At 40.4% G+C, this 72,089-nt stretch overlaps 1 pseudogene; it reads right to left on the reverse strand.

The window, feature by feature from the left end:
• Positions 1-38,840: 38,840 nt before the first annotated feature.
• LOC114174448 (uncharacterized) lies at positions 38,841-43,555 on the reverse strand (annotated as a pseudogene).
• Between the last annotated feature and the right edge of the window lie 28,534 nt (positions 43,556-72,089).

Genomic DNA, 72,089 nt, shown 5'->3' on the forward strand with positions numbered 1-72,089 from the left:
TTTAGAGGAATTGAACATCAAATAGATTTAGTGCCTGGGGCTAGTCTACCAAATAGACCAGCCTATAGGACAAATCCTCAAGAAACAAAGGAGATAGAGTCTCAAGTCCAAGAGTTGTTGGAGAAGGGTTGGGTTCAAAAGAGCCTTAGCCCTTGTGCTGTGCCTGTTTTGTTAGTACCTAAAAAGGATGGGAAATGGAGAATGTGCTGTGATTGTAGAGCCATAAATAACATCACCATTAAATATAGGCATCCAATCCCTAGGCTTGATGACATGCTTGATGAGTTGCATGGGTCCCTCATGTTTTCTAAAATTGATCTAAAGAGTGGTTATCACCAAATAAGAATCAAAGAAGGTGATGAGTGGAAAACCGCTTTTAAGACCAAATTTGGACTATATGAGTGGTTAGTGATGCCCTTTGGGCTTACTAATGCACCTAGCACATTCATGAGACTAATGAATCACGTTCTTAGAGAGTGCATAGGAAAGTTTGTGGTTGTCTATTTTGATGATATCTTGATTTATAGCAAGAGCTTGCATGAGCACATAGACCATCTAAGGTCTGTCCTTACCATCCTTAGGGTAAATAGTTTGTTTGCTAATAAAGAGAAATGTACTTTCTGTGTAGATAGTGTAGTTTTCTTAGGTTTTGTTGTGAACAAAAATGGGGTCCATGTTGACCCTACAAAAATAAAGGCCATCCAAGAATGGCCTACTCCTAAAAATGTTGGAGAGGTTAGGAGCTTCCATGGTTTGGCAAGCTTTTATAGGAGGTTTGTTCCTAACTTCTCTACTTTGGCTTCACCCCTCAATGAACTTGTCAAGAAAGATGTATCTTTTAATTGGGGTGAAAAACAAGAGTCTGCTTTTCAACAACTCAAGGAAAATCTCACCAATGCACCCATTCTAGCTTTACCAAACTTTTCAAAAACCTTTGAGCTAGAGTGTGATGCATCCGGTGTAGGAATAGGTGCTGTGTTGTTGCAAGGAGGGCACCCAATTGCTTATTTCAGTGAAAAACTTCATGGTGCCTCCCTCAACTATCCCACCTATGATAAGGAATTGTATGCCTTAGTTAGGGCCCTTCAAACTTGGGAACACTACCTTGTGTCCAAAGAGTTTGTCATTCATAGTGACCATGAGTCGCTAAAATATTTGAAGGGCCAACATAAGCTGAATAAAAGACATGCTAAGTGGATGGAATTCTTGGAACAATTTCCTTATGTGATAAAGTACAAGAAGGGCAAAAGTAATGTGGTGGCTGATGCCTTGTCTAGAAGGCACACATTGTTTTCAAAATTGGGAGCCCAAATTCTTGGATTTGATCACATTCCAGAAATGTATAATCAAGATTCTGAGTTTTCCTCTACTTATGCTGAATGTATGGAAAGACCTCAAGGAGGTTTCTATGTGAATGAGGGGTATTTGTTTAAAGAAGGAAAAATTTGTATTCCCCAATGTTCACAAAGAAAACTCCTTGTTCAAGAAACACATGAAGGGGGATTAATGGGTCATTTTGGGGTAGAAAAAACCCTAGGTCTTTTAAAAGAGAAATTCTTTTGGCCCCATATGAGGAAGGATGTCCAAAGGCATTGTAATAGATGTATTTCATGCTTACAATCTAAGTCTAAAATAATGCCTCATGGATTATACACCCCCTTGCCTGTTGCTTCAGCCCCTTGGGAAGATATAAGTATGGATTTTGTCTTAGGACTCCCAAGAACACAAAGGGGTTTTGATTCCATTTTTGTGGTGGTAGATCGTTTTAGCAAAATGACACACTTTATACCCTGCCACAAAGTGGATGATGCTAGCAACATTGCTAGGCTTTTCTTTAGAGATGTGGTCAAGCTTCATGGTATACCCCGCACCATAGTTTCTGATAGAGACACCAAGTTCCTTAGCCACTTTTGGAAAACACTTTGGTCAAGGTTAGGAACTAAGCTTAATTTCTCTACTTCATGTCACCCACAAACTGATGGGCAAACTGAAGTTGTTAATAGGTCTCTGTCTACTATGTTAAGGGCAATTTTGAAAGGGAACCACAAATCTTGGGATGAATGCCTTCCCCATATTGAGTTTGCCTACAATAGAGTAGTTCATAGGACTACTAAAATCTCTCCATTTGAAGCTGTTTATGGCTTTAATCCTCTCACTCCCATGGACTTGCTACCACTTCCTACATCTTTTGATTTTATTCATAAAGAAGGGGTGGCAAAATCTGATTTTGTTAAGAAAATGCATGAAAAGATTAAAAGCCAAATCCAGCAACAAACAGAGAGGTATGCTAAGTACAACAATAAGGGGAAGAGGGAAATGATTTTTGAAGAAGGGGATTGGGTGTGGCTACACCTTAGAAAAGATAGATTTCCTAAGCAAAGGAAGTCTAAACTTAGTCCTCGAGGTGATGGTCCCTTTAAAGTGCTGAAAAGAGTAAATGATAATGCGTATAGGCTAGAGTTGCCTGAAGGCTATGATGTGCATGCCACCTTTAATGTTGCTGACTTAATACCTTTTGCAGGTGGTACAGATGATGAGGCAGAGAATACAGATTTGAGGACAAATCCTTCTCAAGAGGGAGGGGATGATGAGAAGCCTCGGGCCAAGGGACCTACAACAAGAGCCATGGCTAGGAGAATACAAGAGGAATGGGCCTTAAATGCGCATGCAAGGCCCAAGATGAACTTCACATGGGCCAAGGAAGATGTCAAGACCTAGCCTAGGACATTTTTTTTGTAAATACTAGATTAGGATTTTATTTTGGGCTTTGTATTTTGGGCCCAGTAGAATAGGATTTTTCTTTGGGCCATGTATTGGGCCTTAGAGGAAATTGGGCTTTAGAAGTAATTTTGGACCAAAAAGGGGAATTGGGCCAAATGGGCCAAGAGTAGTGTGTCTACTCTAGAAAAGCCTAGAAGCTTCTCAAACTTGCTCTCCAAGGATGAGAGTTAGCTTCCCTTGGCAAGACAAGTGTGACTTGCTTAGGTGGCAAGTCACACCTCCCACATGCTCCTTTTTGGCTCCAAAATTCAACTTTCTAGACTCCTTTTTCCCTCCACTTTTTGGAGACCCCTTGGTCTCATTTTAGACTATAAATAGAAGGCTTAGGAGATGTATTTTTCAGCTTGAAATTGAGTAATGAATTGCTGCCCAAATTTGTGCACAAATCTCTTTTGAGCTCACCTTAGAGTAAACTCTTCTCTAGTTTACTCTAGTCTTCTTCCTTAGGAGTTGGCCTCACCTCTCTTAAGAATCCTTTCACCTACACCAAACCAAACACCTTAAGCTCCTTTCCTTCATGCTTCCGCATCCAACACCATCCATGGAGCCTCCATTCTTCATGCAAGCTTCAATGGAGACAAGAAGAAGCCATCATAAGGCGTGCCCTCGCGACGCCTACCCCTTACCCAACATTGATCGACTCGTAGACGGCGCGGCCGGAAACAAGGTGCTTAGCTTTTTAGATGCATATTCAGGTTATAACCAAATCCCCATGGCCACAGCAGATATGCACAAGACCGCCTTCATCACAGACGATGCCAACTACTTCTATAGGGTCATGCGCTTTGGCCTCAAAAATGCCGGGGCAACTTACCAGCGACTAATGGACAAAGTCTTTAGCCATCTAACAGGACACTGTGTCGAAGTCTACGTCGATGACATGGTTGTCAAGTCCCCAAGCCATCATCAACACGCTAAAGACTTGGAGGCAGTGTTCTCCGCCCTGCGCCAATATAACCTCCGCCTAAATCCCGATAAATGCGTATTCGGCGACGACCGGGGTAAATTCCTTGGTTTCATGCTAACCCAACGTGGCATAGAGGCTAACCCTGAAAAATGCAAGGTTATCATCGAAATGCGCAGCCCCACTACTATCAAAGAAGTCCAACGCCTAATCGGCCGCCTCACGGCCATTTCTCGCTTCCTACCCAAACTAGCGGAACAAAATCAACCCATAATCCAGCTCCTAAAGAAATCCGCCCAGTTCACGTGGACTGATGATTGTGAACAGATCTTCCAAAAACTCAAAACAACCCCAACCTCACCCCCCATCCTCCATAAACCAGACACCAGCCAACCCCTGCTGGTATATATCACGGCCACTGACTATACCGTTAGCACAGCCCTTGTTCAAGAAGTAGAAGGCACACAACATCCTGTGTATTTTGTGAGCAGAACATTACAAGATCCTGAAACCAGGTATCAGATGGTAGAAAACCTAGCCCTATCCTTGGTCCACGCAGCATGTCGCCTACGCCCATATTTCCAAAACCACACCATAACCGTCAAGACCGATTACCCAATCCAAAAAATATTACAAAAGCCGGATCTAGCTTGATGCATGTCGTCATGGGCCGTGGAACTGTCAGAATTCAACATCCGCTATGAACCCCACGGCCCCATCAAAGCCCAGTGTCTCTTAAACTTCGTCAATGATCTACAACAAACACCCGTTGAGGACCAGTGGACACTTCATATAGATGGCTCCTCAAACCCAAGGGGAGTCGGCGCTGGCATCGTCTTAGAAGGCCCCAATGACATCCTCATCGAGAAATCCCTTCACTTTGCTTTCAAAACATCAAATAACCAAGCCGAGTACGAAGTTATCCTCGCCGGCCTTTCCCTAGCCCGTGAAGTCAGCGTCAAGAAGTTAACATGCAAAACCGACTCGAAACTCACTGTAGGTCATCTAAATGATGAATTCCAAATCAAAGACCCCATCCTCCAACAATATTACCATCTGGTCCGTGCGATTATTCAATCCGCCTTCGAACAAGTCTGCGTCGAACACATCCCGAGAACCGACAACGTCAGGGCCGACATCCTTTCCAAATTAGCCAGCACCAAACTCAGAAACCGTAATCGATCCCTACTACAACAAACACTCTCCACACCTTCCATCACACACACTTGCCAAACATTAACCCACACCCCAGCAAACAACGTCACCCCCTTCCAAACCCAAGACTGGACCACCCCCTATATTCAATACCTTAAAATCGGCAACCCCCCTATCGACACAGACAAAACTTGGCTGGCTAAAGCCGCCAGGTACACCATGGTAGGCGATGACCTCTACAAACGCAGATACGGCCAACCCTACTTGAATGTGTCACGGCAGAGCAAGCCCAATATATCATCAAAGAACTACACGAAGGAATTTGTGGTTATCATTCAGGCGCACGCACCATGGCTACAAGAGTTCTCAAAGCCGGATACTTCTGGCCCACTATAGAAGCAGACTGCCAGGATCATGTCAAGAAGTGCAAGCCATGCCAGAAGCACGACAACCTTATTCATCAGAAACAGGAACAACTACACCACATACTATCCCCATGGCCATTCACTAAGTGGGGAATGGACATCCTCGGCCCCTTCTCACCTGGCAAGGGGCAAGTAAAATTCCTCATAGTAGCCGTTGATTATTTTACCAAATGGATCGAGGCCAAGCCGCTAACCACCATCACGGCCCAGCAAGTCCAGCAGTTCGTGTGGAAGGACATTATATGCAGATATGGTGTACCACACACCATTATAACAGACAATGGCCGACAATTTATCGACAAAGAGTTAGCCAAATTCTACACCGGCCTAGGCATCAAGCACATAACAAGCTCTGTAGAGCATCCACAAACCAATGGGCAAGCAGAGGTAGCAAATAAAGCTATCCTCGTGGAACTGCGTAAGAGGTTGGATACTGCAAAAGGCCGATGGCCTGAAGAGTTAATAGAAGTACTATGGGCTTACAGATACACCCCCCAATCATCAACAAACGAATCCCCATTTAGCCTAGTCTACGGCGCAGACGCCATGATACCGGTAGAAATTGGCGAACCATCCCTGCGCCGAGAACTATACGACCCAACCCACAACAACCAAAACATGGCCTTACATCTCGACCTCCTACTCGAACTCAGAGAAAAAGCCTAAATACGCAATCTAGCTGCCAAACAACGAGCTGCAAGGAAATATAACGCAAATCTACACCCACGATTATTTGTTGTCGGGGACCTAGTATGGAGAATGGCCAGCAGTGCTAGAAAGAAAGATGGCAAGTTCTCCGCCAATTGGGACGGCCCGTACCGCATACGAGAGGATGCAGGAGGAGGGGCTTATCGCCTAGAACAATTATCTGGGGAAGAGATTCCCAACACATGGAATGTATCCCACCTCAAATTCTACTACAGCTAAATGTGTAATGTAATTGAACCAATACTTGTAACCCCGGGTGTACTCTTTTTCCTCACTTGGTTTTTTTTCCCTAAGGAGGGTTTTGGCCAAGGAGGTTATAACGAGGCACCCCTATTCAATAAATAAAAAGAAGGGTTCCCTACCTTATGACTCTATGTCTTTACTCTTGGTTAATTCGTTTAAGTTCCCCACCCTTACCCCAAGTAAGCGGCCTGGGTCGAACACCCTTTACTCTTGGTTAATTCATTTAAGTTCCCTACCCTTATCACAAGTAAGCGGCCTGGGTCTAACACCCTTTACTCTTGGTTAATTCGTTTAAGTTCCCCACCCTTAGCCCAAGTAAGCGGCCTGGGTCGAACACCCTTTACTCTTGGTTAATTCGTTTAAGTTCCCCACCCTTACCCCAAGTAAGCGGCCTGGGTCGAACACCCTTTACTCTTGGTTAATTCATTTCCCACACTTACCACAAATAAAACGATCAGGGTCGAATACCCTCAATAAAAAATCTAATTCGCCAAACATCACATACATCAAAACACCCACTCATAATTATACCATCCGCTAACGCACCACTATCACGCAAGTTATCGGCATCCAATAAAAAACATAACATACACAAAGCATTCATCATATTAAAGGCAAAGTAAAATAGTGTACGGATTATTACAGACATAGAATTCAAGTTTCAAATTATAAAAAATAAAGGTCCTACGTCGCCTTGTTATCATCACTCTCCACGGCAGCTTCCGCATCCTTCTCCTCCTCTGCCGCCTTCTCCTCCACCTCCTCAGCATCCCCCTCATCCTCCCTCCCCAACTTCCCATCAACTATGTCCTTATCTACGTCAAATCTTGAATCCGAGACATCCACATCTGGGTCGAAGAAGGCCGCCTGCCGCAACCCCTTCTCGAAACCATTAATATGCTCTTGGATGACGCTGTTCTTCAGATCATCAAGTTCCCCAACAGCCCCATCATACTTATCCTTCAAATCCTCATAGTCTTCCTCCAACTCCCCTATACGCTTATTTAGTTTTTCCTCAGAGTCCAAGCAACGCACCTTCCATGTTGCCAGCCTTTTCCTTTTCGCTTCCCAGCCTTCTTTCTCCTTTTCTAAAGTCGCCTTCTCCTCCTCAAGCTTATCCACCTTACCCTGCAACTCCCCCACCTCCTTTACTTCCCTTCTGTAAAGAGACCCTACACGCCGGCTCAAGACTAAGGCCTTGCTTCCAAACTCTACCATTGTTCTCACAATATGATCCACCTCTATATTATCAATAGAGTTAACAACGGTATCCGGAAGGTCGATCGAGATGTCCTTCCTAACGGATATCTCTGGCAACTCGATCAACCCGGCTTCAGGCAACTTCTCCCCACTAGCCGACCCCGCCCGCTAGCCGTTCCAAGAAGAGCTGCCCTTATCTTCTTCACATCTTAGCCCTTCCCGGGTCGAGGCGGAAGCTCAGCTTTCCTTTTCGTCCCGCCATGTACATGCACCTCCACAACCGATTCCTGTAGGTTGGGAACATCAGCTTTCCCAGCCGCCTTGGCCTTAGCGGCCATTTCCTTCCTCAATGATTGAAAGAGCGCCAGATTCTTCTTGCCAGATTGCGCCATATGCCCTGCAATAACATATCACAACTCGGATCAAAACAACTTAGCATTATTAACACAACTTAAGTAATAAACAGATACCTTCAATATCTATTATTGGATGCACCGAATTATAAACCCTAACTAGGCCCTTAGTGGGCAACTTATCCACAAACTTCAACAACATCCCCACCACCTCCTTGTCACCAGCCGACAACTCCTCCACTCCCATGTCTTTATATCGAGAAGGATTGTTGGTCCAGCTAAAGGGAAACTTGGTACTCCGATCCGCATTCAAAAAATGAGATTTACCCCCTTCCTTAACGATGACTTTGAAGTACCCGTCTTTGAAATGCTTGAAAGACTAGGAGAAAGCATCCAGTCTGCTGATGTTGGGACGACTGATTAAAGAGAGCCAAGTAGCCGGCCTCCGGGGTCTGGTGTCATAAAAATATAAGAAAGCATAGGGAGTAGGCTCCAAATATAAGGACTTGCACAGAATGCGGAAGGCCTGCAAGTAAGCCCAACTATTAGGATGTAGCTGGCTAGGTGCCACATTCAATGCCCGCAGCACACCCATAGTGAAATCGTCTAAGGGCAGTCGCACATGAAGCTGAGAAAAGTGGCACATATACATGTAGAAGAATTTTTTTGTAGCCCCCTCCTGCCCGTGGCATACCCGGTCGACGACACTCACCCTCTCCAGCGAAACAATGTCTCCACTGACACCCTTGGACATGACGGGTGTGCAGTTCAGCCAAGAGTTCAACAGATGAGACCACCTGAATAAAGATGATTGATCACGAACATCAGTGCCAACCCACCCATAGCCGCCTTTCGCCGGCCAGTTGCTCTCCTCCAACTCTTCAGGGGGATCCTCTCGAACCTCTCTCACAACCTCCATTGGCATCCCGCTCGTAACAACTTCAGAACTCGTACCCTCTCCCTCGAGTCGCCTATCCTTACTTCTATCTGACTCAGTACTTTCACTACTACTAGACGAAGACACGCTACCACTACTAGACATACCTGATTTCATTTTTTACGAGAAGATGTCGGTCGAAATTGAGGACTAGTTGGACACTTTTACGCGCACAAGGTCTCTAAATTCAGAATTCACAAATGAAACAAGTAACCCCTCATCTGTTTGCAACCCATATTTATAGTCCATAATCCCAAACGACGAACCTCTTCCCGACAAAACCATGCCACAGACCAATCGACACCATCATTGCAAAAGATATGACACTTCAAAACGGCGGCGCCAAAACTTTTCGATTTGACCACTAACGCCCCTTCACCTACCCTCTGACGGTTATCACTTTTTTAGCCTTAACAGTGTTCACCACACTTAAAGGCTAGGGGACTGGTGTATCACACCTAGTCGGTTCCGCTAGCTTATCAACACATATCATCCTTTACCGACAACCCATATCGGACAAGGCTGGGGGACTGGTGTACCGTACCTAGCCAAACTCAACCAAATAAGTAAACAATGTGCATATCGAGACCGCCAAGTATCCAGCCTAGGCCGAGTTAGCCTAACTGGTACCGGTTTTAACCTAAACTAAATGTCTAAGAGGACAACCTGCACCTCATATCACCAACATAAGCCATCAAGGCAAGTAGTCGGTCTAGACTGACTACTCGAGCATATCTGGTAAGGATACAGCCTAAGCCGACCAATTCAATACACTCAGTATGATGAAACCTCCGCATTCAATAAATCTTAAGGGCCTGGGTTTGGCCCTAGGTTCAAGCTGACATGTATCGACTGGGAAGAGGCCAACTAAGGAGATAGCGGACTACGTGGTAAGGTGACGCTTGTGCCTAACCTATCTTATTTGTTCTCTGCAGGAACAGTAATTTGGACGGTTAAAGCTCTTGTATAAACTGAACCATTTTAATCAATGAAAGCAAGCTAAGTTTTATTCAGAAAATATAAGAGTTTTCTCTCTTCTATCTTACTGAGAGTGACACTCCTAAGTTCGTGAGTGATTCAAGAATCCCTGAGTTTTATCAAAGGTCGTTTGTCCCTTTGTGTGTTTAAGCTTTTAAGCTTATCTTCCATTTTTGGAAGTGTGATGTGTATCAATTTCCGCTCCATCTTCTTGTATGTTTCCATTCTCTCGTTTTGAATCATTTCTCAAATTTCTTGCTTATTAGCATTCCAACCTTGATAGATTAGAAAAATGAATCCAACCGCCTGGATTCACATCATTTGGTATTCAGAGCCTTGCTATCTAGATTTGGAATAGGACTAAAAGTTTATTATACAAGGTGTTTAATCGAAGGTCACGCATGTTTAGTTGCATTCGATTAAGGAAGCGACAACAATGTTGTGAGCCAAAGATAGGTGGAGAAACTCTAGTTACCAACAACCTTTCACACGAATCAAGCATGGATCAAATTCAGTACAGGGAAACATGTGCAAGAAGTGTTATGTGATATTGCTCCCATGGACTCTTGTCTTTGGTAGCCTTAATTTGAGTTACAATCAACCATTAAGTAGTGGATCATTGTTAGCGTGAGTGGATTATCAATAGCTTTAAGTGGGTTGTAATTGAAATTTATGTGTCTTTTGTAATTCTGACTGTTAAAGCTCCTATATAAGCTGAACCATTTTCATCAATGAAAGCAAGCTGAGTTTTATTCAGAAAATATAAGAGTTTTCTCTCATCTATCTTAGTGAGAGTGATTCTCCTGAGTTCTTGAGTGATTCAAGAATCCCTGAGTTTTATCAAAGGTCGTTTATCCCTTGGTGTTTTTAAGCTCTTAGGCTTATCTTCCATTTTTGGAAGTGTGATGTGTATCAATTTCCGCTCCATCTTCTTGTATGTTTCCATTCTCTCATTTTAAATCATTTCAAAAATTTCTTGCTTATTAGCATTCCAACCTTGATAGATCAGTAAAATGAATCCAACCGTCTGGATTCACATCATTTGGTATTCAGAGCCTTGCTATCTAGATCTGGAATAGGAATGAAAGTTTATTATACAAGGTGTTTAATCGAAGGTCACGCATGTTTAGTTGTATTCGATTAAGGAAGCAACAACAATGTTGTGAGCCAAAGATAGGTGGAGAAACTCCAGTTACCAACAACCTTTCACACGAATCAGGCATGGATCAAATTCAGTATAGAGCAACATGTGAAAGAAGTGTTATGTGATATTGCTCCCATGGACTCTTGTCTTTGGTAGCCTTAATTTGAGTTACAATCAACCATTAAGTAGTGGATCATTGTTAGTGTGAGTGGATTATCAATAGCTTTAAGTGGGTTGTAATTGAAATTTATGTGTCTTTTGTAATTCTGACGGTTAAAGCTCCTATATAAGCTGAACCATTTTCATCAATGAAAGCAAGCTGAGTGTTATTCAGAAAATATAAGAGTTTTATCTCATCTATCTTAGTGAGAGTGATTCTCCTAAGTTCTTAAGTGATTCAAGAATCCCTGAGTTTTATCAAAGGTCGTTTGTCCCTTTGTATGTTTAAACTCTTAGGCTTATCTTCCATTCTTGGAAGTGTGATGTGTATCAATTTCCGCTCCATCTTCATGTATGTTTCCATTCTCTCGTTTTAAATCTTTTCTCAAATTTCTTGCTGATTAGTATTCCAACCTTGATAGATCAGTAAAATGATTCCAACCGTCTGGATTCACATCATTTGGTATTCAGAGCCTGGCTATCTAGATTCGGAATAGGAATGAAAGTTTATTATACAAGGTGTTTAATCGAAGGTCACGCATGTTTAGTTCCATTCGATTACGGAAGCGACAACAATGTTGTGAGCCATAGATTGGTCGAGAAACTCCAGTTACCAACAACCTTTCACACGAATCAAGCACGGATCAAATTCGGTACAGTGCAACGTGTGAAAGAAGTGTTATGTGATATTGCTCCCATGGACTCTTGTCTTTGGTAGCCTTAATTTCAGTTACAATCAACCATTAAGTAGTGGATCATTGTTAGCTTGAGTGGATTATCAATAGCTTTAAGTGGGTTGTAACTGAAATTTATGTGTCTTTACTAATTCTGCGGTTAAAGCTCTTGTATAAGTTGACCATTTTCATCAGTGAAAGCAAGCTGAGTTTTATTCAGAAAATATAAGAGTTTTCTCTCATCTATCTTAGTGAGAGTGATTCTCCTAAGTTCTTAAGTGATTCAAGAATCCCTGAGTTTAATCAAAGTTCGTTTGTCCCTTTGTGTGTTTAAGCTCTTAGGCTTATCTTCCATTTTTGGAAGTGTGATGTGTATCAATTTCTGCTCCATCTTCTTGTATGTTTCCATTCTCTTGTTTTAAATCATTTCTCAAATTTGTTGTTTATTAGTATTCCAACCTTGATAGATCAGTAGAATGATTCCAACCGTTTGGATTCACATCATTTGGTATTCAGAGCCTTGCTATCTAGATTCGGAATAGGAATGAAAGTTTATTATACAAGGTGTTTAATCGAAGGTCACGCATGTTTAGTTGCATTCGATTACAGAAGCGACAACAATGTTGTGAGCCAAAGATTGGTGGAGAAACTCCAGTTACCAACAACCTTTCACCCGAATCAAGCATGGATCAAATTCAGTATAGTGCAACGTGTGAAAGAAGTGTTATGTGATATTGCTCCCACGGACTCTTGTCTTTGGTAGCCTTAATTTCAGTTACAATCAACCATTAAGTAGTGGATCATTGTTAGCTTGAGTGGATTATCAATAGCTTTATGTGGGTTGTAACTGAAATTTATGTGTCTTTACTAATTCTGACGGTTAAAGCTCCTGTATAAGTTGACCATTTTCAGCAATGAAAGCAAGCTGTGTTTTATTCAGAAAATATAAGAGTTTTCTCTCATCTATCTTAGTGAGAGTGATTCTCCTAAGTTCTTAAGTGATTCAAGAATCCCTGAGTTTAATCAAAGTTCGTTTGTCCCTTTGTGTGTTTAAGCTCTTAGGCTTATCTTCCATTTTTGGAAGTGTGATGTGTATCAATTTCCGCTCCATCTTCTTATATGTTTCCATTCTCTCGTTTTAAATCATTTTTCAAATTTGTTTCTTATTAGTATTCCAACCTTGGTAGATCAATAGAATGATTCCAACCGTCTGGATTCACATCATCTGGTATTCAGAGCCTTGCTATCTAGATTCGAAATAGGAATGAAAGTTTATGATACAAGGTGTTTAATCGAAGGTCACGCATGTTTAGTTCCATTCGATTACGGAAGCGACAACAATGTTGTGAGCCATAGATTGGTCGAGAAACTCCAGTTACCAACAACCTTTCACACGAATCAAGCACGGATCAAATTCAGTACAGTGCAACGTGTGAAAGAAGTGTTATGTGATATTGCTCCCATGGACTCTTGTCTTTGGTAGCCTTAATTTGAGTTACAATCAACCATTAAGTAGTGGATCATTGTTAGCGTGAGTCGATTATCAATAGCTTTAAGTGGGTTGTAATTGAAATTTATGTGACTTTTGTAATTCTGACGGTTAAAGCTCCTATATAAGCTGAACCATTTTCATCAATGAAAGCAAGCTGAGTGTTATTCAGAAAATATATGAGTTATATCTAATCTATCTTAGTGAGAGTGATTCTCCTAAGTTCTTAAGTGATTCAAGAATCCCTGAGTTTTATCAAAGGTCGTTTGTCCCTTTGTATGTTTACACTCTTAGGCTTATCTTCCATTCTTGGAAGTGTGATGTGTATCAATTTCCGCTCCATCTTCTTGTATGTTTCCATTCTCTCGTTTTAAATCTTTTCTCAAATTTCTTGCTTATTAGCATTCCAACCTTGATAGATCAGTAAAATGAATCCAACCGTCTGGATTCACATCATTTGGTATTCAGAGCCTTGCTATCTAGATTTTGGATAGGAATGAAAGTTTATTATACAAGGTGTTTAATCGAAGGTCAAGCATGTTTAGTTGCATTCGATTAAGGAAGCGACAACAATGTTGTGAACCAAAGATAGGTGGAGAAACTCCAGTTACCAACAACCTTTCACACGAATTAAGCATGGATCAAATTCAGTAGAGTGCAACGTGTGAAAGAAGTGTTATGTGATATTGCGCCCATGGACTCTTGTCTTTGGTAGCCTTAATTTCAGTTACAATCAACCATTAAGTAGTGGATTATTCTTAGCTTGAGTGGATTATCAATAGCTTTAAGTGGGATGTAACTGAAATTTATGTGTCTTTGCTAATTCTGACGGTTAAAGCTTCTGTATAAGTTGACCATTTTCATCAATGAAAGCAAGCTGAGATTTATTCAGAAAATATAAGAGTTTTCTCTCATCTATCTTAGTGAGAGTGAATCTCCTAAGTTCTGAAGTGATTCAAGAATCCCTGAGTTTTATCAAAGTTTGTTTGTCCCTTTGTGTGTTTAAGCTCTTAGGCTTATCTTCCATTTTTGGAAGTGTGATGTGTATCAATTTCCGCTCCATCTTCTTGTATGTTTCCATTCTCTCGTTTTAAATCATTTCTCAAATTTGTTGCTTATTAGCATTCCAACCTTGATAGATCAGTAAAATGAATCCAACCGTCTGGATTCACATCATTTGGTATTCAGAGCATTGCTATCTAGATTTGGAATAGGAATGAAAGTTTATTATACAAGGTGTTTAATCGAAGGTCACGCATGTTTAGTTGCATTCGATTAAGGAAGCGACAACAATGTTGTGAGCCAAAGATAGGTGGAGAAACTCCAGTTACCAACAACCTTTCACACGAATCAAGCATGGATCAAATTCAATACAGGGCAACATGTGAAAGAAGTCTTATGTGATATTGCTCCCATGGACTCTTGTCTTTGGTAGCCTTAATTTCAGTTACAATCAACCATTAAGTAGTGGATCATTGTTAGCTTGAGTGGATTATCAATAGATTTAAGTGGGTTGCAATTGAAATTTATGAGTCTTTTGAAATGCTGACGGTTAAAGGTCTTATATAAGCTGAACCATTTTCATCAATGAAAGTAAGCTGAGTTTTATTCAGAAAATATAAGAGTTTTCTCTCATCTATCTTAGTGAGAGTGATTCTCCTAAGTTCTTAAGTGATTCAAGAATCCCTGAGTTTTATCAAAGGTCGTTTGTCCCTTTGTGTGTTTAAACTCTTAGGCTTATCTTCCATTCTTGGAAGTGTGATGTGTACCAATTTTCGCTCCATCTTCTTTTATGTTTCCATTCTCCCGTTTTAAATCATTTCTCAAATTTGTTGCTTATTAGCATTCCAACCTTCATAGATCAGTAAAATGATTCCAACCGTCTCAATTCACATCATTTGGTATTCAGAGCATTGCTATCTAGATTTTGAATAGGAATGAAAGTTTATTATACAAGGTGTTTAATCGAAGGTCACGCATGTTTAGTTGCATTCGATTAAGGAAGCGACAACAATGTTGTGATCCAAAGATAGGTGGAGAAACTCCAGTTACTAACAACCTTTCACACGAATCAAGCATGGATCAAATTCAGTAAAGTGCAACGTGTGAAAGAAGTGTTATGTGATATTGCTCCCATGGACTCTTGTCTTTGGTAGCCTTAATTTCAGTTACAATCAACCATTAAGTAGTGGATCAATGTTAGCTTGAGTGGATTATCAATAGCTTTAAGTGGGTTGTAACTGAAGTTCATGTGTCTTTGCTAATTCTGACGGTTAAATCTCCTGTATAAGTTGACCATTTTCATCAATGAAAGCAAGCTGAGTTTTATTCAGAAAATATAAGACTTTTCTCTCATCTATCTTAGTGAGAGTGATTCTCCTAAGTTCTTGAGTGATTCAAGAATCCCTGAGTTTTATCAAAGTTTGTTTGTCCCTTTGTGTGTTTAAGCTCTTAGGCTTATCTTCCATTTTTGGAAGTGTGATGTGTATCAATTTTCGCTCCATCTTCTTCTATGTTTCCATTCTCTCGTTTTAAATCATTTCTCAAATTTCTTGCTTATTAGTATTCCAACCTTGATAGATCAGTAAAATGAATCCAACCGTCTGGATTCACATCATTTGGTATTCAGAGCATTGCTATCTAGATTTGGAATAGGAATGAAAGTTTATTATACAAGGTGTTTAATCGAAGGTCACGCATGTTTAGTTGCATTCGATTAAGGAAGCGACAACAATGTTGTGATCCAAAGATAGGTGGAGAAACTCCAGTTACCAACAACCTTTCACACGAAAAAAGCATGGATCAAATTCAGTAAAGTGCAACGTGTGAAAGAAGTGTTATGTGATATTGCTCCCATGGACTCTTGTCTTTGGAAGCCTTAATTTCAGTTACAATCAACCATTAAGTAGTGGATCAATGTTAGCTTGAGTGGATTATCAATAGCTTTAAGTGGGTTGTAACTGAAGTTCATGTGTCTTTGCTAATTCTGACGGTTAAAGCTCCTGTATAAGTTGACCATTTTCATCAATGAAAGCAAGCTGAGTTTTATTCAGAAAATATAAGACTTTTCTCTCATCTATCTTAGTGAGAGTGATTCTCCTAAGTTCTTGAGTGATTCAAGAATCCCTGAGTTTTATCAAAGTTCGTTTGTCCCTTGGTGTGTTTAAGCTCTTAGGCTTATCTTCCATTTTTGGAAGTGTGATGTGTATCAATTTCCGCTCCATCTTCTTGTATGTTTCGATTCTCTCATTTTAAATCATTTCTCAAATTTGTTGCTTATTAGCATTCCAACCTTGATAGATTAGTAAAATGAATCCAACCGTTTGGATTCACATCATTTGGTATTCAGAGCCTTGCTATCTAGATTTTGGATAGGAATGAAAGTTTATTATACAAGGAGTTTAATCGAAGGTCACGCATGTTTAGTTGCATTCGATTAAGGAAGCGACAACAATGTTGTGAACCAAAGATAGGTGGAGAAACTCCAGTTACCAACAACCTTTCACACGAATTAAGCATGGATCAAATTCAGTAAAGTGCAACGTGTGAAAGAAGTGTTATGTGATATTGCTCCCATGGACTCTTGTCTTTGGTAGCCTTAATTTCAGTTACAATCAACCATTAAGTAGTGGATTATTGTTAGCTTGAGTGGATTATCAATAGCTTTAAGTGGGATGTAACTGAAATTTATGTGTCTTTGCTAATTCTGACGGTTAAAGCTCCTGTATAAGTTGACCATTTTCATCAATGAAAGCAAGCTGAGATTTATTCAGAAAATATAAGACTTTTCTCTCATCTATCTTAGTGAGAGTGATTCTCCTAAGTTCTTGAGTGATTCAAGAATCCCTGAGTTTTATCAAAGTTTGTTTGTCCCTTTGTGTGTTTAAGCTCTTAGGCTTATCTTCCATTTTTGGAAGTGTGATGTGTATCAATTTTCGCTCCATCTTCTTGTATGTTTCCATTCTCTCGTTTTAAATCATTTCTCAAATTTCTTGCTTATTAGTATTCCAACCTTGATAGATCAGTAAAATGAATCCAACCGTCTGGATTCACATCATTTGGTATTCAGAGCATTGCTATCTAGATTTGGAATAGGAATGAAAGTTTATTATACAATGTGTTTAATCGAAGGTCACGCATGTTTAGTTGCATTCGATTAAGGAAGCGACAACAATGTTGTGAGCCAAAGATAGGTGGAGAAACTCTAGTTACCAACAACCTTTCACACGAATCAAGCATGGATCAAATTCAGTACAGGGCAACATGTGAAAGAAGTGTTATGTGATATTGCTCCCATCGACTCTTGTCTTTGGTAGCCTTAATTTAAGTTACAATCAACCATTAAGTAGTGGATTATTGTTAGCTTGAGTGGATTATCAATAGATTTAAGTGTGTTGCAGTTGAAATTTATGTGTCTTTTGAAATGCTGACGGTTAAAGCTCCTATATAAGCTGAACCATTTTCATCAATGAAAGCAAGCTGAGTTTTATTCAGAAAACATAAGAGTTTTCTCTCATCTATCTTAGTGAGAGTGATTCTCCTAAGTTTTTAAGTGATTCAAGAATCCCTGAGTTTTATCAAAGTTCGTTTGTCCCTTTGTGTGTTTAAGCTTTTAGGCTTATCTTCCATTTTTGGTAGTGTGATGTGTATCAATTTCCGCTCCATCTTCTTGTATGTTTCCATTCTCTCGTTTTAAATCATTTCTCAAATTTCTTGCTTATTAGCATTCCAACCTTGATAAATCAGTAAAATGAATCCAACCGTCTGGATTCACATCATTTGGTATACAGAGCCTTGCTATCTAGATTTGGAATAGGAATGAAGGTTTATTATACAAGGTGTTTAATCGAAGGTCACGCATGTTTAGTTGCATTCGATTAAGGAAGCGACAACAATGTTGTGATCCAAAGATAGGTGGAGAAACTCCAGTTACCAACAACCTTTCACACGAAAAAAGCATGGATCAAATTCAGTAAAGTGCAATGTGTGAAAGAAGTGTTATCTGATATTGCTCCCATGGACTCTTGTCTTTGGTAGCCTTAATTTCAGTTACGATCAACCATTAAGTAGTGGGTCATTGTTAGCTTGAGTGGATTATCAATAGCTTTAAGTGGGTTGTAACTGAAATTTATGTGTCTTTACTAATTCTGCGGTTAAAGCTCTTGTATAAGTTGACCATTTTCATCAATGAAAGCAAGCTGAGTTTTATTCAGAAAATAAAAGAGTTTTCTCTCATCTATCTTAGTGAGAGTGATTCTCCTAAGTTCTTAAGTGATTCAAGAATCCCTGAGTTTAATCAAAGTTCGTTTGTCCCTTTGTGTGTTTAAGCTCTTAGGCTTATCTTCCATTTTTGGAAGTGTGATGTGTATCAATTTCCGCTCCATCTTCTTATATGTTTCCATTCTCTCGTTTTAAATCATTTCTCAAATTTGTTTCTTATTAGTATTCCAACCTTGGTAGATCAATAGAATGATTCCAACCGTCTGGATTCACATCATCTGGTATTCAGAGCCTTGCTATCTAGATTCGAAATAGGAATGAAAGTTTATGATACAAGGTGTTTAATCGAAGGTCACGCATGTTTAGTTCCATTCGATTACGGAAGCGACAACAATGTTGTGAGCCATAGATTGGTCGAGAAACTCCAGTTACCAACAACCTTTCACACGAATCAAGCACGGATCAAATTCAGTACAGTGCAACGTGTGAAAGAAGTGTTATGTGATATTGCTCCCATGGACTCTTGTCTTTGGTAGCCTTAATTTCAGTTACAATCAACCATTAAGTAGTGGATCATTGTTAGCTTGAGTGGATTATCAATAGCTTTATGTGGGTTGTAACTGAAATTTATGTGTCTTTACTAATTCTGACGGTTAAAGCTCCTGTATAAGTTGACCATTTTCAGCAATGAAAGCAAGTTGTGTTTTATTCAGAAAATATAAGAGTTTTCTCTCATCTATCTTAGTGAGAGTGATTCTCCTAAGTTCTTAAGTGATTCAAGAATCCCTGAGTTTTATCAAAGTTCGTTTGTCCCTTTGTGTGTTTAAGCTCTTAGGCTTATCTTCCATTTTTGGAAGTGTGATGTGTATCAATTTCCGCTCCATCTTCTTGTATGTTTCCATTCTCTCGTTTTAAATCATTTCTCAAATTTCTTGCTTATTAGCATTCCAACCTTGATAGATCAGTAAAATGAATCCAACCGTCTGGATTCACATCATTTGGTATTCAGAGCCTTGCTATCTAGATTTGGAATAGGAATGAAAGTTTATTATACAAGGTGTTTAATCGAAGGTCATGCATGTTTAGTTGCATTCGATTAAGGAAGCGACAACCATGTTGTGAGCCAAAGATAGGTGGAGAAACTCCAGTTACCAACAACCTTTCACACGAATCAAGCATGCATCAAATTCAGTATAGGGCAACATGTGAAAGAAGTGTTATGTGATATTGCTCCCATGGACTCTTGTCTTTGGTAGCCTTAATTTGAGTTACAATCAACCATTAACTAGTGGATCATTGTTAGCGTGAATGGATTATCAATAGCTTTAAGTGGGTTGTAATTGAAATTTATGTGACTTTTGTAATTCTGACGGTTAAAGCTCCTATATAAGCTGAACCATTTTCATCAATGAAAGCAAGCTGAGTGTTATTCAGAAAATATATGAGTTATATCTAATCTATCTTAGTGAGAGTGATTCTCCTAAGTTCTTAAGTGATTCAAGAATCCCTGAGTTTTATCAAAGGTCGTTTGTCCCTTTGTATGTTTACACTCTTAGGCTTATCTTCCATTCTTGGAAGTGTGATGTGTATCAATTTCCGCTCCATCTTCTTGTATGTTTCCATTCTCTCGTTTTAAATCTTTTCTCAAATTTCTTGCTTATTAGTATTCCAACCTTGATAGATCAGTAAAATGATTCCAACCGTCTGGATTCACATCATTTGGTATTCAGAGCCTTGCTATCTAGATTCGGAATAGGAATGAAAGTTTATTATACAAGGTGTTTAATCGAAGGTCACGCATGTTTAGTTGCATTTGATTACGGAAGCGACAACAATGTTGTGAGCCAAAGATTGGTGGAGAAACTCCAGTTACCAACAACCTTTCACACGAATCAAGCATGGATCAAATTCAGTACAGTGCAACGTGTGAAAGAAGTGTTATGTGATATTGCTCCCATGGACTCTTGTCTTTGGTAGCCTTAATTTCAGTTACAATCAACCATTAAGTAGTGGATCATTGTTAGCTTGAGTGGATTATCAATAGCTTTAAGTGGGTTGTAACTGAAATTTATGTGTCTTTCATAATTCTGACGGTTAAAGCTCCTATATAAGTTGGCCATTTTCATCAATGAAAGCAAGCTGAGTTTTATTCAGAAAATATAAGAGTTTTCTCTCACCTATCTTAGTGAGAGTGATTCTCCTAAGTTCTTGAGTGATTCAAGAATCCCTGAGTTTTATCAAAGTTTGTTTGTCCCTTTGTGTGTTTAAGCTCTTAGGCTTAACTTCCATTTTTGGAAGTGTGATGTGTATCAATTTCCGGTCCATCTTCTTGTATGTTTCCATTCTCTCATTTTAAATCATTTCTCAAATTTGTTGCTTATTAGCATTCCAACCTTGATAGATCAGTAAAATGATTCCAACCGTCTCAATTCACATCATTTGGTATTCAGAGCCTTGCTATCAAGATTTGGAATAGGAATGAAAGTTTATTATACAAGGTGTTTAATCGAAGGTCACACATGTTTAGTTGCATTCGATTAAGGAAGCGACAACAATGTTGTGATCCAAAGATAGGTGGAGAAACTCCAGTTACCAACAACCTTTCACACGAAAAAAGCATGGATCAAATTCAGTAAAGTGCAACGTGTGAAAGAAGTGTTATGTGATATTGCTCCCATGGACTCTTGTCTTTGGTAGCCTTAATTTCAGTTACGATCAACCATTAAGTAGTGGATCATTGTTAGCTTGAGTGGATTATCAATAGCTTTAAGTGGGTTGTAACTGAAATTTATGTGTCTTTACTAATTCTGACGGTTAAAGCTCCTGTATAAGTTGACCATTTTCATCAATGAAAGCAAGCTGAGTTTTATTCAGAAAATATAAGAGTTTTCTCTCATGTACCTTAGTGAGAGTGATTCTCCTAAGTTCTTAAGTGATTCAAGAATCCCTGAGTTTTATCAAAGTTCGTTTGTCCCTTGGTCTGTTTAAGCTCTTAGGCTTATCTTCCATTTTTGGAAGTGTGATGTGTATCAATTTCCGCTCCATCTTCTTGTATGTTTCCATTCTCTCGTTTTAAATCATTTCTCAAATTTGTTGCTTATTAGCATTCCAACCTTGATAGATCAGTAAAATGAATCCAACCGTCTGGATTCACATCATTTGGTATTCAGAGCATTGCTATCTAGATTTGGAATAGGAATGAAAGTTTATTATACAAGGTGTTTAATCGAAGGTCACGCATGTTTAGTTGCATTCGATTAAGGAAGCGACAACAATGTTGTGAGCCAAAGATAGGTGGAGAAACTCCAGTTACCAACAACCTTTCACACGAATCAAGCATGGATCAAATTCAATACAGGGCAACATGTGAAAGAAGTCTTATGTGATATTGCTCCCATGGACTCTTGTCTTTGGTAGCCTTAATTTCAGTTACAATCAACCATTAAGTAGTGGATCATTGTTAGCTTGAGTGGATTATCAATAGATTTAAGTGGGTTGCAATTGAAATTTATGAGTCTTTTGAAATGCTGACGGTTAAAGGTCTTATATAAGCTGAACCATTTTCATCAATGAAAGTAAGCTGAGTTTTATTCAGAAAATATAAGAGTTTTCTCTCATCTATCTTAGTGAGAGTGATTCTCCTAAGTTCTTAAGTGATTCAAGAATCCCTGAGTTTTATCAAAGGTCGTTTGTCCCTTTGTGTGTTTAAACTCTTAGGCTTATCTTCCATTCTTGGAAGTGTGATGTGTACCCATTTTCGCTCCATCTTCTTTTATGTTTCCATTCTCCCGTTTTAAATCATTTCTCAAATTTGTTGCTTATTAGCATTCCAACCTTCATAGATCAGTAAAATGATTCCAACCGTCTCAATTCACATCATTTGGTATTCAGAGCATTGCTATCTAGATTTTGAATAGGAATGAAAGTTTATTATACAAGGTGTTTAATCGAAGGTCACGCATGTTTAGTTGCATTCGATTAAGGAAGCGACAACAATGTTGTGATCCAAAGATAGGTGGAGAAACTCCAGTTACCAACAACCTTTCACACGAATCAAGCATGGATCAAATTCAGTAAAGTGCAACGTGTGAAAGAAGTGTTATGTGATATTGCTCCCATGGACTCTTGTCTTTGGTAGCCTTAATTTCAGTTACAATCAACCATTAAGTAGTGGATCAATGTTAGCTTGAGTGGATTATCAATAGCTTTAAGTGGGTTGTAACTGAAGTTCATGTGTCTTTGCTAATTCTGACGGTTAAAGCTCCTGTATAAGTTGACCATTTTCATCAATGAAAGCAAGCTGAGTTTTATTCAGAAAATATAAGACTTTTCTCTCATCTATCTTAGTGAGAGTGATTCTCCTAAGTTCTTGAGTGATTCAAGAATCCCTGAGTTTTATCAAAGTTTGTTTGTCCCTTTGTGTGTTTAAGCTCTTAGGCTTATCTTCCATTTTTGGAAGTGTGATGTGTATCAATTTCCGCTCCATCTTCTTGTATGTTTCCATTCTCTCGTTTTAAATCATTTCTCAAATTTCTTGCTTATTAGTATTCCAACCTTGATAGATCAGTAAAATGAATCCAACCGTCTGGATTCACATCATTTGGTATTCAGAGCATTGCTATCTAGATTTTGAATAGGAATGAAAGTTTATTATACAAGGTGTTTAATCGAAGGTCACGCATGTTTAGTTGCATTCGATTAAGGAAGCGACAACAATGTTGTGATCCAAAGATAGGTGGAGAAACTCCAGTTACCAACAACCTTTCACACGAAAAAAGCATGGATCAAATTCAGTAAAGTGCAATGTGTGAAAGAAGTGTTATGTGATATTGCTCCCATGGACTCTTGTCTTTGGTAGCCTTAATTTCAGTTACAATCAACCATTAAGTAGTGGATCAATGTTAGCTTGAGTGGATTATCAATAGCTTTAAGTGGGTTGTAACTGAAGTTCATGTGTCTTTGCTAATTCTGACGGTTAAAGCTCCTGTATAAGTTGACCATTTTCATCAATGAAAGCAAGCTGAGTTTTATTCAGAAAATATAAGACTTTTCTCTCATCTATCTTAGTGAGAGTGATTCTCCTAAGTTCTTGAGTGATTCAAGAATCCCTGAGTTTTATCAAAGTTCGTTTGTCCCTTGGTGTGTTTAAGCTCTTAGGCTTATCTTCCATTTTTGGAAGTGTGATGTGTATCAATTTTCGCTCCATCTTCTTGTATGTTTCGATTCTCTCATTTTAAATCATTTCTCAAATTTGTTGCTTATTAGCATTCCAACATTGATAGATTAGTAAAATTAATCCAACCGTCTGGATTCACATCATTTGGTATTCAGAGCCTTGCTATCTAGATTTTGGATAGGAACGAAAGTTTATTATACAAGGAGTTTAATCGAAGGTCACGCATGTTTAGTTGCATTCGATTAAGGAAGCGACAACAATGTTGTGAACCAAAGATAGGTGGAGAAACTCCAGTTACCAACAACCTTTCACACGAATTAAGCATGGATCAAATTCAGTAAAGTGCAACGTGTGAAAGGAGTGTTATGTGATATTGCTCCCATGGACTCTTGTCTTTGGTAGCCTTAATTTCAGTTACAATCAACCATTAAGTAGTGGATTATTGTTAGCTTGAGTGGATTATCAATAGCTTTAAGTGGGATGTAACTGAAATTTATGTGTCTTTGCTAATTCTGACGGTTAAAGCTCCTGTATAAGTTGACCATTTTCATCAATGAAAGCAAGCTGAGATTTATTCAGAAAATATAAGAGTTTTCTCTCATCTATCTTAGTGAGAGTGAATCTCCTAAGTTCTGAAGTGATTCAAGAATCCCTGACTTTTATCAAAGTTTGTTTGTCCCTTTGTGTGTTTAAGCTCTTAGGCTTATCTTCCATTTTTGGAAGTGTGATGTGTATCAATTTCCGCTCCATCTTCTTGTATGTTTCCATTCTCTCGTTTTAAATCATTTCTAAAATTTGTTGCTTATTAGCATTCCAACCTTGATAGATCAGTAAAATGAATCCAACCGTCTGGATTCACATCATTTGGTATTCAGAGCATTGCTATCTAGATTTGGAATAGGAATGAAAGTTTATTATACAAGGTGTTTAATCGAAGGTCACGCATGTTTAGTTGCATTCGATTAAGGAAGCGACAACAATGTTGTGAGCCAAAGATAGGTGGAGAAACTCCAGTTACCAACAACCTTTCACACGAATCAAGCATGGATCAAATTCAATACAGGGCAACATGTGAAAGAAGTCTTATGTGATATTGCTCCCATGGACTCTTGTCTTTGGTAGCCTTAATTTCAGTTACAATCAACCATTAAGTAGTGGATCATTGTTAGCTTGAGTGGATTATCAATAGATTTAAGTGGGTTGCAATTGAAATTTATGAGTCTTTTGAAATGCTGACGGTTAAAGGTCTTATATAAGCTGAACCATTTTCATCAATGAAAGTAAGCTGAGTTTTATTCAGAAAATATAAGAGTTTTCTCTCATCTATCTTAGTGAGAGTGATTCTCCTAAGTTCTTGAGTGATTCAAGAATCCCTGACTTTTATCAAAGTTTGTTTGTCCCTTTGTGTGTTTAAGCTCTTAGGCTTATCTTCCATTTTTGGAAGTGTGATGTGTATCAATTTCCGCTCCATCTTCTTGTATGTTTCCATTCTCTCGTTTTAAATCATTTCTCAAATTTCTTGCTTATTAGTATTCCAACCTTGATAGATCAGTAAAATGAATCCAACCGTCTGGATTCACATCATTTGGTATTCAGAGCATTGCTATCTAGATTTGGAATAGGAATGAAAGTTTATTATACAAGGTGTTTAATCGAAGGTCACGCATGTTTAGTTGCATTCGATTAAGGAAGCGACAACAATGTTGTGATCCAAAGATAGGTGGAGAAACTCCAGTTACCAACAACCTTTCACACGAAAAAAGCATGGATCAAATTCAGTAAAGTGCAACGTGTGAAAGAAGTGTTATGTGATATTGCTCCCATGGACTCTTGTCTTTGGTAGCCTTAATTTCAGTTACAATCAACCATTAAGTAGTGGATCAATGTTAGCTTGAGTGGATTATCAATAGCTTTAAGTGGGTTGTAACTGAAGTTCATGTGTCTTTGCTAATTCTGACGGTTAAAGCTCCTGTATAAGTTGACCATTTTCATCAATGAAAGCAAGCTGAGTTTTATTCAGAAAATATAAGACTTTTCTCTCATCTATCTTAGTGAGAGTGATTCTCCTAAGTTCTTGAGTGATTCAAGAATCCCTGAGTTTTATCAAAGTTCGTTTGTCCCTTGGTGTGTTTAAGCTCTTAGGCTTATCTTCCATTTTTGGAAGTGTGATGTGTATCAATTTTCGCTCCATCTTCTTGTATGTTTCGATTCTCTCATTTTAAATCATTTCTCAAATTTGTTGCTTATTAGCATTCCAACCTTGATAGATTAGTAAAATTAATCCAACCGTCTGGATTCACATCATTTGGTATTCAGAGCCTTGCTATCTAGATTTTGGATAGGAATGAAAGTTTATTATACAAGGAGTTTAATCGAAGGTCACGCATGTTTAGTTGCATTCGATTAAGGAAGCGACAACAATGTTGTGAACCAAAGATAGGTGGAGAAACTCCAGTTACCAACAACCTTTCACACGAATTAAGCATGGATCAAATTCAGTAAAGTGCAACGTGTGAAAGGAGTGTTATGTGATATTGCTCCCATGGACTCTTGTCTTTGGTAGCCTTAATTTCAGTTACAATCAACCATTAAGTAGTGGATTATTGTTAGCTTGAGTGGATTATCAATAGCTTTAAGTGGGATGTAACTGAAATTTATGTGTCTTTGCTAATTCTGACGGTTAAAGCTCCTGTATAAGTTGACCATTTTCATCAATGAAAGCAAGCTGAGATTTATTCAGAAAATATAAGAGTTTTCTCTCATCTATCTTAGTGAGAGTGAATCTCCTAAGTTCTGAAGTGATTCAAGAATCCCTGACTTTTATCAAAGTTTGTTTGTCCCTTTGTGTGTTTAAGCTCTTAGGCTTATCTTCCATTTTTGGAAGTGTGATGTGTATCAATTTCCGCTCCATCTTCTTGTATGTTTCCATTCTCTCGTTTTAAATCATTTCTAAAATTTGTTGCTTATTAGCATTCCAACCTTGATAGATCAGTAAAATGAATCCAACCGTCTGGATTCACATCATTTGGTATTCAGAGCATTGCTATCTAGATTTGGAATAGGAATGAAAGTTTATTATACAAGGTGTTTAATCGAAGGTCACGCATGTTTAGTTGCATTCGATTAAGGAAGCGACAACAATGTTGTGAGCCAAAGATAGGTGGAGAAACTCCAGTTACCAACAACCTTTCACACGAATCAAGCATGGATCAAATTCAATACAGGGCAACATGTGAAAGAAGTCTTATGTGATATTGCTCCCATGGACTCTTGTCTTTGGTAGCCTTAATTTCAGTTACAATCAACCATTAAGTAGTGGATCATTGTTAGCTTGAGTGGATTATCAATAGATTTAAGTGGGTTGCAATTGAAATTTATGAGTCTTTTGAAATGCTGACGGTTAAAGGTCTTATATAAGCTGAACCATTTTCATCAATGAAAGTAAGCTGAGTTTTATTCAGAAAATATAAGAGTTTTCTCTCATCTATCTTAGTGAGAGTGATTCTCCTAAGTTCTTAAGTGATTCAAGAATCCCTGAGTTTTATCAAAGGTCGTTTGTCCCTTTGTGTGTTTAAACTCTTAGGCTTATCTTCCATTCTTGGAAGTGTGATGTGTACCAATTTTCGCTCCATCTTCTTGTATGTTTCCATTCTCCCGTTTTAAATCATTTCTCAAATTTGTTGCTTATTAGCATTCCAACCTTCATAGATCAGTAAAATGATTCCAACCATCTCAATTCACATCATTTGGTATTCAGAGCCTGGCTATCTAGATTTTGAATAGGAATGAAAGTTTATTATACAAGGTGTTTAATCGAAGGTCACGCATGTTTAGTTGCATTCGATTAAGGAAGCGACAACAATGTTGTGATCCAAAGATAGGTGGAGAAACTCCAGTTACCAACAACCTTTCACACGAATCAAGCATGGATCAAATTCAGTAAAGTGCAACGTGTGAAAGAAGTGTTATGTGATATTGCTCCCATGGACTCTTGTCTTTGGTAGCCTTAATTTCAGTTACAATCAACCATTAAGTAGTGGATCAATGTTAGCTTGAGTGGATTATCAATAGCTTTAAGTGGGTTGTAACTGAAGTTCATGTGTCTTTGCTAATTCTGACGGTTAAAGCTCCTGTATAAGTTGACCATTTTCATCAATGAAAGTAAGCTGAGTTTTATTCAGTAAATATAAGAGTTTTCTCTCATCTATCTTAGTGAGAGTGATTCTCCTAAGTTCTGAAGTGATTCAAGAATCCCTGACTTTTATCAAAGTTTGTTTGTCCCTTTGTGTGTTTAAGCTCTTAGGCTTATCTTCCATTTTTGGAAGTGTGATGTGTATCAATTTCCGCTCCATCTTCTTGTATGTTTCCATTCTCTCGTTTTAAATCATTTCTAAAATTTGTTGCTTATTAGCATTCCAACCTTGATAGATCAGTAAAATGAATCCAACCGTCTGGATTCACATCATTTGGTATTCAGAGCATTGCTATCTAGATTTGGAATAGGAATGAAAGTTTATTATACAAGGTGTTTAATCGAAGGTCACGCATGTTTAGTTGCATTCGATTAAGGAAGCGACAACAATGTTGTGAGCCAAAGATAGGTGGAGAAACTCCAGTTACCAACAACCTTTCACACGAATCAAGCATGGATCAAATTCAATACAGGGCAACATGTGAAAGAAGTCTTATGTGATATTGCTCCCATGGACTCTTGTCTTTGGTAGCCTTAATTTCAGTTACAATCAACCATTAAGTAGTGGATCATTGTTAGCTTGAGTGGATTATCAATAGATTTAAGTGGGTTGCAATTGAAATTTATGAGTCTTTTGAAATGCTGACGGTTAAAGGTCTTATATAAGCTGAACCATTTTCATCAATGAAAGTAAGCTGAGTTTTATTCAGAAAATATAAGAGTTTTCTCTCATCTATCTTAGTGAGAGTGATTCTCCTAAGTTCTTGAGTGATTCAAGAATCCCTGACTTTTATCAAAGTTTGTTTGTCCCTTTGTGTGTTTAAGCTCTTAGGCTTATCTTCCATTTTTGGAAGTGTGATGTGTATCAATTTCCGCTCCATCTTCTTGTATGTTTCCATTCTCTCGTTTTAAATCATTTCTCAAATTTCTTGCTTATTAGTATTCCAACCTTGATAGATCAATAAAATGAATCCAACCGTCTGGATTCACATCATTTGGTATTCAGAGCATTGCTATCTAGATTTGGAATAGGAATGAAAGTTTATTATACAAGGTGTTTAATCGAAGGTCACACATGTTTAGTTGCATTCGATTAAGGAAGCGACAACAATGTTGTGATCCAAAGATAGGTGGAGAAACTCCAGTTACCAACAACCTTTCACACGAAAAAAGCATGGATCAAATTCAGTAAAGTGCAACGTGTGAAAGAAGTGTTATGTGATATTGCTCCCATGGACTCTTGTCTTTGGTAGCCTTAATTTCAGTTACAATCAACCATTAAGTAGTGGATCAATGTTAGCTTGAGTGGATTATCAATAGCTTTAAGTGGGTTGTAACTGAAGTTCATGTGTCTTTGCTAATTCTGACGGTTAAAGCTCCTGTATAAGTTGACCATTTTCATCAATGAAAGCAAGCTGAGTTTTATTCAGAAAATATAAGACTTTTCTCTCATCTATCTTAGTGAGAGTGATTCTCCTAAGTTCTTGAGTGATTCAAGAATCCCTGAGTTTTATCAAAGTTCGTTTGTCCCTTGGTGTGTTTAAGCTCTTAGGCTTATCTTCCATTTTTGGAAGTGTGATGTGTATCAATTTTCGCTCCATCTTCTTGTATGTTTCGATTCTCTCATTTTAAATCATTTCTCAAATTTGTTGCTTATTAGCATTCCAACCTTGATAGATTAGTAAAATTAATCCAACCGTCTGGATTCACATCATTTGGTATTCAGAGCCTTGCTATCTAGATTTTGGATAGGAATGAAAGTTTATTATACAAGGAGTTTAATCGAAGGTCACGCATGTTTAGTTGCATTCGATTAAGGAAGCGACAACAATGTTGTGATCCAAAGATAGGTGGAGAAACTCCAGTTACCAACAACCTTTCACACGAATCAAGCATGGATCAAATTCAGTAAAGTGCAACGTGTGAAAGAAGTGTTATGTGATATTGCTCCCATGGACTCTTGTCTTTGGTAGCCTTAATTTCAGTTACAATCAACCATTAAGTAGTGGATCAATGTTAGCTTGAGTGGATTATCAATAGCTTTAAGTGGGTTGCAATTGAAATTTATGAGTCTTTTGAAATGCTGACGGTTAAAGGTCTTATATAAGCTGAACCATTTTCATCAATGAAAGTAAGCTGAGTTTTATTCAGAAAATATAAGAGTTTTCTCTCATCTATCTTAGTGAGAGTGATTCTCCTAAGTTCTTAAGTGATTCAAGAATCCCTGAGTTTTATCAAAGGTCGTTTGTCCCTTTGTGTGTTTAAACTCTTAGGCTTATCTTCCATTCTTGGAAGTGTGATGTGTACCAATTTTCGCTCCATCTTCTTGTATGTTTCCATTCTCCCGTTTTAAATCATTTCTCAAATTTGTTGCTTATTAGCATTCCAACCTTCATAGATCAGTAAAATGATTCCAACCATCTCAATTCACATCATTTGGTATTCAGAGCCTGGCTATCTAGATTTTGAATAGGAATGAAAGTTTATTATACAAGGTGTTTAATCGAAGGTCACGCATGTTTAGTTGCATTCGATTAAGGAAGCGACAACAATGTTGTGATCCAAAGATAGGTGGAGAAACTCCAGTTACCAACAACCTTTCACACGAATCAAGCATGGATCAAATTCAGTAAAGTGCAACGTGTGAAAGAAGTGTTATGTGATATTGCTCCCATGGACTCTTGTCTTTGGTAGCCTTAATTTCAGTTACAATCAACCATTAAGTAGTGGATCAATGTTAGCTTGAGTGGATTATCAATAGCTTTAAGTGGGTTGTAACTGAAGTTCATGTGTCTTTGCTAATTCTGACGGTTAAAGCTCCTGTATAAGTTGACCATTTTCATCAATGAAAGTAAGCTGAGTTTTATTCAGTAAATATAAGAGTTTTCTCTCATCTATCTTAGTGAGAGTGATTCTCCTAAGTTCTTAAGTGATTCAAGAATCCCTGAGTTTTATCAAAGGTCGTTTGTCCCTTTGTGTGTTTAAACTCTTAGGCTTATCTTCCATTCTTGGAAGTGTGATGTGTACCAATTTTCGCTCCATCTTCTTTTATGTTTCCATTCTCCCGTTTTAAATCATTTCTCAAATTTGTTGCTTATTAGCATTCCAACCTTCATAGATCAGTAAAATGATTCCAACCGTCTCAATTCACATCATTTGGTATTCAGAGCATTGCTATCTAGATTTTGAATAGGAATGAAAGTTTATTATACAAGGTGTTTAATCGAAGGTCACGCATGTTTAGTTGCATTCGATTAAGGAAGCGACAACAATGTTGTGATCCAAAGATAGGTGGAGAAACTCCAGTTACCAACAACCTTTCACACGAATCAAGCATGGATCAAATTCAGTAAAGTGCAACGTGTGAAAGAAGTGTTATGTGATATTGCTCCCATGGACTCTTGTCTTTGGTAGCCTTAATTTCAGTTACAATCAACCATTAAGTAGTGGATCAATGTTAGCTTGAGTGGATTATCAATAGCTTTAAGTGGGTTGTAACTGAAGTTCATGTGTCTTTGCTAATTCTGACGGTTAAAGCTCCTGTATAAGTTGACCATTTTCATCAATGAAAGTAAGCTGAGTTTTATTCAGTAAATATAAGAGTTTTCTCTCATCTATCTTAGTGAGAGTGATTCTCCTAAGTTCTTAAGTGATTCAAGAATCCCTGAGTTTTATCAAAGGTCGTTTGTCCCTTTGTGTGTTTAAACTCTTAGGCTTATCTTCCATTCTTGGAAGTGTGATGTGTACCAATTTTCGCTCCATCTTCTTTTATGTTTCCATTCTCCCGTTTTAAATCATTTCTCAAATTTGTTGCTTATTAGCATTCCAACCTTCATAGATCAGTAAAATGATTCCAACCGTCTCAATTCACATCATTTGGTATTCAGAGCATTGCTATCTAGATTTTGAATAGGAATGAAAGTTTATTATACAAGGTGTTTAATCGAAGGTCACGCATGTTTAGTTGCATTCGATTAAGGAAGCGACAATAATGTTGTGATCCAAAGATAGGTGGAGAAACTCCAGTTACCAACAACCTTTCACACGAAAAAAGCATGGATCAAATTCAGTAAAGTGCAACGTGTGAAAGCAGTGTTATGTGATATTGCTCCCATGGACTCTTGTCTTTGGTAGCCTTAATTTCAGTTACAATCAACCATTAAGTAGTGGATCAATGTTAGCTTGAGTGGATTATCAATAGCTTTAAGTGGGTTGTAACTGAAGTTCATGTGTCTTTGCTAATTCTGACGGTTAAAGCTCCTGTATAAGTTGACCATTTTCATCAATGAAAGCAAGCTGAATTTTATTCAGAAAATATAAGACTTTTCTCTCATCTATCTTAGTGAGAGTGATTCTCCTAAGTTCTTGAGTGATTCAAGAATCCCTGAGTTTTATCAAAGTTTGTTTGTCCCTTTGTGTGTTTAAGCTCTTAGGCTTATCTTCAATTTTTGGAAGTGTGATGTGTATCAATTTTCGCTCCATCTTCTTGTATGTTTCCATTCTCTCGTTTTAAATCATTTCTCAAATTTCTTGCTTATTAGTATTCCAACCTTGATAGATCAGTAAAATGAATCCAACCGTCTGGATTCACATCATTTGGTATTCAGAGCATTGCTATCTAGATTTGGAATAGGAATGAAAGTTTATTATACAAGGTGTTTAATCGAAGGTCACGCATGTTTAGTTGCATTCGATTAAGGAAGCGACAACAATGTTGTGAGCCAAAGATAGGTGGAGAAACTCCAGTTACCAACAACCTTTCACACGAATCAAGCATGGATCAAATTCAGTAAAGTGCAACGTGTGAAAGAAGTGTTATGTGATATTGCTCCCATGGACTCTTGTCTTTGGTAGCCTTAATTTCAGTTACAATCAACCATTAAGTAGTGGATCAATGTTAGCTTGAGTGGATTATCAATAGCTTTAAGTGGGTTGTAACTGAAGTTCATGTGTCTTTGCTAATTCTGACGGTTAAAGCTCCTGTATAAGTTGACCATTTTCATCAATGAAAGCAAGCTGAGTTTTATTCAGAAAATATAAGACTTTTCTCTCATCTATCTTAGTGAGAGTGATTCTCCTAAGTTCTTGAGTGATTCAAGAATCCCTGAGTTTTATCAAAGTTTGTTTGTCCCTTTGTGTGTTTAAGCTCTTAGGCTTATCTTCAATTTTGGAAGTGTGATGTGTATCAATTTTCGCTCCATCTTCTTGTATGTTTCCATTCTCTCGTTTTAAATCATTTCTCAAATTTCTTGCTTATTAGTATTCCAACCTTGATAGATCAGTAAAATGAATCCAACCGTCTGGATTCACATCATTTGGTATTCAGAGCATTGCTATCTAGATTTGGAATAGGAATGAAAGTTTATTATACAAGGTGTTTAATCGAAGGTCACGCATGTTTAGTTGCATTCGATTAAGGAAGCGACAACAATGTTGTGATCCAAAGATAGGTGGAGAAACTCCAGTTACCAACAACCTTTCACACGAATCAAGCATGGATCAAATTCAGTAAAGTGCAACGTGTGAAAGAAGTGTTATGTGATATTGCTCCCATGGACTCTTGTCTTTGGTAGCCTTAATTTCAGTTACAATCAACCATTAAGTAGTGGATCAATGTTAGCTTGAGTGGATTATCAATAGCTTTAAGTGGGTTGTAACTGAAGTTCATGTGTCTTTGCTAATTCTGACGGTTAAAGCTCCTGTATAAGTTGACCATTTTCATCAATGAAAGTAAGCTGAGTTTTATTCAGTAAATATAAGAGTTTTCTCTCATCTATCTTAGTGAGAGTGATTCTCCTAAGTTCTTAAGTGATTCAAGAATCCCTGAGTTTTATCAAAGGTCGTTTGTCCCTTTGTGTGTTTAAACTCTTAGGCTTATCTTCCATTCTTGGAAGTGTGATGTGTACCAATTTTCGCTCCATCTTCTTGTATGTTTCCATTCTCCCGTTTTAAATCATTTCTCAAATTTGTTGCTTATTAGCATTCCAACCTTCATAGATCAGTAAAATGATTCCAACCGTCTCAATTCACATCATTTGGTATTCAGAGCCTGGCTATCTAGATTTCGAATAGGAATGAAAGTTTATTATACAAGGTGTTTAATCGAAGGTCACGCATGTTTAGTTGCATTCGATTAAGGAAGCGACAACAATGTTGTGAGCCAAAGATAGGTGGAGAAACTCTAGTTACCAACAACCATTCACTCGAATCAAGCATGGATCAAATTCAGTAAAGTGCAACATGTGAAAGAAGTGTTATGTGATATTGCTCCCATGGACTCTTGTCTTTGGTAGCCTTAATTTCAGTTACAATCAACCATTAAGTAGTGGATCAATGTTAGCTTGAGTGGATTATCAATAGCTTTAAGTGGGTTGTAACTGAAGTTCATGTGTCTTTGCTAATTCTGACGGTTAAAGCTCCTGTATAAGTTGACCATTTTCATCAATGAAAGCAAGCTGAGTTTTATTCAGAAAATATAAGACTTTTCTCTCATCTATCTTAGTGAGAGTGAATCTCCTAAGTTCTGAAGTGATTCAAGAATCCCTGAGTTTTATCAAAGTTTGTTTGTCCCTTTGTGTGTTTAAGCTCTTAGGCTTATCTTCCATTTTTGGAAGTGTGATGTGTATCAATTTCCGCTCCATCTTCTTGTATGTTTCCATTCTCTCGTTTTAAATCATTTCTCAAATTTGTTGCTTATTAGCATTCCAACCTTGATAGATCAGTAAAATGAATCCAACCGTCTGGATTCACATCATTTGGTATTCAGAGCATTGCTATCTAGATTTGGAATAGGAATGAAAGTTTATTATACAAGGTGTTTAATCGAAGGTCACGCATGTTTAGTTGCATTCGATTAAGGAAGCGACAACAATGTTGTGAGCCAAAGATAGGTGGAGAAACTCCAGTTACCAACAACCTTTCACACGAATCAAGCATGGATCAAATTCAATACAGGGCAACATGTGAAAGAAGTCTTATGTGATATTGCTCCCATGGACTCTTGTCTTTGGTAGCCTTAATTTCAGTTACAATCAACCATTAAGTAGTGGATCATTGTTAGCTTGAGTGGATTATCAATAGATTTAAGTGGGTTGCAATTGAAATTTATGAGTCTTTTGAAATGCTGACGGTTAAAGGTCTTATATAAGCTGAACCATTTTCATCAATGAAAGTAAGCTCAGTTTTATTCAGTAAATATAAGAGTTTTCTCTCATCTATCTTAGTGAGAGTGATTCTCCTAAGTTCTTAAGTGATTCAAGAATCCCTGAGTTTTATCAAAGGTCGTTTGTCCCTTTGTGTGTTTAAACTCTTAGGCTTATCTTCCATTCTTGGAAGTGTGATGTGTACCAATTTTCGCTCCATCTTCTTGTATGTTTCCATTCTCCCGTTTTAAATCATTTCTCAAATTTGTTGCTTATTAGCATTCCAACCTTCATAGATCAGTAAAATGATTCCAACCGTCTCAATTCACATCATTTGGTATTCAGAGCCTGGCTATCTAGATTTCGAATAGGAATGAAAGTTTATTATACAAGGTGTTTAATCGAAGGTCACGCATGTTTAGTTGCATTCGATTAAGGAAGCGACAACAATGTTGTGAGCCAAAGATAGGTGGAGAAACTCCAGTTACCAACAACCATTCACTCGAATCAAGCATGGATCAAATTCAGTAAAGTGCAACATGTGAAAGAAGTGTTATGTGATATTGCTCCCATGGACTCTTGTCTTTGGTAGCCTTAATTTCAGTTACAATCAACCATTAAGTAGTGGATCAATGTTAGCTTGAGTGGATTATCAATAGCTTTAAGTGGGTTGTAACTGAAGTTCATGTGTCTTTGCTAATTCTGACGGTTAAAGCTCTTGTATAAGTTGACCATTTTCATCAATGAAAGCAAGCTGAGTTTTATTCAGAAAATATAAGACTTTTCTCTCATCTATCTTAGTGAGAGTGAATCTCCTAAGTTCTGAAGTGATTCAAGAATCCCTGAGTTTTATCAAAGTTTGTTTGTCCCTTTGTGTGTTTAAGCTCTTAGGCTTATCTTCCATTTTTGGAAGTGTGATGTGTATCAATTTCCGCTTCATCTTCTTGTATGTTTCCATTCTCTCGTTTTAAATCATTTCTCAAATTTCTTGCTTATTACCATTCCAACCTTGATAGATCAGTAAAATGAATCCAACCGTTTGGATTCACATCATTTGGTATTCAGAGCATTGCTATCTAGATTTGGAATAGGAATGAAAGTTTATTATACAAGGTGTTTAATCGAAGGTCACGCATGTTTAGTTGCATTCGATTAAGGAAGCGACAACAATGTTGTGAGCCAAAGATAGGTGGAGAAACTCCAGTTACCAACAACCTTTCACACGAATCAAGCATGGATCAAATTCAATACAGGGCAACATGTGAAAGAAGTCTTATGTGATATTGCTCCCATGGACTCTTGTCTTTGGTAGCCTTAATTTCAGTTACAATCAACCATTAAGTAGTGGATCATTGTTAGCTTGAGTGGATTATCAATAGATTTAAGTGGGTTGCAATTGAAATTTATGAGTCTTTTGAAATGCTGACGGTTAAAGGTCTTATATAAGCTGAACCATTTTCATCAATGAAAGTAAGCTCAGTTTTATTCAGTAAATATAAGAGTTTTCTCTCATCTATCTTAGTGAGAGTGATTCTCCTAAGTTCTTAAGTGATTCAAGAATCCCTGAGTTTTATCAAAGGTCGTTTGTCCCTTTGTGTGTTTAAACTCTTAGGCTTATCTTCCATTCTTGGAAGTGTGATGTGTACCAATTTTCGCTCCATCTTCTTGTATGTTTCCATTCTCCCGTTTTAAATCATTTCTCAAATTTGTTGCTTATTAGCATTCCAACCTTCATAGATCAGTAAAATGATTCCAACCGTCTCAATTCACATCATTTGGTATTCAGAGCCTGGCAATCTAGATTTCGAATAGGAATGAAAGTTTATTATACAAGGTGTTTAATCGAAGGTCACGCATGTTTAGTTGCATTCGATTAAGGAAGCGACAACAATGTTGTGATCCAAAGATAGGTGGAGAAACTCCAGTTACCAACAACCTTTCACACGAAAAAAGCATGGATCAAATTCAGTAAAGTGCAATGTGTGAAAGAAGTGTTATCTGATATTGCTCCCATGGACTCTTGTCTTTGGTAGCCTTAATTTCAGTTACGATCAACCATTAAGTAGTGGATCATTGTTAGCTTGAGTGGATTATCAATAGCTTTAAGTGGGTTGTAACTGAAATTTATGTGTCTTTACTAATTCTGACGGTTAAAGCTCCTGTATAAGTTGACCATTTTCATCAATGAAAGCAAGCTGAGTTTTATTCAGAAAATAAAAGAGTTTTCTCTCATCTACCATAGTGAGAGTGATTCTCCTAAGTTCTTAAGTGATTCAAGAATCCCTGAGTTTTATCAAAGTTCGATTGTCCCTTGGTGTGTTTAAGCTCTTAGGCTTATCTTCCATTTTTGGAAGTGTGATGTGTATCAATTTCCGCTCCATCTTCTTGTATGTTTCGATTCTCTCATTTTAAATCATTTCTCAAATTTATTGCTTATTAGCATTCCAACCTTGATAGATTAGTAAAATGAATCCAACCGTCTGGATTCACATCATTTGGTATTCAGAGCCTTGCTATCTAGATTTTGGATAGGAATGAAAGTTTTTTATACAAGGAGTTTAATCGAAGGTCACGCATGTTTAGTTGCATTCGATTAAGGAAGCGACAACAATGTTGTGAACCAAAGATAGGTGGAGAAACTCCAGTTACCAACAACCTTTCACACGAATTAAGCATGGATCAAATTCAGTAAAGTGCAACGTGTGAAAGAAGTGTTATGTGATATTGCTCCCATGGACTCTTGTCTTTGGTAGCCTTAATTTCAGTTACAATCAACCATTAAGTAGTGGATTATTGTTAGCTTGAGTGGATTATCAATAGCTTTAAGTGGGATGTAACTGAAATTTATGTGTCTTTGCTAATTCTGACGGTTAAAGCTCCTGTATAAGTTGACCATTTTCATCAATGAAAGCAAGCTGAGTTTTATTCAGAAAATATAAGAGTTTTCTCTCATCTATCTTAGTGAGAGTGAATCTCCTAAGTTCTGAAGTGATTCAAGAATCCCTGAGTTTTATCAAAGTTTGTTTGTCCCTTTGTGTGTTTAAGCTCTTAGGCTTATCTTCCATTTTTGGAAGTGTGATGTGTATCAATTTCCGCTCCATCTTCTTGTATGTTTCCATTCTCTCATTTTAAATAATATCTCAAATTTCTTGCTTATTAGCATTCCAACCATGATAGATCAGTAAAACGAGTCCAACCAATTGGATTCACATGATTTGGTATTCAGAGCCTGGCTATCTAGATCTGGAATAGGAATGAATGTTTTATATACAAGGTGTTTATTCGAAGGCCACACATGTTTAGTTGCATTCGATTACGGAAGCGACAACAATGTTGTGAGCCAAAGATTGGTGGAGAAACTCCAGTTACCAACAACCTTTCACCCGAATCAAGCATGGATCAAATTCAGTACAGGGCAATGTGTGAAAGAAGTGTTATGTGATATTGCTGCATGGACTCTTGTCATCTTCTTTTGGGATAGGCATGGCTTCATTTTAAAACACTCAATCTTGATGAACGTTCTCTTTATTTGAGGCATTAGGGACTGATATGAATCTCATTGCACAAGGGCTGACAGGATTTTTTTTTCTTTTAGGGTTAGAACTAGTTATGACGATGAGAAATTTTGTGGGCAAATTAGGTATTCTTTTGAAAATTGGGTGAAGAAGAAAGTAATAAGGGGTGAATCTAAACGTGGAAGGAAAGAATCACTCTTTCCAATGGAGGCAACACACAAAGGATGGCAAAATCCTTTGATACAGCCAAGGGTTCTTCAATCACTCAAGAACTAGGAGAATCACTCTTACTATTAGATAGAAAATTGAATTCGTGAACAAAACTTAACTTGATTTCATTGATAAGAAATTGTTCTGCTTATATAGAGGCTTTAACCATTATGGTTACAAAAAGACCATTAATTTTCATTATATCCCACTAGTGCTAATAATAAACCAATCAAGCTTATAATTGTCCACTACCTAATGGCTTATTATAACTGAAATTGGGGCAGCCAAAAAGTCATCAAAAATTATTCAGCAAGGTCTTCTTAGTCTTCCAAGGCTGGTTCTTAAGATGTCAAATGAGCCCTTATTTAAATAAAAGAAACTGCATTAATCTGGCGCGTTAGTCCTCTTCCATTTGGGCCACGATGCAATTTACAACTTTTGTCTTTTCTCCTTCAAACTTGGGCTTGTACTCAAATAATATTGACAACACTTGTTGTAGAGCTTCTTTTGCTTTCTTTGCTCTAGACCTTGTCATAGGTCCTCCAAGTTCTTCAAGTGGATCCTTGTCTTTGCTCATTGTCACACCTCCATCATTCTCTCCCCCTTGAGTAGGATTTGTCCTGAAATCAGATTCTCCCTCTACATAAAAAAGAGATAAGTCAGACACATTGAATGTGGAACTAACATTATACTCACCACGCAGATCAATTTTGTAAGCATTGTCATTTATTCTTTCAAGAACTTGGAATGGACTATTCCCCCTTGGTTGAAGCTTTGATTTTCTTTGTTCTAGAAACCTTTCCTTTCTCATGTGCACCCAAACCGAATCTTCAAGTTAGGAGACAACCTTCTTTCTACCTTTGTTAGCTTGTCTTGCATAACTTTCATTTTTCTTTTCAATTTGACCCCTTACTTGCTCATGTAACTTCTTCACATAGTCAGCTTTAGCCTGTTTCTTTATGCTTAAACATGGAAATGTTAGGCATAGGTAGCAAATCAAGAGGAGTTAAAGGGTTAAATCCATATACAATATCAAAAGGTGAATAATTAGTTGTGCTATGGACAACCCTATTATAAGCAAACTCAACATGAGGCAAACATGTTTCCCAAGAATTAAGATTTTTCTTTGTAACAGTCCTAAGTAATGTGCCTAAAGTTCTATTGACTACCTCAGTTTGACCATCAGTTTGTGGGTGACAAGTAGTAGAAAATAACAATTTAGTACCAATCTTACCCCACAAGGTCCTCCAAAAGTGACTAAGGAATTTTGTATCCCTATCACTCACAATGCTCCTTGGTAGTCCATGAAGTCTTACTATTTCCTTGAAAAACAAGTCAGCCACATGACAAGCATCATCCACCTTCTTGTAAGGTATGAAGTGTGCCATTTTAGAAAATCTGTCAACAACAACAAAGACAGAATTCTTTCCATTCTTTGTTTTAGGCAGCCCCATAACAAAGTCCATAGAAATGTTAGTCCAAGGATATTCAGGAACAAGTAAAGGAGTATATAATCCATTAGATTTAGCTTTTTACACACAATGCAGTGATCACAAAACTTATGTACATCACGTTTCATATGAGGCCAAAAGAAGTGCTCTTCCAAAATTTCCAAAGTCTTTTGAACCCCAAAATGACCCATCAAACCTCCTTCATGTGATTCAGTCACAAGCAACTCTCTTATGGAACACTTAGGCACACACAATTTATTTGATTTAAACAAGAATCCATTATGCCTATAGTAACCATTTTCAGAAAACTTTTCACATGCAGCATATATTTCAGCAAAATTTGCATCATCCTTGTACATATCTTTCAAAGATTCAAGACTAAACAATTTAATTTCAAGCATAGAAAACAATATATGCCTCCTAGAAAGTGCATCAGCCAATATATTTCCTTTCCCCTTTTTATACTTGATTACGTATAGAAATTGCTCCAAAAACTCTACCCATTTAGCATGCCTCTTATTAAGCTTACCTTGTCCTTTCAAGTATTTCAAGGACTCATGATCACCGTGAATGACAAATTCTTTGGGTAACAAATAGTGTTGCCAAGTCTTTAAAGCTCTAACCAAAGCATACAATTCCTTATCATAAGTAGAATAGTTAAGGGCAACCCCACTTAACTTTTCACTAAAATAAGCAATAGGATGTCCATCTTGCAACAAAACAGCCCCAATACCCACATTTGATGCATCACACTCAATTTCAAAAGATTTTGCAAAATTAGGCATGGCAAGAACAAGTGCATTAGTGAGCTTATGCTTGAGGGTAACAAAGGCCTCCTCTTATTTCTCTCCCCATTTAAAACCCACATTCTTTTTAACAATTTCATTTAGAGGTGCAGCCAGGGTACTAAAATCCTTAACAAATCTCCTGTAAAAACTTGCTAAACCATGAAAACTCCTCACCTCACTAACATTCTTAGGTGTAGGCCATTCTTGGATGGCCTTGACCTTTTCCGCATCAACTTGTACACCTTTAGCACTCACAACAAAACCCAAAAACACCACATGATCAGAATAAAAGATGAATTTTTCCAAATTGGCATACAATTTTTCTTTTCTAAGAACAACCAAAATAGATTGCAAATGCTCAACATGCAACTCAAGACTGGTGCTATAGATCAGAATATCATCAAAGTACACCACAACAAATTTACCAATAAACTCTCTTAAAACATGGTTCATTAACTGCATAAAAGTACTAGGTGCATTTGTCAAACCAAAGGGCATAACCAACCACTCATACAATCCATATTTAGTTTTGAAAGCAGTTTTCCATTCATCACCTTCTCTAATCCTAATCTGATTATATCCATTTTTAAGATCAATTTTAGAAAACACACATGCACCATAAAGTTCATCAAGAAGATCATCTAACCTTGGAATTGGATGCCTATACTTGATGGTGATGTTGTTTATTGCTCTATAATCAGAACAATCCTCCATGAGCCATCCTTTTTGGGCACCAAAATCACATGTACAGCACATGGACTCATGCTATCCCTCACCCAACCTTTACTCATGAGTTCAGTAACTTGTTTTTCAATCTCTTTGGTCTCTTGTGGGTTGCTCCTATAAGCTGGCCTATTGGGCAAAGCAGCTCCCGGAATGAGATCAATGTGATAAGCAATTCCTCTCAAAGGTGGCAAACCATCAGGGACACTTGCTGGAAACACATATTTATAATCCTGCAAAAGGGACTCAATACTAGAGGGCAATTCAAATTGGCCAAATTGGTCAGAATTTGAAATCTGATTTTGACAAAACAGTAAGTAGAAGGGTTGTCTTGTGTAAAGCACCCTCCTTACCTCCCTTTCTCTTGCTAAATAAACTTGCTTACCCTCAATGTTTCATTTTCTCTCATTTTCCTGTCAAGTGTTTCACTCTTTTTCTTTTTCCTTTCAAGTGTTTCACTCTTTTTCTTTTTCCTTTCAAGTGTTTAAATCTTTTTCTCATTTGCTAACTTTTCTCTCATTTTTATTTGATCCTCACACACCTCTTTAGGAGACAAGGGTTTGAGGACCACTTTTTTATCTTGATACATGAAAGAGATTTTGTTAGTGAAGCCATCATGAATGGCTTCGATGTCATACTACCACGGTCTTCCCAAAAGAATATGGCTAGCCTCCATGGGAACCACGTCACATAAGATCTTATCTTCATATTTGCCAATGGAGAAAGAGACTTCAGCTTGCTGTTTCACTTGGACTTTTTCTCCTTCACTAAGCCATTGAAGTTTGTATGGCCTAGGATGTGGTTTAGTGTCCATGTTCATCTTTGACACTAATCTTGAACTCACCACATTGGTACAACTTCCTCGATCAATGATTACCAAACATACAAGACCATTAACTGAACATCTTGTATGAAAAATATTCTCCCTTTAAGATGCATCCTCGGCCTTGACTTGACTTCCCAGCATCCTCCTAATCATGTACAACTCTCCTACATTAGCTTTCAACTCGCCATCACTTTCTTCTACCTCTCCATCATTATCATCAGAATCGCTTGTGTACTCCCCATTATCCTTAAGAAGAACGGTCTTCTTTGTAGGACACTAATAGGCATAATGTCCCATGCCCAAACATTTAAAACATTTCACTTCTCTAGTCCTCTTTGGTGGATTTTCAGGTTTCTTTTGAACTATTTTTCCTTCATTAGAAAGCACTAAATTGCTAGAGGAGGCAACACCTTCTTTCTTTACTCTATCTCTCTAGTTTGAAGAATTAAAATTGGTAGAACTCTTTCTTGTTGTACTCTTTCTTTTAATTTGTTGTTCTACCTGTATGGCCTTATGCAATAGATCCTCCATCTCTACAAACTCCTGCAACTCAACAACATCTCTAATATCATGATTTAATCCATTAAGGAAATGTGCCATAGTTACCTCAGGATCTTCTTCAATTTTGGCTTGGATGATAAGAATCTCCATCTCCTTATAATACTCATCCATTCCCTTGCTTCCTTGAGAAAGTCTTTGTAGTTTCAATTTTAAGTCCCTATGGAAGCTAGAAGGTTACATACCACTTCCTCATGACCCTTTTCATCTCATCCCAAGTGTCCACCAAAGGCTCCTCATCTCTAATCCTCTCTCTTTGCAACTTGTTCCACCAAATTAAAGCATAATCAGAAAATTCAGTTGCTGCAAGCCTTACCTTTTGCTCCTCACTATAATTATTGCAAGAAAATACATGCTCAATTTTGAGCTCCCACTCCAAGTAAGCTTCAGGATTACTTCTCCCCTTGAAAGGTGGCACATTCAACCTTACTCCTTCTATTCTCCCTTCATTCCTTTGTGGCCCTCCTCCTCCTCCTCTTCGTGGGGTTCTATTCTCTAGTTGGTCCAACCTATCATGAAACTCATCTTGTTGTTGCTTCATCAACCTCTCCAAATGTTGAGACAATGCAGCAATTTGCATCTGAATATCATTCCTTTCTGCCATGATTAACAAACAGATCAAGGTAATAAGAACAAAATATATATATATGGTGTTTGAAAATTTTCTCACCCACTCAAGTGTTTGCACTCACAGATTGGCTTTTACTAAAAATAAAACACTCTTGCCTTTTACCACTCAAATTCTCCTTGGTTTCTTAGGCTATTCAAGAGATTATGGCCATAACAAAGAACAATTCTCCAATATGTGCAGCGAAACGCTTGTAAGTAGGCAAAGAAAGGTTAACAAAGAAAAAAAAAAGGCCAAGAAAAGTAGGTAAAAAGAAGGAAATCAACAACAATCCTTCAATAACACCAATATATTACCTTATAAAAATTGTTCAGAGGCATGAATCATTCGGCCCAATTTTTTGTTTTTTATCACAGTTTCAGTACAATTACGAATTGCTGTAACTATTTTCTTTTTTTAATTTTTAGAAGGGCCAAACTTTTGCAATGATTCAGCACAAACATAAATAATACAAGTAATAAGGTAATGAATTGGTAAAATAAGAAAGAAGGAAGGATGTTACCAATTTGACGTTCAAACCCTTAAACCGAAGCTCTGAATACCAAATGATATGAATCTCATTGCACAAGGGCTGACTTAGGATTTTTTTTTTCTTTTAGGGTTAGAACCAGTTATGACCACGAGATATTTTGTGGGCAGAATTAGGTATTCTTTTGAAAACTGGGTGAAGAAGAAAGTAATAAGGGGTGAATCTAAAAGTGGAAGGAAAGAATCACTCTTTCCAAAGGAGGCAACACACAAAGGATGGAAAAATCCTTTGATACAGCCAAGGGTTCTTGAATCACTCAAGAACTAGGAGAATCACTCTCACTATTAGATAGAAAATTGAATTTCTGAATAAAACTTAACTTGATTTCATTGATAAGAAATGGTTCAGCTTATATAGAGGCTTTAACCATTAGGGTTACAAAAAGACCATTAATTGCCATTATATCCCACTAGTGCTAATAATAAACCAATCAAGCTAATAATTATCCACTACCTAATGGCTGATTATAACTGAAATTGGGGCAGCCAAAAAGTCATCCAATATTATTCAGCCAGGTCTTCTTAATCTTCCATGGCTGGTTCTTAAGATGTCAAATGAGCCCTTATTTAAATAAAAGTAACTGCATTAATTTGGCGCATTAGTCCTCTTCCATTTGGGCCACGATGCAATTTACAACTTTTGTATTTTCTCCTTCAAACTTAGGCTTGTACTCAAATAATATTGACAACACTTGTTGTAGAGCTTCTTTTGCTTTCTTTGCTCTAGACCTTGTCATAGGTCCTCCAAGTTCTTCAAGTGGATCCTTGTCTTTGCTCATTGTCCCACCTCCATCAGGGACATAAAATGAAGTTGAAAATTATCACACTAGTACAGGTCAGTAAGAATCAACATAGGCTGAAGGAGAAAATAGAAAATGAAATAATAGAAGAAGAAGAATTAAAAATTGCAGAAGGAAGGGAAAATGCAAAAAAAAGAAATGGAAGTAAACAAAAATGTGATGGAAAGTTTATTTGTCAATGTTTTTCTTCTACAGTTTGAGATTTCATTTTGCGGGAACAAAAGGATAAGCATGTGAATGAAACACACCAACTTCCATGTTTGAAAAGGAAGCTTTTTGATAGTGCCTTATTATGCATTTGGTCCGCTAATGAGATGTAAATTCGTCAAACACAGCACATGGAATTATTTATTGTTACATATCAAGGTGGGGAAGTGTTGGCAAGAAAAGTGCTCCACGGATTGCAACCATTGGAAAGGAACAAAGAGGAATATGTTCAAGTTGAATTTGATCCTGGATGAAGAGAATTAGTTTCAAGTTGTGGAAAAATAAATTCCTTCACAAGATCATAATAAACTTATATTAAAACTAGTAGAATAATAAAGTCTGAAGATTCGAGACGAATCTTCTCGAAGAAGGAGGGTATGATGTGAATTGCATATAGGCCAAATGTAGGATGACTAATGCGCCATGTTGGTGCAAATTCATATATTTAAATAAGGGCCCAATGCTTTGTAAAATTGGTTGACCAAATTGTCTTTTGGCTTAACCAATTAATGCGCTTTAGTTTTTCTTTATTTTCAACTTGTAATAAGGGTCCACATGATAACTTAAGAACCCGCCTTTGGAAGATCAAAAGGACCTTTCAGTTACCATCAACCACTAAGTAGTGGATTATCAATAGCTTTAAGTGGGTTGTAATTCAAATTTATGTGTCTTTTGTAATTCTGACGGTTAAAGCTCCTATATAAGATGAACCACTTTCATCAATGAAAGCAAGCTGAGTTTTATTCAGAAAATATAAGGGTTTTCTCTCTTCTATCTTAATGAAAGTGATTCTCCTAATTTCTTGAGTGATTCAAGAATCCCTGAGTTTTATCAAAGGTCCTTTATCCCTTTGTGTGTTTAAACTCTTAGGCTTATCTTCCATTCTTGGAACTGTGATGTCTATCAATTTCCGCTCCATCTTCTTGTATGTTTCCATTTTCTCGTTTTAAATAATTTCTCAAATTTCTTGCTTATTAGCATTCCAACCTTTATAGATCATTAAAACGAATCCAACCCTCTGGATTCACATCATTTGGTATTCAGAGCCTGGCTATCTAGATTTGGAATAGGAATGAAAGTTTATTATACATGGTGTTTAATCGAAGGCCACGCATGCTTAGTTGCATTGGATTACGGAAGCGACAACAATGTTGTGAGCCAAAGATTAGGGGAGAAACTCCAGTTACCAACAACCTTTCACCCAAATCAAGCATAGATCAAATTCAGTACAGGGCAACGTGTGAAAGAAGTATCATGTGATATTGCTCCGATGGACTCTTGTCATCTTCTTTTGGGATGAGCATGGCTTCATTTTAAAACACTCAATCTCGATAAACGTTCATAAAATGAAGTTCAAAATTATGACACCAAGACAAGTTAGTAAGAATCAACATAGGCTGAAAGAGAAAATAGAAAAGGAAAGAATACAAGAAGAAAAATTAAAAAATGCAGAAGGAAGGGAAAATTAAGAAAAAGAAATGGAAGTAGAGAAAAATATGATGGGAAGTTTATTTGCCAATATTTTTTCTTCTACAGTTTGTGATGTCATTTCCCAGGAACAAAAGGATAAGCATGTGAGTGAAACACACCAATTTCCATATTTGAAAAGGAAGCTTGTTCATAGTGCCTTATTATGCATTTGGTCCACTGATGAGAAGCAAATTCGTCAAACAGAACACATGGAATTATTTATTGTTACATATCAAGGTGGGGTGGTGTTGGCAAGAAAAGTGCTCCACAGATTACAACCATTGGAAAGGAACAAAGATGAATATATTTAAGTTGAATTTGATCCTGGATGAAGAGAATTAGTTTCAAGTTGTTGAAAAATAAATTCATTCACAAGATCATATTAAATTTATATTAAAACTAGTAGAATAATGAAGTCTTAAGATTCGGGACGAATCTTCTCGAAGAAGGAGGATATGATGTGAATTGCATATGGGCCAAATGTAGAATGACTAAAATGCCATGTTGGTGCAAATTCTTATATTTAAATAAGGGCCCAATGCTTTGTAAAATGGGCTGACCAAATTGTGTTTTGGCTTAACCAATTAATTGAAACTAAATTTCTTAGTTTTGATCATATTAAGGAATTGTATCCAAAGGATGTTGATTTCTCCTCCATTCTTAGTGAGTGCCACCAAGGGGCTTACAAAGACTTTTACCTTCTCAATCAATATCTTTTCAAAGGTAAGAGACATTGCTTTCCCCAAGGTTCCTTAAGAGCCTCACTCATTAGAGAGGCACATGAGGGAGAATTAATGGGGCATTTTGGGCCAAACAAGACTTTGGAAGTCTTGAAAGAACACTTCTATTGGCCTCACATGACGAAGCATGTAGATAGGCATTGCATGAGTTGCATAGCATGCATGAAAGCCAAGTCTAGAGTCCAACCCCATGGTCTTTACACTCCCTTGCCTATCCCTTCCAAACCTTGGGTTGACATTTCTATGGATTTTGTCTTAGGCCTCCCAAGGACCAAAAAAGGTAGGGATTCCATTTTTGTAGTGGTGGATAGGTTCTCTAAGATGGTCCATTTCATTCCTTGCCATAAGATTGATGATGCAATTTATATCACAAATATTTTCTTCAAGGAAGTGGTAAGACTACATGGCCTACCTAGATCCATTGTGAGTTGATAAAGGATTGATCCCTACCAAGGATGATGGCCCATGGCACATGCTTAGAAGAAAGGGAGTTCCTTGATCCCTTCCTTTGCTTTTATTTTCTTTACTTTAAAATTCCTTTAAGTTGGCTTGGTTGACTATTTTTGAGTTGACTTGTTGACCTTGACTTTGGGTTGACTTGTTGACTCAAAAGATTAACTTAACCTTAAACCAACATGCTAATAAATTCCTTAATTTGCTTTTGTAGGAATAAGAAAGGAGGAGGACCACATAGGAGACACTTGGCGTCCTAAGGAAGAGAGAGAAGGAATAAGACTTTCTAGAAGCATCTAGAAAGGGGAGGCCCACATGCCTTGGACACCAAGTCTTCTAGAATGTTCTAGAACCTTCCTTTGGGAGCCTTGGCCATGAAGACTTGCCACCTAGATGGCTTGGACGAAAATTCACCCATGTGTACCCTAGGATGACCTACTTTCTAGAACATGCTAGGTTTCTTTTGTAATCCTTTAACTTAGTTGTTTTGCTAAGGGGCCCCTAGACTTGTCTATTTAAGGGGACCTCTAACACTTGTACAAGGGTTGAACATTTTGGAGAAATTATACACTTTGTGTTTCAACCTTTTGTGAGAGCATTCCTCCTTAGGGAGTGGAGTTCTTTCAAGCCTTATCTTGCCTTGGCAAGTGGCGGCATACACCACTCATCTTCAAGGTTGCCATGGCTTCTTCTAGCCTAGCCTTGTAGTGGTGTGAATCCTCCATTCCTCCCATTTCCCTTGCTTTTCATTTTATGTTTCTTTACTCTTCTTGGTTTATATTGTTTCTATTATATGTTTTTTCTTTTGATTTCTTACTTCCCATCAATCCATTCTCCTCCTCTCTAGAACCTTGGAAAGGAACCTTCACATCTAGATAGCTTGCTATCTTAATGTCCAGTGGGGATTTCCTTGGTTTTCTTAATCAACTCACACCATATTCAATAATCTTAAAAAGGAACAAGATAATCCTTCATCATTTGGTATCTAGAGCTTTGGTTGTCATTGAATATGGTGTTTTCATGTTCTAACCTTGTCTTGTGTAGCTATCTTTGAATGGTCCACATAAAAACAATGCTGGCAGAAACTGTTCACGATTTTAAAAGATTAAACTGCACCTGCTCAGTGGTCCAAAATTTACGTTCTTGATGTCCAAAGAAAGCTCTGTTAGTCTAGTTTTTAACAAAAAAAGAACCAATGCATTTGGAGTTCTGTGGAGAGAGTTATGATTGAAATAGTGAGCAAAGGTCAGAGCTGCCGAGATCACCGCGAATCAACGTTTTTCAGGTTATGTTGGGCAGTTTTGGCTACTGTTTTTGTTACTCTTCTTACTCCTAAATGTTGTTGGATAAAATGTCTTTGTGTGCTTAATCATTGACCTTCATTTCCAAAAGTTTAAATGCATGATAGCTACATGTTTGAGTCTTTAAATGTGCCTAACTTTTGCTTGAGTCATATGTCATATGTTAGCTTGAAGTTTTCTTATTCTTGTTATTCAAAGTATTTGAATATTGCATTCACCTTATGTCTTGTTTGATGTATGCTCCTTGGACTTGATTTTGGCCTAAAATTTGGGAACTAAGTGTCCAAGCCACCCAAAACACCTTTCTCATCATTTTGTGAAACTAGTTTTTGAAAGAAGAAAAATTTTGGTACACTTTTACAATCTTACTAAGAGCAAGATGGCTCTTTGATGAACCAAAATTGTGTTTCCACTAAGTGTTATGGTACTAGTTTTCATATTTGGGTGTTGGGTGATATTGGCTAATTAGTTTCATGCTTAAAACTTGGTTATGATCTTTCTTGGTGTATGCACGATTTGAGACTTGGTGATGCATAGTTCAAGTATTTTTCCAATAGAGTCTTTTCATGTGCTTTTCTTGCTTGTTTTGATTTAAAGTTTTGTCACCTTGATATCCTTTCCTTAGAGTTTAGCTTTCTTGGCTTTAAGTACTTTTATTGCTTGTCTTTAGGTTCTTTGTTTTGTCTTAGTAGTTTTCTTCCTTTGCTTTCTTTTGAGTGTAGTGGCCAAGCCACTTGAACTTGTCTTGAAAAGGTTTCCAAAAACTTTGAAAGCATTTCACTCCTTGGAGGAGCTTTGAGTGTAGCCTTGCCTTGTTACTTTGGGAGAGTGATGTAAACACTTGGGTCACATTTTGGGTTGGAATTGGTCTCGGTTTTCATGTTGTCTAACCCCTAATTCATTTATTTTGTCTCGGATTTGAGTGTTTTTGTTGTAGGAATCATGGCAAGTTCATCAAATGCACCTACACCAAACAAAAACAATACATTGATGAGATTGCTTCGGGATTTGGAGTTGTCTAGGAAGGAGGCCTTTGAACAATTGAGAAAAGACAAGGAGCAAAGTGACCTAAGAATCCAAGAGCACATTCAAAGGCTTGAAGCTAAAGAGCAACAAAGAGGGGCTAGGAAAAGAGGGCATTTTAGGCGCAACCCATCACAAGAGAAGCAAACTCCAAAGATTCCTAAGTTCTATGGAGGAAGTGATCCCAAAATCTTCCTTGATTGGGAAGCTAAAGTTGATCAAATTTTCAATGAAAATCATGTAAAGGATCAAACACAAGTTGATCTAGTAGTGTTAGGATTTTTTGAGTATGCCAAAACTTGGTGGCATAAAGTTTGTAAAAATTATGACCAAGGGCCACCCGCGGCTTCTTGGATGGACATTAAAACTCTTATGCGCGCTAGATTTGTTCCTCCCTCCTATAGGAAGGAACTTCTTTTGAAGCTCCAAAGGCTTCACCAAGGTCCTATGTGTGTGAGTGAGTACTTTAAAGAATTAGAGTCTCAAATGTTTAGGGTTGGAATAAGAGAAACTAACAAAGAAAAAATGAAAAGGTTTGTGAATGGTCTTAGGAGAGACATACAAGACCAAGTAGAGTTGTATGAGTACTCCACTCTTCAAAATGTTTTCACACTTGCTCTTAGGATTGAAACTCATTTGAAAAGAAAGAATAGGGCAAGGAAGAGTTACTCACCCAACCACTACTATAGTCACTCATGGAAGGGAAAAGCTAAAGAGAAACATGATAAATTTCCTTCTAAGTCTCACCAAGTACCATCATGTAAAAATAAGTTACCAAGTGGTCACACTCACCATTCCACTTCTCAAAGATCAAGTTCCATTAAATGTTTTAAATGTTTGGGGTATAAACACATTGCTTTGAATTGCCCAATGAAGAGGACAATGATCTTAAAGAAGAGTGATGATGAGAGTGAACATTTTTCTTCCCCTTCCCCCCAAAATACTTCTTCCCATACTTCTTCTTCAATTGAAAGGATTAAACCCTTTGAAAGTGGATTGTTAATGGTAAGGCGCCAACTAGGGCAAGTTCCCAAAGAACTTGATCCTTCTCAAAGACAAAACCTTTTTCATGGAGGGTGCCTTATCAATGACAAGATATGTCACTTCATCATAGATAGTGGAAGTTGTGTAAATATGGCTAGCCTAAGGGTGGTGGACAAGTTTGGCTTGAAAACCATTCCTCATGTCAAACCCTACAACCTATCATGGCTTAAGGAAGAAGAAATAAAAGTAACTAAACAAGTCCTCATTAACTTTTCAATTGGCAACTTTAAGGATGAGGTATTATGTGACATTGTGCCTATGGAAGCCAACCATATTTTGCTAGGTAGGCCATGGCAATTTGATAGAAAAGTTGTTTATGATGGCCATGCAAACACTTATGTTTTTTCCTCCCTAGGAAAGAAGTTCACAATCCTACCTCTCCCACCTCCACAAGAAAATGAGGACAAAAATAAAATAAAAGATGAAAAAGAAAAAGAAAAGGGGCAAGCTTTCACCAAGGAGTTACTTGCCTACAAAAAGAGTTTTTCAAAGCAAGAGGTGCAACACCACTCTTCATTCTCTTCCCAAACAAAGAGAGATGAACAAAAACACAAGCAAGAAAAGGAGAGTGGCATTAAAAAGAAAGAGGGCACCTCCAAGACTAGGGATCAAATCATTAAAGATGAAGAAAGTTCTCATCAACTCAAGTCAAGCTCCATCAACAAAGACTTCAAGAATTTGAGGTCAAATTCTCTCCAACAAGGGGAGAATGATAAAGGATTGATCCCTACCAAGGATGATGGCCCATGGCACATGCTTAGAAGAAAGGGAGTTCCTTGATCCCTTCCTTTGCTTTTATTTTCTTTACTTTAAAATTCCTTTAAGTTGGCTTGGTTGACTATTTTTGAGTTGACTTGTTGACCTTGACTTTGGGTTGACTTGTTGACTCAAAAGATTAACGTAACCTTAAACCAACATGCTAATAAATTCCTTAATTTGCTTTTGTAGGAATAAGAAAGGAGGAGGACCACATAGGAGACACTTGGCGTCCTAAGGAAGAGAGAGAAGGAATAAGACTTTCTAGAAGCATCTAGAAAGGGGAGGCCCACATGCCTTGGACACCAAGTCTTCTAGAATGTTCTAGAACCTTCCTTTGGGAGCCTTGGCCATGAAGACTTGCCACCTAGATGGCTTGGACGAAAATTCACCCATGTGCACCCTAGGATGACCTACTTTCTAGAACATGCTAGGTTTCTTTTGTAATCCTTTAACTTAGTTGTTTTGCTAAGGGGCCCCTAGACTTGTCTATTTAAGGGGACCTCTAACACTTGTACAAGGGTTGAACATTTTGGAGAAATTATACACTTTGTGTTTCAACCTTTTGTGAGAGCATTCCTCCTTAGGGAGTGGAGTTCTTTCAAGCCTTATCTTGCCTTGGCAAGTGGCGGCATACACCACTCATCTTCAAGGTTGCCATGGCTTCTTCTAGCCTAGCCTTGTAGTGGCGTGAATCCTCCATTCCTCCCATTTCCCTTGCTTTTCATTTTATGTTTCTTTACTCTTCTTGGTTTATATTGTTTCTATTATATGTTTTTTCTTTTGATTTCTTACTCCCCATCAATCCATTCTCCTCCTCTCTAGAACCTTGGAAAGGAACCTTCACATCTAGATAGCTTGCTATCTTAATGTCCAGTGGGGATTTCCTTGGTTTTCTTAATCAACTCACACCATATTCAATAATCTTAAAAAGGAACAAGATAATCCTTCATCATGAGTGATAGGGACTCCAAGTTCCTAAGCCATTTTTGGAGAACCTTGTGGGGTAAACTTGGCACCAAGCTTCTTTTCTCCACAACTTTCCATCCCTAAAGTGATGGCCAAACCGAGGTGGTTAATAGGACCCTAAGGCAAATGTTAAGATGTATGATTGTGCAAAACATTAGAGAGTGGGAGGAACTTCTTCCCCACATAGAGTTTGCCTACAATAGTGTTGTGCATTCCACTACTTCTCATTCCCCTTTTGAGGTTGTGTATGGGTTCAATCCCCTAACTCCCTTAGACCTCCTTCCCTTACCCACTCATGAGGCATGGACTTGCCAAGATGGTGAGGCCAAAGCCAAGTACATCCAAGACTTAAGAGGAGAGTGAAGAAACAACAAGAGGATGGTAATAAGGGAAGAAAGGAAGTCATCTTCCAAGAGGGAGATTAGGTTTGGCTTCACTTGAGAAAGGAGAGATTCCCATACTCAAAGGAAGTGTAAACTCCTCCTTAGAGGGGATGGCCCCTTTCAATTCATTAGGAGAATTAACAACAATGCTTATGAGTTAGACTTACACCCAAGCTACAACATAAGTAACTCATTCGATGTTTGCGACCTTTCTCCTTTTGATGTAGGGTTTAAGAATTTGTGGTCGAATTCTCTCCAAGAAGGGGAGGATGATGAAGGCGTGACCACCACCACCACCTCCTTAGAAGTTCCCTCAAGAAGGATCACTAGAAGCATAACTAGAGGGGAGTCTTCTATTCCATCATCTTTATCTTTGTTTTGCATTTCTTTAGTTTGAATTCCCTAAGTTGGTTTAGGGTTGACTTATTTTGGTTGACTTGTTGACTTTGACCCAAGTTGACCTATTGACCAAGATTAGATTAACTTAAACCAACATGCTAATCCTTGTTTGTCTTGTTTTTGTAGGTAATTAAAAAGAAGTAGACCACGCCCCACCTCCACCACCACCACCACGGCCAACCCAACACCACCACCACCACAATCACCACCACCACCACCACCACCACATCTACCACTATCACCACCAACATCACCACCTCCACCACCACCACTACCACCACCATAACCACCAGTAGCACCAACACCACCACCACACTAACCACCACAACCAACACTAACACTGGAACAACCACCACAACCATAATGGCAAACACCACCACCTCCACCACCACCACGACCAAAACCACCAACACCACCATCGCCACAACCACCACAATCACCATCGCAACCACCACCACCACTACCACCGCCATCACGACCACCACGACCACCACTACCGCCACGGCGACCACCACTACCACCACACCGATCACCACGGCCACCACCACCACGGCCACCGCGGCCACCGTCACAACCACCACCATCACAACCATCACCACCACTTCCACCACAACAACAACCACCAGCCCCACATCCACCCCCAACCAGTGCCACCACCACCACCACCACCATTACTGCCACTACCACCACCACAACCACATCCAAGACTACCCTCAACACTAACACCATCACCACCACCATCACAATCACCACCACTACCACCACCACCACGAACAGCACCACCATCACAATCACCACCACGAACACCACCACAGCCACCACTAGTACCACAACCACCATTAGCGCCACAACCTCCACCACCACCAGCACCACCACCAGCACCACAACAACCACCACCACCACTACGAGCACCACCACCACCAGCAATAGCACGACGACCATCGCCACTATAACCAAGGCCACCACCACCACCACAACCACGACAACCACCACCACAACCACCACCACGGCCCCAACACAACCCACACCACCACCACCACTACCACCACCACCACCACCACGTCCATCACCACCATCACCACCACCACCACCATCACCACTACCACCACAACCACCACCACCATCACGAGAGCCACCACCGCCACCACCACCACCACCACCACTACGAGCACCACCACCACCAGCAATAGCACGACGACCACCGCCACTATAACCAAGGCCACCACCACCACCACAACCACGACAACCACCACCACAACCACCACCACGGCCTCAACACGACCCACACCACCACCACCACAACCACCATCACAACCACCACCACCACCACCACCACGGCTACCACCACCACCACAGCCATTAAACCTACGGCCACCACCACGACCACCGCCACCACCACAGCACCCACCATCACGGCGACCACCACCACTACCACGACAATCACCATCACCACTACCACCACCACCACCATCACCTCCACCACCACTACCACCACCACAACCAACACTACCACAACCCCCACAACCACCACCACCACCACAACCACCGCCAACACCACCACCACCACCCCACCATCACCACCACTACCACCACCATTACCACCGTAGCCAACACCACCATAACCACCACCGCCACCACAACCAACGCCGCCACCACCACCATCACCGTCATGGACACAACCACCATGATCACCACCACAACCGCCACCACGACCAACACCATCACCACTATCACCACAACCACTATTACCACGACAACCACCACCATCACCCCGACCAGCACAACCACCACAACAAGGCCACAACGACCATGGCCACCACCTCCACGGCCACCACCACCCTAAACCATAAACTATACACCCTTGACCCTAAACACTGAACCATAAACCCTGATTTCTAAACTCTAAACCTTGAACTTTAAACCTTAAACCTTAAACTATAAACCCTAAACTCTAAACCCTAAACACTAAACCCCAAACCCTAAACCATGAACACAAAACATTCAACCCTAACCATAGACCTGAAACCAAAACCCTAAACCTTAAACTAGAAACCCCGAAACCTTATACACTAAACCAAAAACCTCGAAACCTTAAACCCTAAACCCTAAACCCTAAAACCCATACATCCTAAACCCTAAACCAAGAATCTTGAACCTTGAACCATAAACCATAAACGCTACACCCTAAATAATCATCCCCACCCCCACCACACCACGAGCACTATGACAACCACCACACCCACCATCACCACCACCACCACCCTATCATCCACCACCACGGCCATTAAAACCTACATCACCATCACCACCACCGCCACCACTACCACCATCACCACAACCACCTCCACCACCACCACAACCACCATGGCCACCATCGCCACCACTGCCATGGCCACCACCATCACCACCACTACAGCCACGACCACAACCACCCCTACAACCGTCACCACAAGGACGCCAACCACCACCACCACCGCCACCACCATCACCACCACCATCACCATCATCACCACCACCACCACCACCATCGCCACCACCGCCACTACAACCATCACCACCACCACAGCTACGACAACCATAACCACGGTCACCACCACGACCACCACCATGACCACCATCACCACCACTACCAGAAGCACCACCACCACACCACAACCACCACCACCACCACCACACCCACGGAAACCACCACCTAGGTCACCATCAGTACCACCACGGCCATCGCCACCACCATAAACCTAAACAATAAACCCTAAATCCCAAACCCTAAACCTTTAGCACTCATCCCTAACCCCTAAACCCTAAACCCTAAACCATGAATCTTGAACATTGAACCATAAACCTTAAACGCTACACCCTAAACCATCGTTCCCACCCCTACCACACAACGACCACTATCACGACCACCACACCCACGATCACCACCACCACCACCCTAACATTCACCACCACGGCCATAAAAACCCACACCACCACCACCACCACTACCACCATCACCACCACCACCACCACTACCACGAACACCAACACCACAACCACCATGGCCACCATCGCCACCATTGCCCCGACCCCCACCATATCCATCACTACAGCCACGACCACAACCACCTCCACAATTGTCACCACAAGGATGCCAACAACCACCACGACCACCACGACCACTGCTACCACCACCACAACCACCACCCCCACCACGACCACCACCACCATAACCAATATCACCATACACCACCACCAGCACTACGACAACCACAACCAGCACCACCACCGCCACCACCATCACCACGGTCACCAGCACTACCACCACGACCACAACCATCACCACTATCACCACGACCATCGCCACCACCACCATCACCCTCACTACGACCAACACCACCATCACCAAAATCACCATACACCACAACCACCACCACCACCACCATCACCACCACTACCATAACCACCACCATAACCACCACCGCTACCACCACTACCATCACTACCACCAGCACAACCACCACGGCAAGCATCACCACGGTCACCACCACGACCACCACCATCACCACCACGACCATCACCATCGCCACCACCTCCACCACTGCCACCACAACCACTACCACCATAGCTACGACAAACACCACCACAGTCACCACCACTACCACCACCACCATCACCACCACCACCATACTAACCACCACCAGTACCACAACCACTACCTAGGTCACCACCACTACCACCACAGCCACCGCCACCACCCTAAACCCTAAACAATAAACCCTAAATCCTAAATCCTAAACCTTAAGCAATGAAGCTTAAACCCTAAACCTTAAACCTAAAACCTTAAACCCTAAACTGTAAACCCTGAATCATTAACACTAAATAGTAAACCCTAACCATACACTACCACAACCACCACGACCACCACTACCACAACCACCACCACGACACCACTGCCTCCACGACCACCACTACCACCACTATCACCACCACCACCACCGCCACTACCGCGGCCACCACCACCACCATAGCCTGCACCACCACGACCACCAAAACCACCCTCAACAATAAATCATACACCCTAGACCTTAAACAATGACCATAAACCTTAAACCCTCAACTCTAAACGTTAAGCCTTAAACTCTAAACCCTAAATTCTAAACATTAAACTATAAACGCTAAACCCTAAATCCTAAACCACAAACACTAAACACTAAACCCTAAACCAGAAACCTGAAACCTTAAGCCATAAACCCTAAACCCTAAACCCTAAACCCTAAACCGTAAACCCCTAAATCCTAAACCCTAAACCCTGAATCTTGAACCCTGAACCATAAACCTTAAACCATAAACCCTGAATCCTGAACCCTAAACTTGTTCTTAGGAGACCAAACTGTAATCCACCACCCCAACCACGACCACCACCACCACCACCACGGCCACCCCCACAGCAACCACCACCACCACACCCACGACCATGACCACCACCATCACAACAAGACCCACCACCTCCATGGCTACCACCACCACAACCACTACCACCACCACCATTACAACCACCACGACCACCACCGCCACCCCTACCACGGCCATCACCCCCACCATCATCACCACCGCTACCACAACCAACCACCACCACCGCTACACCCACGACCACCACCCCCCATCATCTCTACCACAACCACGGCCCCCACAATAACCACCATCATCACCACCACTACCATAATAACCACCACCACCACCACCACGAACACCACCACAGCCACCACCACTACCATAACCACCACCAGCGCCACCACCTCTACCACAACCACAACCACCACTACCACCATAACCACCAACAGCACCAAGACTACCAACACACTAACCACCACAACTGCAACAACCACCACCACCACAACGGCAATCACCACCACCACCACCACGGCCACCACCACCACTTCCACCAAGGCCACCACCACCACAACCAAAACCACCACCACCACAACCACTAACATCACAACAACCACCACCACCAGAAACATTACCACCATCACACTCACCACCATCACCACCACCACCACCACCACAACAACTAGCACCACCACCATGGCCACCACCACGGCCCCCACCACCTCTACCACGACAATCACCACCACGGCCGCCACCACCTCCACCACGGCCGCCACCACCTCCACCACGACAATCACCACCACCACCATCCCACCACGATAACTACCAGCACCACCACAGCCCCCGCCACCACAACCACCACCACCACCACCAACACAACCACCACCACAACTACCACCACCACCACCACCACCACCACCACCACAACCACCACGATCCCACCACGACAACGACAATCACCACCACCACCACTACCATGACCACTACTACCACAACCCACAACCACCCCCATGGCCACACCACCACCACCACCACCACCATCACACCCACCACCATGACCACCACCACCACCACCGCCACCACCACCACCACCATCAACGCCACCACGGCAACAGCCACCACGGTCACCACCAATACCACCACCATCACCACCATCACCACTACCACCACCACCATCGCCATCACCACCACTACCGCCACCACAACCACCACCACCACCACAGCTACGACAACCACCACCACGGTCAACACCACTACCACCACGACCTCCACCACCGCCACCATCACCAGCACTACCACAACCACCACCACCACACCGCCACCACCGCGACCATAATTGATGGCTTTTTCTTGTCTCCATTGAAGCTTGCATGAAGAATGGAGGCTGCATGGATGTTGTTGGATGCGGAAGCATGAAGGAAAAAAGCTTAAGGTGTTTGGTTTGGTGTAGGTGAAAGGATTCTTATGAGAGGTGAGGCCAACTCCTAAGGAAGAAGACTAGAGTAAACTAGAGAAGAGTTTACTCTAAGGTGAACTCAAAGGAGATTTGTGCACATTACTCCATTTCAAGCTGAAAAATACATCTCCTAAGCCTTCTATTTATAGGCTAAAATGAGACCAAGGAGTCTCCAAAAAGTGGAGGGTAAAAGGAGTCTAGAAAGTTGAATTTTGGAGCGAAAAAGGAGCATGTGGGAGGTGTGACTTGCCACCTAAGCAAGTCACACTTGTCTTGCCATGGGAAGCTAACTCTCATCCTTGGAGAGCAAGTTTGAGAAGCTTCTAGGCTTTTCTAGAGTAGACACACTACTCTTGGCCCATTTCGCCCAATTACCCTTTTTGGTCCAAAATTACTTCTAAACCCAATTTCCTCTAAGGCCTAATACATGGCCCAAAGAAAACCCTATTCTACTTGGCCCAAAATACAAAGCCCAAAATAAAATCCTAATCTAGTATTTACAACCAAAATGTCCTATGCTAGGTCTTCACATCTTCCTTGGCCCATGTGAAGTTCATCTTGGGCCTTGCATGCGCATTTAAGGCCCATTCCTCTTGTATTCTCCTACCCATGGCTCTTGTTGTACATCCCTTAGCTCGGGGCATCTCATCATCCCCTCCCTCTTGAGAAGGATTTGTCCTCAAATCTGTAGTCTCTGCCTCATCATCTATACCACCTGCAAAAGGTATTAAGTCAACAACATTAAAAATGGCATGCACATCATAGCCTTCATGCAACTCTAGCCTACACGCATTATCATTTACTCTTTTCAGCACGTTAAAGGGACCATCACCTCGAGGACTAAGTTTAGACTTCCTTTGCTTAGGAAATCTATATTTTTTAAGGTGTAGCCACACCCAATCCCCTTCTTCAAAAATCATTTCCCTCTTCCCCTTATTGTTGTACTTAGCATACCTTTCTGTTTGTTGCTGGATTTGGCTTTTAATCTTTTCATGCATTTTTTAACAAAATCAGATTTTGCCACCCCTTCTTTATGAATAAAATCAAAAGATGTAGGAAGTGGTAGCAAGTCCATGGGAGTGAGAGGATTAAAGCCATAAACAACTTCAAATGGAGAGATTTTAGTAGTCCTATGAACTACTCTATTGTAGGCAAACTCAATATGGGGAAGGCATTCTTCCCAAGATTTGTGGTTCCCTTTCAAAATTGCCCTTAACATAGTAGACAGAGACCTATTAAAAAATTCAATTTGCCCATCAGTTTGTGGGTGACATGAAGTAGAGAAATTAAGCTTAGTTCCTAACCTTAACCAAAGTGTTTTCCAAAAGTGGCTAAGGAACTTGGTGTCTCTATCAGAAACTATGGTGCGGGGTATACCGTGAAGCTTGACCACATCTTTAAAGAAAAGCCTAGCAATGTTGCTAGCATCATCCACTTTGTCGTAAGGTATAAAGTGTGTCATTTTGCTAAAACGATCTACCACCACAAAAATTGAATCAAAACCCCTTTGTGTTCTTGGGAGTCCTAAGACAAAATCCATACCTATATCTTCCCAAGGGGCTAAAGCAACAGGCAAGGGGTGTATAATCCATGAGGCCTTGTTTTAGACTTAGATTGTAAGCATGAAATACATCTATTACAATGCCTTTGGACATCCTTCCTCATATGGGGCCAAAAGAATTTCTCTTTTAAAAGACCTAAGGTTTTTTCTACCCCAAAATGACCCATTAATCCCCCTTCATGTGTTTCTTGAACAAGGAGTTTTCTTTGTGAACCTTGGGGAATACAAATTTTTCCTTCTTTAAACAAATACCCCTCATTCACATAGAAACCTCCTTGAGGTCTTTCCATACATTCAGCATAAGTAGAGGAAAACTCAGAATCTTGATTATACATTTCTGGAATGTGATCAAATCAAAGAATTTGGGCTCCCAATTTTAAAAACAAGGTGTGCCTTCTAGACAAGGCATCAGCCACCACATTACTTTTGCCCTTCTTGTACTTTATCACATAAGGAAATTGTTCCAAGAATTCCATCCACTTAGCATGTCTTTTATTCAGCTTATGTTGGCCCTTCAAATATTTTAGCGACTCATGGTCACTATGAATGACAAACTCTTTGGACACAAGGTAGTGTTCCCATGTTTGAAGGGCCGTAACTAAGGCATACAATTCCTTATCATAGGTGGGATAGTTGGGGGAGGCACCATGAAGTTTTTCACTGAAATAAGCAATTGGGTGCCCTCTTTGCAACAACACAGCACCTATTCCTACACCGGATGCATCACACTCTAGCTCAAAGGTTTTTGAAAAGTTTGGTAAAGCTAAAATGGGTGCATTGGTGAGCTTTTCCTTAAGTTGTTGAAAAGCAAACTCCTGTTTTTCACCCCAATTAAAAGATACATCTTTCTTGACAAGTTCATTGAGGGGTGAAGCCAAAGTAGAGAAGTTAGGAACAAACCTCCTATAAAAGCTTGCCAAACCATGGAAGCTCCTAACCTCTCCAACATTTTTAGGAGTAGGCCATTCTTGGATGGCCTTTATTTTTGTAGGGTCAACATGGACCCCATTTTTATTTACTACAAAACCTAAGAAAATAACACTATCTACACAAAAAGTGCAATTCTCTTTATTTGCAAACAAACTATTTACCCTAAGGATGGTAAGGACAGACCTCAGATGATCTATGTGCTCATGCAAGCTCTTGCTATAGATCAAAATTTCATCAAAGTAGACAACCACAAAATTTCCTATGCACTCTCTAAGAACGTGATTCATTAGCCTCATAAATGTGTTAGGTGCATTAGTAAGCCCAAAGGGCATCACCAACCACTTATATAGTCCAAATTTGGTCTTAAAAGCGGTTTTCCACTCATCACCTTCTTTGATTCTTATTTGGTGATAACCACTCTTTAGATCAATTTTAGAAAACATGAGGGACCCATGCAACTCATCAAGCATGTCATCAAGCCTAGGGATTGGATGTCTATATTTGATGGTTATGTTATTTATAGCCCTACAATCACAACACATTCTCCACTTTCCATCCTTTTTAGGCACTAACAAAACAGGCACAACACAAGGACTAAGGCTCTTTTGAACCCAACCCTTCTCCAACAATTCTTGCACTTGAGACTCTATCTCCTTTGTTTCTTGAGGATTTGTCCTATAGGCTGGTCTATTTGGAAGACTTGCCCCAGGCACTAAATCTATTTGATGCTCAATTCTTCTAAAAGGAGGAAGCCCAATTGGCCCTTAGGGAATATATCCTCAAACTCTTTCAAAAGATTTGCAATTTTAGGAGGTAGACTCTTAAGTTCAAGTAATGTGGCAGTGCATGTGAGTGTTCCTTTACACAACCAGAGGCATGAAGGTTGTTCATCATTCAGAACTTGGTTCAAAGATTTTATAGTCCAAAATGTTCTCATGTTGAATGACCTTGGGAGAAGGAACACCAAACTAGTTACTTTTTTTCGGAGAGAGGGAGGACTTTTTTTTTATCCTCTTTTCTCTCCTTTTCCAACTTCTTTCTCATTTGGATTTGATCCTCTACCACTTGGGATGGTGATAAAGGATGCAAGACAAATTTTCTATCCTTGTGAGTGAAGGTGATTTCATTGGTAAGACCATCATGCATGGTTTTCTTGTAAAATTGCCAAGGTCTTCCCAATAAAACATGGCAAGCTTCCATAGGTACTACATCACATAGCACACTATCTTCATATTTCCCTATGGATAACTTGACCTTCACTTCATATTGGACTGTCAAATCCCCACTTTCATTAAGCCAATGCAGTTTGTAAGGTTTTGGATGGGGAATGATAGTCAAAGCCAACTTATCAACCAACCTTGTACTACAACAATTGCAACATGAACCACTATCAACAGTGAGAGAACAAGTGTTTTCTAAAATTTTACATCTTGTATGAAAGATGTGCTCTCTTTGTGTTGGCTCTTTTGGAATGGGTTGGTTGCTAAGAAGTCTTCTAACCATTAGAAGGTCTCCTTCACAAGGATAGGCAATTTCTTTAGACTCATCATTAGACTCCTCACTAGAAGTCTCACTTTCACTTTCTTGCTCATCTTGGCTACTATAGTGGTCAACACCCCTTAAGATCATGATCTTTTTGGTGGGTCATTGAGATGCAACATGACCTCTACCAAGACACTTGAAACATTTGATTTCACTAATGTGAGTGTGTGAAGATGTGCCTTCCCCTGGTTTCTCCTTTTCCTTGAAACTTTTGGAGGGTTCCTCGTTGACTTGTTTACCCTCCCTCTTGAATTCTTTCTTGGTATAAGAGTTAGAGTAGTCATTTCGAAAATTTTTCCTTAGAATTTGTTGCTCTACCTTTATGCAAAGTTGAACCAAGTCATTTAAGTCTTGGTAGGGCAACAATTATACTCTATCTCTTATCTCAAGACTTAAGCCACTAAGAAACCTTGCAATGGTGGTATCATCGGACTCCCTAATCCTAGCCCTCATCATATATAACTCCATCTTTTGTCTATATTCTTCCACTTTCATTTTATTTTGATGGAGTCTTTGGAGCTTATCCATTAGCTCTCTATGATAGTAGGATGGAATATGTCTTCTCCTAAGGGCTCCTTTGAGGTCATTCCAATATTTGACCTCGGGACTTTGATTGATTCTCCTATCTCTTTCGAGGGCAGTCCACCAATACATATCATTGCCCTAGAAGCTAAGGGTAACTAAGGGTACTTTCCTCTCCTCACTTATTTGATGGCAAGCAAAGAGTTGCTCAACCTTCATTTCCCAATCAAGATAAGCTTCAACATCATATTTCCCATAAAAGTGAGGGAGGTCTATTCTAATGGCTCTTGGTTCCCTAGGCTCTCTTCTTTCTCTTCTTAGAGGAGGAGGAGGTTGATAGAAATTGTCAACTAGTCTATTATCTTCTTCATAGTGTGTGACTAGTGTTGGAGTGTGGGAGGAGTACAAATGTTGACTCCTATTACTCATCCTCTCATGCAACCTTTCCATATTTCTTGTTCCCCTCCTCTCTTCATGTAAAAGTTGATGAAACCTATCTCTTTCTTGTTTTGCCCTTTCCCTTGCAATTATTTCATCTTCCTTCCAACGTAGAAGTGCTCTCAAATCAAAGGCAATTTGTTTCAAACTTATTTCGTCTTCATTTGAAGCACTCATACATTGTGAAGGAGGTTGAGACATTTTTTTTAGAAGACTTTGGTCTTTAAAAGAAAATTTCAAAGAAGAAGTAGATAGCAAAAGCTTTTAGTTCTCCTCCAGGAAAGAGAGGTGAATCACTTGGATTGCTTACATACCAAGTATTTCCTAGCCAAGGGAACTTGAAACTTTTGTACAAAACTTCTTAAATGAAATTAATTCAAAGACTAAGTTGACACACACTAAACTATCAAACAAGAAAATTAAAATGCAAACAGTGTGCAGTCAGACAGAAACTAGAACAACAGTAAAAATGCAATAAAATAATGCTCTCAAACTCAAGTGATGGTAGTGATTCTAGTGTACTTCTTTTGCCACTTTCTTTTGATCTTTTCTTTTGATTCTTTTTGGCACTTGCTTGTATTCTTTTTGTGCTCTTTTTCTTTCTTTTTATAGCTCTTTCAGCAGCTAGTTTCCACCACAAAACAGAATCACCACCACACTATGCTTGATCATTTGCATTTTAATGGAAACAAAAAGCACAAAGGAGAAGGAAACTTAAAGGAATCAAAAGAAGATCATGAAACACAATGAAACACAATGGAAATTGACTCTAAGACATTGGTAAGATCTAAATAGCAATCTGAACTCAAAAACAGAAAAGGAAAAGCACCAAAGCACAATTAATTGAAAGGAAATTTAGTGTGATTTATGGTGATGTTAAGCAAGCACAAGGAAAATTCCCACTGGACATTAAGATAACTAAGGTTATCTAGATGTGAAGGTTCATTTCCAAGGCTCAAAGAGAGAAGAGAGTGTTAATTTTTAAGGATTAAAAACTGCACTCAAATCTGAAACAGAATTCAACAACACATCACCAACAAATTCAAAGAAAATTAAAAGCTAAACAAGGAATTAATGACATATATGGACTAAACATGACTCTAGACAAAACATATGGATCTTAAAATCAAAATAAACTCAAGAACAAGAGAATGAACTGAACAAAAAACAACAAATACTCAATTAAAATAAAAAGTAAACGGTAGAAACCAAATAGAACACCTAAAGCACACAAGGATGGTTCAAGATGAAGCAAATGAAGATGAACCAAAGTAAAAAGACATTAATACTCAAAATAAAATGAACAAAAACAGCAAGACAAGTAGGATAAGTGATGAACAACACGGAATTGAAAGAAAAATGGAGAAGAAGCACTTAACTCACTAAAACCAAGGTTCATGATACCACATGATGGCTTCTTCTTGTCTCCATTGAAGCTGGCATGAAGAATGGAGGCTCCATGGATGGTGTTGGATGCGGAAGCATGAAGGAAAGAAGCTTAAGGTGTTTGGTTTGGTGTAGGTGAAAGGATTCTTAAGAGAGGTGAGGCCAACTCCTAAGGAAGAAGACTAGAGTAAACTAGAGAAGAGTTTACTCTAAGGTAAACTTAAAAGAGATTTGTGCACAAATTTGGGCAGCAATTCATTACTCCATTTCAAGCTGAAAAATACATCTCCTAAGCCTTCTATTTATAGGATAAAATGAGACCAAGGAGTCTCCAAAAAATGGAGGGAAAAAGGAGTCTAGAAAGTTGAATTTTGGAGCCAAAAAGGAGCATATGGAAGGTGTGACTTGCCACCTAAGCAAGTCACACTTGTCTTGCCATGGGAAGCTAACTCTCATCCTTGGAAAGCAAGTTTGAGAAGCTTCTAGGCTTTTCTAGAGTAGACACACTACTCTTGGCCCATTTCGTCCAATTACCCTTTTTGGTCCAAAATTACTTCTAAAGCCTAATTTCCTCTAAGGCCCAATACATGGCCCAAAGAAAACCCTATTCTACTGGGCTCAAAATACAAAGCCCAAATTAAAATCCTAATCTAGTATTTACAAGCAAAATGTCCTAGGCTAGGTCTTCACATCTTCCTTGGCCCATGTGAAGTTCATCTTGGGCCTTGCATGCGCATTTAAGGCCCATTCCTCTTGTATTCTCCTAGCCATGGCTCTTGTTGTAGGTCCCTTAGCTCGAGGCATCTCATCAACAACCACCACCACCACCACACCCACAGAAACCACCACCACGGTCACCACCACTACCACCACGGCCACGACCACCACCCTAAACCTTAAACAAAAAACCCTAAATCCTAAATCCTAAACCCTAAGGACTAAACCTTAAACCCTAAACCCAAAACCTTAAACCTTAAACCTTAAACCCTAAACTATAAACCCTGAACTATAAACACTAAACAGTAAACCCTAACCATACACTACGACAACCACCACCACCACCATCACCACCACTACCACAACCATAACCACGACACCACCTCCTCCACGACCACCACTACCACAACCATCACCACCACCACCACCACTACCACCACCGCGGCCACCACCACCAACACTACAACCACCACCAGTACCATAACCACCACCAGCGCCACCACCTCCACCACCACCACCGCCATCACAACCACCACTACCACCATAACCACCAGCAACACCAAGACCACCACCATACTAACCACCATAAATGCAAAAACTACCACCACCACAACGGCAATCAACACCACCACCACGACCGCCACCACCACTTCCACCAAGGCCACCACCACCACAACCTAAACCACGACCATGACCACGACCACCACCACCATTACAACCACCACCACCACCACAAACACCACCACCATCACCACCATCACACTCACCACCATCACCACCACAAACACCAGCACCACAACCTTGGCCACCACCAAGGCCACCACCACTACCACCACGACAATCACCACCACCGCCATCGCACCACGACAACCACAACCACCACAACCCCCACCACCACAACCACCACCACCACCACCACCACAACCCCCACAACCACGACCACGACCACGACCACCACCACCACCATGGCTACCACAACCACTACCATGGCCACCACCACCACCACAACCACAACCACCACAACGACCACCATGGCCAACACCACCACCACTAACACCACCACCACAACCACAACCACCACCACCACCACCGTGGCTACCACCACCACCACGGCCATCACCAGCACATCCACCAGCACCACCACCACAACCACCACCACCACCATAGCCACAAACCCCACAACCACCAGCACGACCACTGCCACGACCCCTATGTCGGCTACCATCACTACAACCCCCACCACCACAGCCACTGCCACAACCACAACCACCACTATCACGGCCACCTGCACCAGTACCACGACAATCACAACCACCACTACCACCACCACCACCATCCCTTCAACCACCACCACCACTACCACAACAAACACCACCATAACCACCACAACCACGACCACCACCACAACCACCGCCACCACCACCAACAGCACCACAACAGCAAACACCACCACCGCCACTAATTTCTAAACTCTAAACATAGGACCCTAAACACTACACCATAAACCCTAATTTCTTAACTCTAAACATAGAACCTTAAACCTTCAACCTTAAACCATAAACCCTAAACTCTAAACATAAAACACTAAACCCTAACCATAGACCCTAAACCAAAACCCTAAACCTTAAGCTAGAAACCCCGAAACCTTAAACACTAAACCCGAAACCTCAAAACCGTAAACCCTAAACCCTAAACCCTAAAACCCCTAAACCCTAAACCCTAAACCATGAATCTTGAACCTTGAAGCATAGACCTTAAACGCTACACACTAAACAATCATCCCCACCACACCCACCATCACCACCACCACACCCACCACAAACATTGCTACCACAACCTCAACCACCACCCCCACCACGGCCACAACCACCACCACCACCACCAACCCCACCACCACACCATCCACATCCACGACCACCACTAAACAACCACGGCACCACCACCGCCACCATGGCTACCACAACCACCGCCATGGCAACCACAACCACCACCACCACAATCACGACCACCATAACCACCACCAAACCCACAACCACCACCACCACCACCACGACTACCACCACCACCACGACCATCACCAGCACATCCAGCAGTAGCAAAACCAGCACCACCACCATAACAATCACCAACCCCACGGCCACCACCACGACCACCGCCACCACCCCCATATCGGCGACCATCACTACAACCACCACCACCACAACCACCGCCACAACCATAGTCACGACCATCACCACCACTACCACGACAATCACCACAACCACCACCACCATCCCCTCCACCACCACCACTACCACAACCAACACCACCACAACCACCACAACGAGTACCACCACCACAACCACCGCTACCACTACCACCACTATAGCCAACACCACTACAACCACCACCACCACCACCATCCCCTTCACCACCACCACCACTACCACAACTAACACCACCACAACCACTACCACCACCACAACCACGGCTACCACTACCACCACCACAGCCCACACCACCACAACAACCACAACCACCACCGCCACCATAACCAATGCCATCACCACCACCAGCGCGATGGACACCACCACCATGACCACTACCACAACCGCCACCACGACCAGCACCATCACCACTATCACCACAACCACTATTCCCACGTCAACCACCACCATCACCCCCACCACCACAACCACCACAACAAGGCCACAACCACCACTAGTACCACCACCACGGCCTCCACCTGCATGGCCACCATTACCCTAAACCATAAACCATACACCGTAGACCCAAAACACTAAACCATAAACCCTAATTTCTAAACTCTAAACCTAGAACCTTAAACCTTAAACCATACACCCTAAACTCTAAACCCTAAACACTAAACCCTAAACCCTAAACCATGAACTCAAAACACTAAACCCTAACCATAGACCCTAAACAAATACCCTAAACCTTAAACTAGAAACCCTGAAACCTTAAACACTAAACTAGAAACCTTGAAACCTTAAACCCTAAACCCTAAACCCTAAAACCCCTAAACCCTAAACCCTAAACCATGAATCTTAAACCTTGAACCATAAACCATAAACGCTACACCCTAAACAATCATCCCCACCACACCCAACATCACCACCACCACACCCACCATCACCACCACCACCACCTTAACATCCACCACCACGACCATAAAAACCCACACCACCACAACCACCACCACTACCACCATCACCGCAACCACCACCACCACCACGAACACCATCACCACAACCACCACGGCCACCATCGCCACCACTGCCACGGCCACCACCATCACCACCACTATAGCCACGACCACAAACACCCCCACAACCGTCACCACAAGGACGCCAACCACCACCACCACCACCACCACCATTGCTACCACAACCACAACCACCACCCTCACCATACACCACCACCACCACCACCACCACCACCATCATCACCACTACTACCACAACCACAACCATCACCACAAGCGCCACCACCACCACCACCACAACCACCATGGCAACTACCACCACGGTCACCACCACTAACACCACTACCACCATAGCTACGGCAACCACCAGCACGGTCACCACCACCACCAGCACGACCACCACCACCACCATCACCACCACTACCACAACCACCACCACCACACCACAACCACAACCACCACCACTAAACCTTAAACTAGAAACCCTGAAACCTTCAACACTAAACTAGAAACCTCGAAACCTTAAACCCTAAACCCTAAACCCTAAAACCCCTAAACCCTAAACCTTAAACCATGAATCTTGAACCTTGAACCATAAACCTTAAACGCTACACCCTAAACAATCATCCCCACCACACCCAACATCACCACCACCACACCCACCATCACCACCACCACCACCTTAACATCCACCACCACGACCATAAAAACCCACACCACCACAACCACCACCACTACCACCATCACCGCAACCACCACCACCACCACGAACACCATCACCACAACCACCACGGCCACCATCGCCACCACTGCCACGGCCACCACCATCACCACCACTATAGCCACGACCACAAACACCCCCACAACCGTCACCACAAGGACGCCAACCACCACCACCACCACCACCACCATTGCTACCACAACCACAACCACCACCCTCACCATACACCACCACCACCACCACCACCACCACCATCATCACCACTACTACCACAACCACAACCATCACCACAAGCGCCACCACCACCACCACCACAACCACCATGGCAACTACCACCACGGTCACCACCACTATCACCACTACCACCATAGCTACGGCAACCACCAGCACGGTCACCACCACCACCAGCACGACCACCACCACCACCATCACCACCACTACCACAACCACCACCACCACACCACAACCACAACCACCACCACTAAACCTTAAACTAGAAACCCTGAAACCTTCAACACTAAACTAGAAACCTCGAAACCTTAAACCCTAAACCCTAAACCCTAAAACCCCTAAACCCTAAACCTTAAACCATGAATCTTGAACCTTGAACCATAAACCTTAAACGCTACACCCTAAACAATCATCCCCACCACACCCACCATCACCACCACCACCACCACCACTACCACCACCACCACCACGAACAACACCACCACAACTACCACGGCTACCATCTTCATCACTACCACGGCTACCACCATCACCGCCACTACAGCCACGGCCACAACCGTCACAACAAGAACGCCAACCACCACGACCACTGCTACCACGACCACTACCACCACCCCCACCACGGCCACCACCACCACCACCAACTCCACCACCACACCCTTCACATCCACCACCACCACTAAACAACCACAACCACCACCACCACAACAATAATCACCGCCACGCCCACCATGGCAAACACCACCACCACCACAACCACCACCACAAACACAACCACCACCACCACCACGACTACCACTACCGCCACGACCATCACCAGCACATCCAGCATCACCAATACCAACACCACCGCCACAACAGCCACCTAACCCACCGCCACCACCACCCCCGTATTGGCTACCATCACTACAACCACCACCACCATAACCACCACCACCACAACCACCGCCACCACCATAGTCACCACCATCATGGCGACCACCACCACTACCACGACAATCACCATCACCACTACCACCACCATCACTATCCCCTCCACCACCACAACCACTACAACAACCAACACCACCACAACCACCATAACCACTACCACCACCACAACCACCGCTACCACTACCACCACCATAGCCAACACCACCACAACCACTACCACGACAAGCACCACCATCACCCCCACCACCACAACCTCCACAACAAGGCCACAACCATCACTACTACCACCACCACCACCACCACTGCTACCACCACCACAACCACCACCCCCACCACGACAACCACCACTACAACCACGACCACCCCCACCACCACAATCATCACCAACACTACCACAATCACCACCATTACCAACCCCACCACC

This window comes from Vigna unguiculata, chromosome 2, assembly GCF_037176805.1.
Source record: "Vigna unguiculata cultivar grain cowpea cultivar isolate G323 ecotype 2 chromosome 2, ASM3717680v1, whole genome shotgun sequence".
Taxonomy (NCBI): Eukaryota; Viridiplantae; Streptophyta; class Magnoliopsida; order Fabales; family Fabaceae; genus Vigna; species Vigna unguiculata.